The 70773-nt window shown below is 32.1% G+C and overlaps 8 protein-coding genes and 1 long non-coding RNA gene across 13 annotated transcripts; 6 read left to right on the forward strand and 3 right to left on the reverse strand.

Annotated features, from left to right (window-relative positions):
- The first annotated feature begins 4072 nt into the window (after positions 1-4072).
- Positions 4073-9024, forward strand: LOC108470792 (BRCA1-associated RING domain protein 1). Its single transcript, XM_017772300.2, is given in 13 exon segments — positions 4073-5020; positions 5112-5165; positions 5255-5322; positions 5691-6022; positions 6231-6563; positions 6694-6794; positions 6973-7028; positions 7031-7158; positions 7278-7420; positions 7637-7727; positions 8038-8203; positions 8327-8445; positions 8534-9024. Coding segments are annotated over 13 exon segments (2034 nt in total). The 5' UTR covers positions 4073-4925; the 3' UTR covers positions 8882-9024.
- A 1-nt stretch (position 9025) lies between these two features.
- LOC108470870 (protein NRT1/ PTR FAMILY 5.2-like) lies at positions 9026-13348 on the reverse strand. The gene is made up of 4 exons (XM_017772409.2): positions 13068-13348; positions 12779-12996; positions 10104-10675; positions 9026-10025 (listed from the first exon to the last, which is right to left on the reverse strand). The coding sequence occupies exons 1-4, from the start codon at positions 13207-13209 to the stop codon at positions 9128-9130; spliced, it is 1830 nt and encodes a 609-aa protein (XP_017627898.1). The 5' UTR covers positions 13210-13348; the 3' UTR covers positions 9026-9127.
- A 5933-nt stretch (positions 13349-19281) lies between these two features.
- On the forward strand, positions 19282-22664 carry LOC108468678 (glutathione gamma-glutamylcysteinyltransferase 3-like). 3 transcript variants are annotated; one of them, XM_053031313.1, is made up of 8 exons: positions 19282-19590; positions 19683-19839; positions 19924-20162; positions 20284-20447; positions 20701-20752; positions 21216-21443; positions 21620-22123; positions 22416-22664. In XM_053031313.1, the coding sequence occupies exons 1-8, from the start codon at positions 19468-19470 to the stop codon at positions 22470-22472; spliced, it is 1524 nt and encodes a 507-aa protein (XP_052887273.1). In that variant the 5' UTR covers positions 19282-19467; the 3' UTR covers positions 22473-22664. The 3 variants fall into 3 exon arrangements, with proteins under 3 accessions (XP_052887273.1, XP_017625039.1, XP_017625045.1); XM_017769550.2 differs by having other exon boundaries at positions 19287-19590; positions 22432-22664; XM_017769556.2 differs by having other exon boundaries at positions 19304-19595; positions 22432-22664.
- Positions 22665-24872: 2208 nt separating this feature from the next.
- On the forward strand, positions 24873-27196 carry LOC128295334 (homeobox-leucine zipper protein ROC7-like). Its single transcript, XM_053030620.1, has 9 exons — positions 24873-24890; positions 25136-25198; positions 25320-25547; positions 25637-25729; positions 25809-26205; positions 26292-26560; positions 26648-26740; positions 26836-27102; positions 27182-27196. Exons 1-9 carry the CDS (start codon positions 24873-24875, stop codon positions 27194-27196), a joined length of 1443 nt encoding a protein of 480 aa, XP_052886580.1.
- Positions 27197-27253: 57 nt separating this feature from the next.
- Positions 27254-27781, forward strand: LOC128295351 (uncharacterized). Its single transcript, XR_008285738.1, has 3 exons — positions 27254-27280; positions 27362-27442; positions 27532-27781. It is a non-coding gene; the product is annotated as an uncharacterized LOC128295351 (long non-coding RNA).
- A 34-nt stretch (positions 27782-27815) lies between these two features.
- Positions 27816-32575, reverse strand: LOC108489015 (cellulose synthase A catalytic subunit 4 [UDP-forming]-like). Of its 2 annotated transcripts, none has more exons than XM_017793605.2 (12): positions 32215-32575; positions 31946-32144; positions 31744-31844; positions 31586-31652; positions 31345-31507; positions 30654-31266; positions 30405-30542; positions 30190-30315; positions 29870-30082; positions 29270-29785; positions 28842-29192; positions 27816-28746 (listed from the first exon to the last, which is right to left on the reverse strand). In XM_017793605.2, exons 1-12 carry the CDS (start codon positions 32245-32247, stop codon positions 28165-28167), a joined length of 3102 nt encoding a protein of 1033 aa, XP_017649094.1. In that variant the 5' UTR covers positions 32248-32575; the 3' UTR covers positions 27816-28164. The 2 variants fall into 2 exon arrangements, with proteins under 2 accessions (XP_017649094.1, XP_052886679.1); XM_053030719.1 differs by having other exon boundaries at positions 27891-28746; positions 31946-32123; positions 32215-32569.
- Positions 32576-36306: 3731 nt separating this feature from the next.
- Positions 36307-39187, reverse strand: LOC108480132 (homeobox-leucine zipper protein MERISTEM L1-like). The gene is made up of 10 exons (XM_053030621.1): positions 39073-39187; positions 38763-38814; positions 38156-38638; positions 37949-38065; positions 37663-37863; positions 37411-37582; positions 37086-37324; positions 36882-37010; positions 36457-36787; positions 36307-36374 (listed from the first exon to the last, which is right to left on the reverse strand). The coding sequence occupies exons 2-10, from the start codon at positions 38775-38777 to the stop codon at positions 36307-36309; spliced, it is 1755 nt and encodes a 584-aa protein (XP_052886581.1). The 5' UTR covers positions 38778-38814; positions 39073-39187.
- Positions 39188-43871: 4684 nt separating this feature from the next.
- LOC108470030 (chloride conductance regulatory protein ICln) lies at positions 43872-46203 on the forward strand. The gene is made up of 7 exons (XM_017771212.2): positions 43872-44185; positions 44288-44411; positions 45084-45204; positions 45302-45361; positions 45465-45527; positions 45631-45725; positions 45967-46203. Exons 1-7 carry the CDS (start codon positions 44019-44021, stop codon positions 46051-46053), a joined length of 717 nt encoding a protein of 238 aa, XP_017626701.1. The 5' UTR covers positions 43872-44018; the 3' UTR covers positions 46054-46203.
- Positions 46204-50649: 4446 nt separating this feature from the next.
- Positions 50650-52345, forward strand: LOC108460624 (uncharacterized). 2 transcript variants are annotated; one of them, XM_017760225.2, is made up of 4 exons: positions 50650-50740; positions 50823-51740; positions 51821-51993; positions 52079-52345. In XM_017760225.2, exons 2-4 carry the CDS (start codon positions 50892-50894, stop codon positions 52203-52205), a joined length of 1149 nt encoding a protein of 382 aa, XP_017615714.1. In that variant the 5' UTR covers positions 50650-50740; positions 50823-50891; the 3' UTR covers positions 52206-52345. The 2 variants fall into 2 exon arrangements, with proteins under 2 accessions (XP_017615714.1, XP_052887238.1); XM_053031278.1 differs by lacking the exon at positions 50650-50740 and having other exon boundaries at positions 50751-51740.
- Positions 52346-70773: the final 18428 nt, after the last annotated feature.

Genomic DNA, 70773 nt, shown 5'->3' on the forward strand with positions numbered 1-70773 from the left:
TCATTCTTCAGACTGTCCAAGTCTTATTCAGCTTTCTTTTTCCCCTTTCTCAGTTTCTCGGTGTCTAATTTCTGGACGTCAATGTCCAATTTTAGATATACCTTCTCCTCTTCGAGTTGCTCTATCTTTTTCCCCAACTCTGAACTTCTCTTCTCAAAATCCTGTTTTATAATTTCCAATTCGGAGGGAACTACTCGCAAATACTCCTCTATCGGTTGAGCACCCTCTAAACTCGACCCAGAGATATTGTCGTTAACTCGTCTACTCAACCATCCATTATACTCAAGGGTCGTCATCGGATCTGCAGCCAACCCTTCCATTCGACGAGTCTGGTTCCAAGCATTAGAAATCTCTTTAACCCTTTTCTTGTAGTCTCTCTTATACGAAAATTCGCATTGAGCAAGCCCATGGGTTACTGGTATGAACTGTCTTGTTGCATATTGCCTAAGCACGAGTAATGGAGCATATCCAATGGCTCTCCAGATCCCAAGCAAAGGAACCCAATCAAAACTCCAACATCGAAAGAGAATTTTGTTAGGCATCCACCAAGGTGCTTTCCATTCAATGTCCTCTCCCTGGAGATTTCGCATGAGCGCGATCCAGTTTTCTTCCGATATGTCACCTCTTCTGGGTGTAGCTGCTATCTCCTTTAATGGGGAATAATCTCCAAAGAAAACTCGATAATGACCTTTGTCTATCTTTCAAAAATAACTGTGAAACCATACTAACAATAACTGTGCACACCCTTCTACACGCGTTCAATGACCTGAATGTCTCAGCTAAAATTGCAGGAACTGTTGTGACTCTCTTATCTAGTCGGTCGAATAAATCCGTGACCACCTCATCAACATATCCCAATGCCCTAGGGAAGAGCATCAACCCGTAGATACTCAAGGCAAAGACGTCAACTTTCTTCTTTATATCAGGATGTGTTAGGATCAAATCTCGGAAATTCTTCCATGGGATACACTTATACTCCCCTTTCTGCTTGATCCTTGCCATAACCCACTGTTCGCTCATTCCAGTAATATTCATTAGCTTTTTCGAAAACGTCAGAACATAAGCAGCTCTCGAATAGGCCTTATCGACTTGTACCTTCGGACAATTTAATAAAGCTGTATACTTCTCTACCGTGGGTACTAAATCCACTCTCCCAAACGTGAAGCAGCTATATGCAGGGTTCCAATACTGAGCAAGGGCCCAGAATAAGTGTTCGTCTATTTCGATACCAAGTAGGTACGGTAAATCTCCATAGTTGCAGTAGAATAATTGTTTAGCCTCATCATCCCACTGATCCCATATCTCATTCAATTCTTGATGATTATTTTGAGTCACGCTAATGCGAGTATAATCTCATGACTCAGATTTGTATCCCTTAGCTAGGCTGTCTCCCTTCTCTAATTGTGTTATCTCTGACCATTTACGGACATCTGCATTATTTTCTATCTTATCAAGGAATTTGTCCCCCATGACGAGCTTTTTAATTCAGAAAATTAAACACGAATTGACACCTTTCAAATGTCGAATGACATGCAAATATGGCAAAACAACACAGTAAGTTAGTATCATATATCAGAAACATAACTCAAAGTAAAGAAAATAGAAATAAGCACCTATTGGGGGTAATCACTAGGGTTTAGCGTAGTTCTTCCAAATGTGGGCCCTTAGGGTTCCTCTATATGTGGTTTGGTTCTAGAGTTGAGGTATCTGAACCAGCAGATTCCTCGATCCTTACCCATTATAGGCTCATATAGACCGAGTTCGGTTCAGGGGGATACATTTCCCTATGGTTGCATGGAGGTGAAAACCTCACGAAGACATAGGTACGGATGTATCCCGAAAGCGATCCACTATCCTGCACGGAGGTGAAAACCTCACGAAGGAAATAGCTTCTCACTCCCACTTAAGAGGTGTGACCACAGCGGTCATGCAATGCCATGACAGAAGATATAAAAGAACTTTAAAAAAAATGCCGGAAAAATATAACACCAAACAGATGAAATGCAATAAGAGGATCGTAGACTCAAAACCAGATTCAACTTTCGACAAAAGACAAAAAGTAATCAAATCGCGGCTTAACTCTCTTATAGGTCCCCAGCGGAGTCGCCAAACTGTCGAAACCATTTTAAATTTGAAAAACGTGAGTCGACTTAAAAACAAAAATGGAGTCGCCACCAATCTTTTCCAAGGTAAGATTGGGCCACCTTAAAATCAATCATTTTAATAAAACATCTGGTTAAAACAATAATTCTTTTTGGTCTGCTAAGTTTGAGAAAATGGGCTCGGAGTCGATTACGTGCATTTAGGAAGGATTAACACCTCGTAACGCCTGTAAATTGGTACCTATTTGATTAGTTGATGTCTTAATGTCGAAATTTGAAAAGATTTTAGAGTACGATCCTTTTATTTGAAAGAAAATCGGGATTATTCGAATAAAATGTAAAGACCTACTTATTTCGAAGGAAAGAATGCCATACCCAGTAAGTTAGGGTCCAACATTTCAGACATTTGGAATTAAGTTGGTCTTCGATTTTACAATTCATGTAAGGAGGTTCAAGAGAAGGGTATTCGGTCATCCGAGCCTTGTGAAAAATTGATGCCCAGTAAGTTAGAACGCAATCTCTCAGAACTCCCAAATACCGAAGATTTCCTTGATTTTGGAAATCATTATCCTCAATATAACGCAACGCCACACCCAGTGAGTTAGGGTGTAACATCCTGAATTTTTAAGAATAGGTTTTTTATTCGAACCTCATACAATTAAATTTGAGAAGGGTACTCGATTATTTAGATTCAACGAGGAAAATTAGAACCCAGTAAGTTAGGGCACAATCCTCCCGTGGATTCTAAATATCGAACATTGCCTTTATTTTGAAAACAATCAAGGATAAATCTTTGAATAAAATGAATTTGGGCGGCTGAAACTTAAAAAAATGATAACATGCAATATGAAAATAGCAATATAATAACCCTAATAACATATATTAATACATAAAATATAGCAAGCATAAAGAAAATTAAGAACAATAGTAATAATGTAAGTGATGAATGTAATAACAAGACAAAACTAGTTAATATAGTGCCATTATAATAATAAAAATAATTATAATAAAAATAACAATATGTTACTAATAATAAATAAATAAATAATGGTAATAAATATATATAAAATAATAGTAAAAGTAATAATAATAATAATAATAATAATAATAATAATAATAATAATAATAATAATAATAATAATAATAATAATAATACTCTCCCCCTCCCATCTAAATTCGGCCATCAGTCCGACCTTGCTCCGGTCACCAGACCCCCAGAGCCACTATCGGTGCCACCTACACGGCAACCGAACCTCAAAAAAACCCATTTTCAGTAATTTTAAAATGGGTAAGCTTCTTCCCTTTATTTTTACTTTCGTATAAAAAAATAAAATAAAATAGAAATGAAAAAATAGACAAACAAAGAACTTAAAACGAGAATAGACAAAAAAAAACCTCTTTTGCTTTGATCTTTGATTAATCTCCAAAAACCAACCCCCCATTTACAATAGTTTTGAATGGCTTTTATAGTCAAATTTTACAACTGATTGCCTCCTTCCATGGTGGCAAGTAGGGTAATGGAATTAGTGGGGTAGCTTAGTAAGGTGATAGAATTAGTGGGGTGGCTTAGTGGGGTGATGGAGTTAGTGGGATAGTTTAGGAGTTAGTGGTCAATTTAGTGGGTGCTAATTGGATGATTGGTGTTCTGGGCTCTGCTTATTGGTCCCGGGCATAAATTTGGTCCTACAACGGGTACCGAACATCAATCTAGACTCTAACTCTCATATAGTTTCTATTTTCTTTCCTCAGATTCAAACCATCATATTCAATAAAGCTCCCTACAAAATTACCTAACTGCACTGCCAAATTTTCAGAAAATAGGCCAACAGGAACATCATGAATCTGTACCCAAAAAGGCGTTAGAAATAATGGTACTTTTAAAGGGTCCTCCCCCTACTATAATTTGTGTAACATAAGTAGGTGATAATTAAATATTCAAGGCGCCCCTTTCAAAACCATATCCATATCTATAACATGATAAAATTGGAACAAGAAACGCTTTTCTCCCAAATCTAGAATTTGAACACCCCGAACGGGATGCTACATATTTGCCATAGTACTTTTCATAGCTAGAAAGTGAATGATACTAGCTATTAAGAAACAACCCACTAACTTGAATATTTCCTCATCTCCATCTGAAATCATCTCATCTTGAATTTTAAGACTACCTCCTCATCTTCATTAATTGTTAACCTCGCCAACCCAGTTTCCATTGATTGCAGACAAGGGAATCAAGCGAGAGTACCACGTGATGATGTAAAATCACTAGAAAGTGAAGCAGTTGCCGTCTAGCAAACAAGAAAACAAAAGACAGAAGAAAAACCTAAAAACTTGCCAAAGCGTCAAACTTCTCTCGTGCTAGGGTAACAGACTTTTTTTTTTTTTTTTTGTTTTGAACACGATTTGAATTCAATGTAGTCCACAAACATAGATTTCTAAAATTGAAAAATAAAAGTAAATAAATAAATTCGCGGGAAAATGTGAGGAATCCTTTCAAAATCAATGACGAAAGCGCGGGAGATCATTAACACAGAAAAGAAAAAAAAAACGCGGGGGAACTTCAAAAGCATAAACCCATTCAGTTCCGCCAACTACAAATCTCAAAGGCCGCCTTTGTCTTACCTGACAAATCTCAGCCGTCCACGTGTAAACATATCCACCCACGTCAATCAGATGCGAAAGGTCTCTCTGTCGTTTAGAGCTTCCTCTATAAACCTATTAACCAATCCCAACCCTGAAAACCCCTCGCTTTCCTTTTTTATTTTATTTTAATTCACTCTCAGAAGAGAGCATTTTGGGGTTTAGTTTTAGAGTTCTCAAAGAATGAGCTTTTCGACTAAGCAGAATAATAGCAGAGCCATGAATCCTTGGGTTCTTCATCTCCAAAAACTGGGTCTCGAGCTTAAGTGTCCTCTCTGGTTCGTGTTATGTTATTTTTGCCCTTTTTTTTTTGAGTTTCGGAATTTGGATTTATTATCATTTTAAATTCTGTTTTTTTTTTTTTTGCAGTTTGAACTTGTTTAAGCGGCCATTGTTGCTCCCATGTGATCATTTGTTCTGCGAGTTACTGTCTTTTCCTTCTCCATCTCAATTTCGAGTTTTGATTATTCATTGCTTGGGTTTAATTTTTTCTCTTTCCGAAAATATTGCAGTTCGTGCGTAGCAAGAACTGAGTTTGGTTCAGAGTGCCCTATTTGCAAAGTTCAATGCGCAAATCGAGGTACATTTCGTTTATTTACTTTGATTTTTCATTTCCGAAAAAGGCGGCGGAGCCAAAGATAGGTTTATCTTATTTCTGGACTTATTGAGTTGACGGATTTAGTTTGAGTCCATTTGTGGTTTAAAATTTTTGGATTAATATCGGTTTTCATGTTTTGGATTATTTTTGGTTTAGTTAATTTGAGTTTAATTTTTAGTCTATTAATTTTAAAACCAAATTAAATTAAATTTTGAGTAGATAATACTTAATTTTATTGGTAGGTATTAGGATGAACGTCTCTCTGCTTTTCCATGATTATTTGGAAATTGTTTTTTGTTTTGTATTATGAGTTTCATTTTATGGATGAAAAATGGCTGTGTTGGCTGCAGATCTAAGGCCTTTGACCTTCATGGAAAATATAGTAGGAATCTATAGAAGTTTGGATTCTGCATTTTCTGCCAACCTTTCTCATTCCATTGAAGATGGGGTTGGCAAAAATGAAAAATTTGATAAGTGCAGCATGCAAAGGCGTGCTACAGATGTAGGATACGAGACTCCTAACAAAGATGGAGTTGATTTGTTACGATCAGTTTCCAATAAACAAATAGGGTCATCTCAAGAGTCTAGGAATAGGCAGATCATCATGAGCCAAGCTGATCAAGCATCCCTCAGCCCGCCTTCCTATGGTGATACAAAGGTCTCTGACAATGATAGCGAGCATGTAAGAATTCACCTTTCCTACATTATGTTATGGCTGGATGCATAAATTCTTTAACTTTGTTTATACCATTTATGTTTGTAGCTGTATAACACTACCCTCGGTCTTTAGACTGCTTATGTTTATACTATTTCTTGTGGAGCATTTTGAATTTTGTTGCATCTGTTTGTTTATAATTTTACTTGCTCACAGTCTCTCAATGATTTCTCAGAGTCCTGAAAACTTTCCAGCCAAGGGAGCGGGGAAGAGAAATTTTGATGATATGGTAAGTCTGAAGCAGAATGATTCTGTTTTAGGGATTGATGGTCATTTAAGTGATTCCAAGAGACAAAAGAGGTTGAACTATGGGACAGTAGATGGGGGTGCAAAAACCATGGATCATTGTCAATCAGATCTGCAAGCTCAAAACATTGTGACTTCTGACTGTCAATTAAGATCTCAAAATGGAGCATCTCTTGCTGGTACTGGTTTGCTTGTGACATCAGAGAACATGAATGGAAATAGGGCTATTTGTGAATTTTGCCAGTCCTCTAAAATCTCTGAGGTAAGGTCCTGTTGAACATTACTTGATTCTCCCTTTTATTAAAATTTATCTTTAAGATAATATTTTGAAATTTTTCGACTTTCCTCATATAAGGAAGTTACCAGAGCTTGTATTCTTATAAATTTCCCAGGCCACTGGAATGATGTTACATTATATCAATGGAAAACCAGTAACAGGAGATGCATCATTTGGCTCAAATGTTATACATGTTCACAGCTCGTGTATTGAATGGTATTTTATTGGAAACTTTGAATTGTATAATGTTTAAGTGAAAGGGAAATTATGGGTTTTTGTTGGGGAAGATGGTATTTTCAGTGTAACTTGTTTATATATTATGGTAATGTTTTATTTTGACACGGTTAGCCTTTTCTTTTTGTTGTAGCTACACTTATATTGTCTTCAAATGCAGGGCACCTCAAGTGTATTTTGTTGGTGACAATGTTAAGAACCTTAAACCAGAACTGGCAAGGGTGCAAAGCTGAAGTGCAGCAGATGTGGACTAAAGGGTGCAGCACTTGGCTGTTATGTGAAGTCTTGCCGCAGAAGCTATCATTTCCCTTGTGCAAAAGAGATTCCAAAATGTCGATGGGACTATGTAATTCTGCTGTACCATATTTTATATGAGATATGCTTTGATTCTTTGATGTTTTGCTTTTCCTTTTGTATGCTTTGCAATTTCTATTTTTTGCTTACAAGTTTTTTCCTCTCTTATAGGAGGACTTTCTTGTGCTTTGTCCTGCCCATTCTTCAGTCAAGTTTCCAAGTGAGAAGTCTAGAAAGGCCCATTCTGCAGCCAAGTTCCCAAATGAGAAGCCTGGAAACTGTCTATCTGCTGATGATAAAGTGCCAACTGAAAGGTAATTAATCAATTAAGATATCTTAGATGTCTTACGCAGGTGTATAACTCCTTTGCATGCTTTTTGAGGGACTTAACTATTTTATTTTTCATTTACTTTCTCTTAAGAAGAAAGAAATGGCAAAAAAAGCCAAATTATTTGAAGTTTCCAGTTATGGAATCTTAAACTGGTTATTGAATTGTCTGGAGAGTAAACTGATTGTGGTTCTGCATGCAGTGGCCAGCTGAAATCCAACACTTTTTCGGGCCAGCCAGAGAATAAAAAAGATTGGGTTTTCTGTGGATCTGCTTTGTCTCCTGAGGAGAAGGTTAGATTAGATGAAACCCATTTTTCTGTTGAGTAGTTGTCTTTTTTAATAATTATATCTTTGACTTGCGTATGTGTTTTATTGTGCTGAAAGGTAAACTCGTATACTGATGATATTTTTGCAAGTACTGAAATTTCTCGTTAATTGATTCTTTTTGGTGTTAAAAGTTTCATGATTGATGAAATGGATACGCAAAATCTAATTTGGAAATTCTTTCATTGATAGAATACCCTTAATGGGCTTTTCTTTTCCCAGCAATTTACTCTCATGTGGTATTTATTTAGTTATTTGTTGTTTTATTTTATTGCAGTTTCTTCTGGTCAAGTTTGCAAAAATGATTGGTGTAACTGTATCCAAGTTTTGGAGGCCGGATGTCACTCATGTGATTGCCTCTACAGATGAGAATGGTGCATGCACTAGGACACTTAAAGTTCTCATGGCCATTTCAAACGGGAAGTGGGTTCTTAAATTAAATTGTGAGTTCGTTGTTCTTTTTCCACTCTATCCATGGGCCTCATTTTTCTTTTCCTTTGTTCCATTTGTGCTTGGTTAAAGTTCAATCACTATCCAAAAATTGATATGCAAGCTTGACTTTACAGGGATAAAGGAATGTGTGAAAGCAATGTATCCTTTGAATGAAGAACCTTATGAAGTTAGTCTTGACAACCATGGGTGTTGTGATGGTCCTAAAACTGGCAGACTCAGGGTATTGGATAATGTGAGTCTTACTCTTATGAGCTCAAGTGTGCTAGTTTTTCAAGTTGGTGATGTTACTTTTGCAAATAATTAACTTCTTTCTCTTGCAGGCACCAAAGCTCTTTGATGGCTTTAGCTTTTATTTTGTGGGTGACTTTGTGTCTGGTTACAAGGAAGATCTTCAAAATCTAGTTGTCACTGCAGGGGGTATTGTTTTGAGAAGAATGGAGGAACTAGTGGCACACAAAAATGGTGAACAGACAGCTCAAACAAAGATGGTTGTTGTGTATAACCTGGATGCACCTCAAGGATCTGAGTTAGGAGAAGAAGTAACAATTATTTGGCAGAGGGTTAGTGAAGCACAGGATATAGCCACAAAATTAGGTGGACAAGTCATTGGTCATACATGGCTTTTAGAATCAATTGCAGCATGTAAGTTGCAGCCTTTTGTCAACTAACTAAATAATGATGATTGAATTTTTTTAGCTGAAGAATGACCAATAACTTAATAGACTAGTCCTGTTTTAGAAGGTAGAACTTGCTCTTTCTCTGTATATCTGTATTGTAATAGTCATATGAGCTCTTTTGAGTTTGGCAGCAACTAATTGAACTTGGATGGGGCATTTTCATCATTACATGAGCAAAGTTATTTTTGACTTGTACAATACCATTATAACAGCCATGAACTGGAATTACATGTGATATTAGTAACTTGTACCAGCCCTTAAGGCTTCGACTTTATTTGAAGCTTTGTTCTGTGAAGCATCCGTGGCTTCCTGCAATCCTGTGTTGGATTCTTTCACATCAGCATTATAAACAAAAAGTTTGGCCACAGCCAAGAAGAAGAGGAAGTTTAAGAAGCCTAGTGCAGCCAAGAAGGCAAAATAATAGTCCAGGTGAGAGGTGTTGAGGTTGTCCAATATCCATCCTCTATGACCATGCCTCTTAGTCATATCAGAAACTGTCGTCAAAATAAAACTACCAAGGAAATGCCCGATCCCAATGCTGCTAGTGAAATAAGAGGTTCCGAGGCTTTTCATCCCCTCTGGTGCTTGGTCATAGAAGAATTCTAGCTTTGCAACTTCCACAAATGCATCAGCCACCCCTACCAAGGCAAACTGGGGTAGAAGTATGAAAATACTGAGAGGAATAGAATCATATGCACCCAGTTTCTGATGCTCTCGAGCTACACTGAGTCTTTTCCTTTCAGCAAAGCAAGCAATTATCATAACGATGATCTGCAAGATAATGCCGATTCCCATTCTTTGAAGCAAGGTGATGCCTCTGGGATTTTTGGTGTAACGCCTCACTATTGGAACAAAGTACCGGTCATATAGAACAATGCTGATCAACATGAAGATCGTAACAAACGCTGTGAGACAAGCTGGGGGGATTTGGAATTGAGGACCCATGCTACGATCGAGGGTGGTTCCTTGTTTGATAAACAATGTTCCCATCTGAGCTACTAGAGTGCTTGGAATGAATGTTGCTACCAAAATGGGGACCATTTTTACCATCTGCTTAGTTTCTTCGACTTGAGTCACCGGACACAGCTTCCATACTGAGTTTGGCCCAGTCTTTACAGCTGCTTTGTCAAGGAATCTACAGAGAAAATACAGTTATAATCAGTCAAACCTTAATGAAGTTCTTAATAAGCTGCTAAAAACAGAGAGAACCAACCTTAAAGAAGGGGTGTAATCAATTCTGAATTGCTTAGACTTCGAGTACTCTTCCAAGCTAAGCTCATGAAGCTCTTTTGGGTCGGTCGGGACCGGCGTGTTCCACTTCCTAACAGCAGCCACAAGCACTTGGAAAATCCTGGTAAACGGACTGCCCAAAGGCAATTTGTGTCTGTAGAATGGAGTTCCCACTAGGAACACCAAGACAGAGACCAAGAGACCAATTGTTGGAATGCCATAACCCAAACTCCACCCCACATTGTCTTGTATGTAGATCAAGAAAGTGTTGGAAAAGAGGGTGCCAAAGAAAATGCTAAACATCCACCAGTTAAAGAAAGACAGCTTTTGAACCCTTTCCTTAGGCTCGAAGTCATCGAACTGGTCGGCACCCATGGTGGAAATATTAGGCTTGGTTCCACCGGTTCCTACTGCGATTATGTATAGTGCACAGTAGAATATGCCTTTTTGGAAACCCGAGGCTCTCTTGTTGCAGTTTATTGCTTTGTAGCCATGACCACATGATGGAGGCCTCAAGGCAGGCACTGAAACTACTAGGGTTAAGAGGCACATTCCCTGTTTATTTTCCCATACATGTTTAAACAAAATTATTATCATTATCCCATCTATAATGAAAATGAAAATTCATCAGTGCAAGCATGGCATTGGATCGAACACGAGAATGGTGTGTATACGCACATGTAAATGCTTTCTTTATATCTCACTGTTTGGGTTTGAAACTTATAGATTACTTGGGAAAGAGGTAACTGAAATGACATCAAAAGATTCATCTATGGGGATCGGATGGGACATGGGGGAAGACATGTCAAGTCAACTGCATTAAACTGATAATCAAACATTGTCTGGTTTCACAATTAAAATTTAAAATCAACCATGTCTTACTCTCATTAAATAGTTCTTCCCCACAACCCATGATCTCAGGAATTCATGTCGCCAATCATGCATGGATCGAGCTTAGCCATTGGCCAACAACACTCCACTACGATATTAAATATCGGATGTAAATATATTTATGTAAGTACAAAAATATGTATAAAAGAACACTTAGCAATTTCTCTTTTTATGTTGATTAAATTATCTTTGCACATTTTTTAACAATAATTTAGCAATTTCATAATAGGAACAAAACTATCTTATCTTGAATTAACATGAATGAGAAAATTTCATCACTTTATAACAAGTCTAGATTCTTTTTTTTTTTAATTTTAAATATCATAATAATGAAAGTAAAATGGATGGACAACCAATACCAATCACTAAGGTCATAGTTTTTTCTTCTTCACTTACAAATAAATGATACAGATTTAAGGAAATTAGGAATTTTGTGTTGGGTGACTGATATAAAATTATAAATTTTGAGGGCAAAAATCAAAAATTTATGTTAAAAAGTTTAAATTGAATTATTAATTGTGAGTGCTAAAATTATAATTTTCCTTTTAGTCAAAGAGCTACAAAAGGATTTAATTAATGTTTAAGAGTGATTAAAGTATTGTTTGATAAATCAAAAATTACGTATAAAAACGACTTGTTATATTAATAAAATTAATGATAATAAATTTTAATTTTATAAAGTTAAATTTATTAATATAATAATTTAAATATTTTATTTCTTTTAATATAATAAAAGATTAATTACAATTTTTGTGAGTAGGATTGAACCCTCAACTTTATAAGTTTGTGAGTAGGGATTGAACCCTCTAACTTTATAAGTAAAGAATGAGACAAACAACCATTTATCAATTGCACCCTAAATTACAATTTTTCATGTGGCAAAGGACCTACCCACCTAGGCTTCACCTAGTAGCCTAAACTTCCAATTAAACTATGAATTCCTCTTAAAAAAAAATTAAAACCATGAATTTGAAATTTTTTTTAAAAAAATTGGAATCAAAACCGTGGTCGAATCAATTATATTATTGATACTTTATTTTATCGGTTCAAATCAAATAAATTATTAAAAATTTATAAAAAAAGTATTAAAAATATTCGGTTTAACTAGTTTTGTCAGTTCAATTAATTTGTACTAATTTATGAATCAACCAATTCGACCGACCGATTCGATTATGAAAATATTGGTCACAAAGACATTAAACATAGAAAAAACTTACTTTTCAATGCTATCAGTTGATATGAAAAAACCAGATATACTTAATTTATGTTATAAACAAATGAGCAAGATCAATGAACTTGATTTGATTTAATTATACAATTTGGATTCAATTATATATTCATTTAAAGAGATAAATATATTAATTTATTTTTATATTAGATAAAAATAATTATATCCATATGGAATATATAAACATAAAATGATTCTATATCAATACTTATGTTAATTATTTGTAAGATTTGGATCAAATTAATATTTATTTTAATTTTATTTAGTAAATATATGAAATTTATTTTGAGGGATGAAGATGAGCTAAATTTTATATTTTAGTATACAAATAGATACATATAAATATTCATAGTTAGTGAGTGTTTAAAAGAAATATATAGGAGCTGGTTGAATCTTTGTTCGATTGACGCAGGTTTAAGAGCGCTGAAACTTATTATTCTCTTATTTATGGGTTGGGGAGGGTTTTGTATAAATGAAAATACTATGCATTTTAATATTAATTCTAGGTATTGTGTAAGAAAAGGAGAGAAAGAAGCTACCGAGAGATAAATGGCAGAGGCAATAAGGAAAGTCCAGTAACGACCCAGATGAGCATCCGCAATATAAGCCCCTAAAACTGGTGTAATCCACACTGTTCCAACCCAGTTATTAACATTGTTCGAAGATTTCACTGTTCCTTCATGCAGCTCCCTCGTCAAATACACCACTAGGTTTGATGCTATTCCATAATATGCCATCCTCTCAAACACTTCATATCCTGCAAATACATACATAGCTTTCTGGGTTTCTCTCAAACACTGTATATGCATTGGTTTTTATAATACTTACCAACAATGAAAGAACAAGCTTTCCATCTTCCAGTTATAGATCTCAACACAGGCCTGCCTTTAAGATCCACACTTCCATCTTCAGTATAGTCATCATCTCTTCCATTTGCTGGTCCTTTTTCTTCTGCTAATACCTTTGCCATTACCAAAAGATATTATTAAGTACTGTCCTTTGTGACAACCCTTCACTTTATATAAAGGTTCTTTTGAGGGGACAGTTAATTAGCTGAGGGGAGATGGTTCAACAACCTCAAACTTACTATGTGTAATTGCAAACCTAACAACGTTATCAGTAGTAATGGATTTTAAAACTATTATTTTTCACCAATCTCCATCTTGGTTGAGAGCACTGTGGTAGTGACACTGACATGGCCGAATGGATCTTAGATTAGACACCAAAAATAACCTAAGAGAAATCTTATATTATGATATTTATATTTATTCTTTCTTAATCACTTCTTTTCACCGAGTCTTCATTTTTGGTAAAGTTTATGACATCTCCTTTTTCTTTATTTAATTTTTTTAATGATGTTTTAATCGGCCAGATCAGTTCGGAGAATAAAATTAAATTAACTGGCTCGAAAATTAGTATAAACCAATTGAATTTATAGTTAAACTAATTTTTAAATTTTTAATGATTTTTAATTAAATCAATCAAACTCTACTATAGTTTAAATGTGACTTTTCAATAGTGAAACCAATTTTTTCAATGTGAGTTTTGTCAAAATAATTTTATGTACATTTGATGATGTGGCATATACATCGTACCATTTTATTAGAGTTGGATAAATATTATACAATTTTTTCCTTTTTCATGTTAAAAAAATTGTTTTATTATATAAAAATGTGAAGTTATATAAATGTCATTGGCTCATATGTTTAAAAGGAACAAAATATTTTACAAGTTATGAGAAAAGGTTTATTTAGAATCGAAAAAGTTGATAGAATTGTAATACTATCACACACGATATGCATATAAAAATCATGTATTTAGAATATATGTGTGCGTTTAAAAATAATATTCAATAAATAAATAAACATATAATTTAAAATTAATAATAATAACAAAATATATGCAAAATATATAAAATTAGAGTAAACCTAATTAGTTTAAAAAAATGAAAATGGCACCGTAATAATATAATTCATTTAAAATGTGTAAAGTTATATTCCAGATTTCCTCATTTAAGTTATTCTCACTTTTGTCTCGTGACATCAAACTTAATTAAGAAGTTAATAATAATTATAAAATAAGATACATATTTTGGAAAATAATAAAACTAGAAATAACCCAATTATAGAAAATTAACATTAAACCCTTCAAGAATGCAACTTTATATAAAATTTGATCCTTCATTTTCATTTATTTATTATATTCAACATGGTTCATTGAGAAACAATGAAGAGGCACTTGGATAAAAAAACTACTGTGTAAATATCAATTTTGCATGGATTTTTCCATTTGATTTCATCCCCTTGTCCTTGAACAACCTTGTAAAATTCCAATCTAAGCTTATAATTTAATAAAAAAAATTCTCCGTAAAGATTTTTTTAACACAATATCTAGAAATTACTCATAATTTTTTCTCAATCCATAAATAGGAGGATAATATATTTCAACGCATTCAAACTTATATTCTCTTACATTAATAATAATATCCATATTAATGGAGTTAAGACTCAATTGACAATATAAAAATTATTGGGAGAGACAAAGGGTGGCAACTAGGATATGAACAAACAAAAATAGAAGGGCAATGAATGAGTCAGTGACAAAGACAAATGCTTTAGGGTTAAGACAAAAGTGTTATGAATGGAATCAAAAGAAAGGAATGAAAATTTCTAAAATGAAAGGAAAAATTCCACCCTCGAATTTTAGTTTGATGATACCAGTTAGGGGACATTCATGTAAAACCACACATGTTCTTGTCTTTGTTTGGACATATATCAATTATGGTATATGCTTTTTTCGCCTGCCCTAAATTGATACGCTTAATATACAATTTCTCAATTTGGTACTTAGAGTTTAATTTTAATGTTTAAATTAGTATTCACATTAAATGATATCATATAGTTTAATTAGAGGTATTCATAAGCCAGACTGGACTTGAGTTGGGCCAATGCAAGGTATTTAAACTATTTTTTCAAGCTCGAGATTGGCCTGGGCAAAAAAAATGGGCTTACTTTTTGCTCAATCCTAGCCCACCCAAATTTAATTTGTTTAGATTATTTTTATTTAAAATTAATTTTTTAAAAATATAATACACTAAATGCATTAAAAATAGTTAAAATAAAATTTTCTAACACATTAAAAATATTTATATTAAAAATACTACCATAAATATAATAAATGTTTTATTATATTTAAAATACAAATAAATATAATAAATATTTTGTTGTATTAAATATAAATATAAAATTATATATTTTGGGTTGGGTAAGTTTTTTAAGTATTGGACAATAAGTTTAATTGTTATTGGATTAAGAATTTAATATAAATATATATAATTATTATTCAACATATATAATTAATATAATATTATTTTATAACATAATACTTTGGCTGAGCTAGGCTCAAGCCAAAAAATCTTTCCCAAGGCCTAAGTCTATTTTTCGGGCCTCGTATTTTGTTCAAATCCTCCCTTTTTTGAGTAGGCCTTTTGGGCCTGGATGAGTGACCCGACCCATGAACATGTTTAGGTCCAATAAATATTTGACATGTGTGTTCTAGTAAAGAACATAAATACTTGATAAAGACAAAAAAAATTAAAATACTAAATTAAATATTGAAATCAAGTTATACCAAATAGTATATTAACCTATAATGGTCAATGGTGGGGCTTTGGCTCATTTAAGGAAATGTTGTATTTTAACTTTTAGGGGGTTGTGGCTTAACTAGTTACATGTACTTAAGCTTATGACCCTTTATATATATATTTGGTCATCCACGAGTTTAGCATTGAACTATGAAAAGGGGTTTTCATTTTCATCACATATTTTTATTAAAATAATCATAATTCTAGAATAAGAAAGAAGTGATGTAAATATTAAATTTTGAATTTAATATCATTATCCAAAGTGTTAACGTTACAATTTGTTACAACTAGTATATGAGCTTTCATTTAACGGATAATATAGTATTTATTCAAATAAAATATCCGATTAAATTGAAACATAAAAATATAATATAAGTATCAAATTTAAATTTTTTTTGGTATTCAGGGCCAATCATGACAACAATGCTCATTCAAATAATATAATTTTTGGGATTAAATCATTATTTGAGGCTTGAACTTGGCAACTTTTTCTACATTAGGGCCTGAACCTTTAATGATTTAAGCTAGGTCCTGAATTTTGTAATTGATCTCATATTACGGCTTGAACTTTAGGGTTTTTAAGGACCAACTTGAATAAAAAAGTTGAAGTCCCAATGTGAAAATATTTGCCAAGTTCAAGGTTTAACTTGGACAAAAAAAAGTTTAGGCATTGATGTTGAAACAATTGTCAAATTGAAAGCTTAATTTGAATAAAAAAAGTCGAGGCCTCAATGTGAGAAAAATTGTCAAATTTAAATTCCAAAATGTGTTTAACCTAAATTTTAAATCGACAAACAATAAATTTATGCATTTAAATTTACCATAATATAATTTTAAAATGTATTTAAAATTTATGCTTTATATATTGCAATACTAACAATAAATTACCATAATTTTTATATTTGTACTATAATTTTAAACTGAATATTTGTTAATACTAAAATAATGTTTACATGGCATTGTGGTAATATCAGAAATACCATAAATGAAAGATATTTTGGAATTTGAATCAATTATTCCATTACTTCTGAAGTTTTATTAATTTATAAGAAATGTGTTTATGTGTGATTTTAATATCTAAAACATGATTTATATCCTCAAATTAATTTTTACAAAAAATATATTAATTTGCTGAAAATTATTTAAAATTAAGATTCCATATATCATCATAATAGCGAATTTAAATATTATTTAAGCTAACTTTATCTTTAATTTATAATATTATATATCTTAAATAGACATTTTATTTATTTTTCACAATAATTTTAATAAATATAAAACTTAAATCATAATTCTAAATAATACTTTTTCACGATTTTTTTAAGTAATGCTAAATTATGGTGAGTTTGGGAAAAAATGTATATAAACTTTTTTTAATTAAAATGTTTAGTGTAAATTTGGATGGACAATGCGTTTAGCTTATTTTTTATCTTACACTACAGTATTGTTATAATATTTAATCTTACCGTCACCACTGTTTTTAGACTAACCGCAAGTTAACGCATCGTCCATCAAAACTCACCCTTAAAAAGTTTTGATACATCACATTTTTTTTTCTCGAGCATAGAGAAGAATTTCTTGATTTAATTTAAGTATACCACTTTTCTAAATGTTTAGCTACGAATTTTTAAATATAAAATAAAAAAAACTTGAGTTAATTCAAATTTTGCACTTGAAAATTGTAAAAATAAAATCAGATGGATATAAAACAAAATTTTATATTAGTGTAAAAATAATTTCTTTTAAAAAATACTGAAGAATATAATATTAATAATACAAAGTGGATAATCCCACATTGATGGAGTAATGACTTCTAATAGGGTTTAGATGTAGTATTTCCTTTTATTTCGAGTCAATCGGATTTTGTTGGAAGATAAAGCCTTTAGCATTTTGAAAGTCAACAATTTGAATCATTTGTCTATTTCCATGTCTTCATTAATATCATACCTCTACTAGAAAAAGAAAGGATAAATTATTAAAATAGTAACTTTTATTTATTTCAGATTATATTTTAGTTATTTATATTTAAAATGGTATATTTTAGTCACTTACGTTATCGTATTATAATATTTTAGTCACTGAGCCATTAATTGTCGTTAACGGTGTAATGGTAAGCTGATGTGGCACGTTAAATCATCATTTCAAATAAAAATTTTAGATTAAATTAAACAATTGGTCCCTATATTTTTTTATTTTTAGTAATTTAATTTTTTTCTCTTATATTCTTTTAACTTTATCTTTTTTTCTTTTTTTTTTTTCCATTTTCCATTCTCTTATGTTTCTCCCTCCATTTTCCTCCCTTCTCCATTTCTTTTAACTTAGGTTTTTTTTTTATTTTAATGTTTTCAATTTGTTAAAGCTTTTTGATGTTTATGGAAAAAGAAAAGGTGAAAAATGGAACCAAAATAAAGTTTGCTTCACATATTCTTATCCCACAATTACAAACCCTCATCATCCATCACTGCTTTAACGAACCAATTTGGAACTCTCAATGACTTAGTCCACAAGTTCGCCTCACTCGAAGACCTTGCCAACTGTGACTTATGTCAATCTACCCTCAACAAAGTTTCCTGAGTTCATTCCTTCAGCCTCCTAACCAATCCCCACGACCACCTTATCTATCTTACCTACAACATTTTCGCCCTGTTGAAACCGTGTTTCACGGATCCTTCAAATGAGCACTACACTCTTAATGACTAAAATGACCACAATACGAAACTTACTCTCAATTTTACACAAATCAGTTTGGTTCCATGCTCCCTTTCTCTCTTCGGTTCATCCATGCTCAGCTTCCAATCAAGCTTGCTTGGTAATATCCTTAATTTTATTCATCAAAAAATAAAATACAAGAAAATGAAATGAATAATCTACACGATTCTGTAAAAATCTAGAAACGAAAAAAATTGTTTTAAATATAAATAATTCAATTTATGTTTAGCTTTGATTAAGGATATAATTTTTTATATTGATTAGTTAGATCCGATTTTAGTTTCAAAATTAAGTTATTCAAATCGAGATTTGATTAAGAATGATTGCTATTCAGTTTTGAGTGAAATTCAATTTAGGAATAATGTAAAAGAAACAATGACTTGGTTTATTTGGTGGGTAAAGATTATTTTTACTAGTTTTAGCAAATGGACAACATAAAAAAACCAAGTTAAAAGAAATAAAGAAACAAAAGAGAATGAAAACAGAAGAAGTTAAAAGAACATTAAAAAAATTAAATTACTCAAAAAGAAAAAAATATAGAGACCAATTATATAATTTAACCTAAAATTTTTATTTAAAATGATGATTTAGTGTGCCCCATCAGCTTACAATTATACTGTTAACGTTAATTAGCGGCTCAGTTATTAAAATGTTACAACACGATAATATAAGTGGCTAGAATGAAACATGAGGTAAACAAAAGTGACTATTTTGGAATTTACCCAAAAACAAAAGTGAAATTTCTGAAAAAGAAAGTGGAATCGGAGAGTTGACTCAAGTCTGAGTTTTGCGTTCACCATACGCGGATTAGAGAAATGTGGTGGACTGGGAATTGGGATCGTTTCTTTATAGCTACCTCCGCCATGTCATAACGCTATGGTGACAGTTAGAACTTACAACGACCAAAAAGAAAAGAAAAAAAACAGAAAATGGCGGTGGCGGGACTTTACAGAAGAGTTCTTCCCTCTCCTCCTGCCATCGAGTTTTCTTCTCCCGAAGGCAAGGTAGCTGGAAACCAATGAACATAAACCCTAATTTATCTCTTTCTCATTCTCTAATCTTTTCAAATCTTTTTAATTTTCTTTTTACAGCAATTGTTCACGGAAGCTTTAGCGGGAGGAACGGCGGAAGGGTTTTTCAAACTAATATCATACTACCAAACGCAATCGGAGCCCGCGTATTGCGGACTCGCCACTCTCGCCATGGTCTTAAACGCCCTCGCTATCGATCCTGGTAGAACCTGGAAAGGTACTTTTCTTCCCCCTTTTTTCATAATTTACTTAAATTTCGAACTATCCAACTGAATTAATTAATATTATTTTTTTAATTTAGGACCTTGGAGATGGTTCGATGATTCAATGTTAGATTGTTGCGAGCCACTGGAGAAAATCAAAAGTCAAGGCATCACTTTTGGGAAAGTTGCTTGTTTGGCTGTTTGCAATGGTGCTCAAGTTGAACCTTTCAGGACCGATCAATCTAGCATTGAAGATTTCCGGGAACGCGTGGTCTCTTGTACTTCATCAGAGGATTGCCATTTGATTGTCTCCTACAATAGAGCGGTTTTCAAGCAGGTAATCATTTCATTGACTCGAATTTCAACATGTATATACATCTACTGATTGATCCATTATTTTTTTCTTGAAAATTTTTCTATTTTTGTGCTTGCCAATTTGAAAATGTGATTGGTTGCAGACAGGAACGGGCCATTTTTCGCCGATAGGGGGTTACCATGCTGGAAAGGACATGGTTCTGATTTTGGATGTTGCTAGATTCAAATACCCTCCTCATTGGGTTCCTCTTTCGCTTCTTTGGGATGCCATGAATACTATTGATAAAGCAACTGGACATTATAGGGGGTAATCTGATTTCTCCTCTTCATATAGTTAGGCTCTTATTAATGGTTGTTACTTGTTACTTTAATTGTTTTTTTGTTTTCTCTGCAAGTATGCTCAGCTTCAATTCACATCTCGTTTGTAGCTTCTAACTTGATTTTAAAATCTACCTTTTATTGGTTGATTGTATTATAGTAAATTATACAACCTGCCACCTTGTTATTAGTGGCAACTACCTGGTTGTGTCCTAATGGCAATTCATGCTTGCTTTTCTCAGGTTCATGGTTATGTCTAAGCTTCAGAAAGCAACATCTGTTCTTTACACTATGGTACTTGAATTTATCTTTGGCAGATCAGTCCCATGTAATACTTTCTTTATGTCTTGATATAAATCGTTTTACTAGTTTCCTTTTTCCTTCTCAAGTGTCAATTTACTATATAATGACTGTTGAATGAGTATAGTAACAAATCGCAAAATCTGATTCATTATTGAAACTTAAAAGTGGCATTGGAATTTTGATTATGCTCTTTATTTTTCATGCAATTTGAACCTGGGAGATGCAGGGGAATTTAAAATCTTCAAACTGAATATGGGAATATTGAAATTAAGATTTAAGATTTACTTATTGTATTATGATAAAGTATTTCATTATTGATGTTGATAGTGGAGCTCCTTTCCATCTCTAGGTGTTTCTCAAATCTGGATTTATTTTTTCTATGTTCTTTATGTTTGCCAGAGCTTTATTGTTCAAAGAGGTGATAACTGGTACTACTATTGTGTATCAAATGCAGAGCTGTAAACATGAGAATTGGAATGTAGTCGCTAAGTACTTAACGGAAGATCTTCCCCTTTTGCTCACTTCCAAGAATCTAAAAGATGTTAATGATGTATTATGTGTGGTATTTAGATCAGCACCTCCTAGTTTGAGGGATTTCATCAAGTGGATTGCAGAGGTTCGGAGACAGGATGATGGTAGTACCATTTTAAGTGAAGAGGAGAAAGGAAGGGTTGCACTCAAGGTATGATGGGCATATTTGTTTATCTTTCAGTCAACTACCATTTATCTTTTTCTTCAATTCCTCCTTTCAAAGATTGAATTTCAATTTGCAGCTTCATTTGTTCAAATATTTCTTTTTCTGATTTCTTTCCATGACTTGGAAGAGAAAGTAATAGAAAGAATAATTTGAAATTTCAGGAAGAAGTATTGAAACAAATACGAGAGACTGAACTATTCAAAAATGTGACGGGATATTTGGGATTTGAGCGTTCATTGTGCGAAAGTGAGGCACCTTTGGGTTACACAGATAGCTTGGCTGACATTGCGGCAAATGTTTGTTGTCAAGTAGCTGGACTTCTAACTGGGAAAATTAGGTCGTTAAACGGGTGCTGTAAAGATATAAAACTTCTAAAATCTGTGTGTAAGGAGCCTGTCACAGTGGTTTCTGGTACTGTAACTACTGATGGCACTGAACAAATGGTTGATATGCTGATTCCGTCATCTGAAACAAGGCCCAGTTGTTCATTTGATTTTGACCAAAATAGTTGTTCTGGTATACCTCCATCAATAGGGGATGGTCTGACAGTACTTCTTGTTGCACTGCCTCAAGATACCTGGTTGGGCCTTAAAGAGGAGAAGCTACAGGCAGAGATGAAAGGCCTTACATCTGCAGACTGTCTCCCAACTTTGCTCCAAGAGGAGGTAATGTCTGGTTTCTTATATTTTTTTTTCTTTGTTTTTTGTATCAAATTCTTCGTTCCTTTTAGGAATTGACTTTATGAGTTTTTCTTAAACACCAGTTTCCAGACTCTTCTGGATATCATCCCCATTTTAGACAATTACTGTAGCCACTTAAAGCTTTTCACATATCCTAACAAATAGTCCATAGGCTTTTGGCTAAGAATTCAATAATCTTTCGTGGTCTTGCCTGTTTGATACTTGTTATTCAGTTATAATATATATTTTCTCATTAGAAGTACAAAGTTTATCTCAGGATGTCTGCTTGACAGGTTCTGCATTTGCAGCGGCAGCTCTATTTCCTCAAGGCTGATCTGAATATCTCACCCTCATCTTCTTGATTTTTTCTTCTTAGAGAATCTTGTTGAAGAACAACACTGGACAAACTTCTGTATTGGATTCATTATGAAAGTCATTTGTGTCATTTACTACTAATATTTATACATCAACCACATTTTCTTGTGAACTTTCAACATGCAAAATAGAATTTCTATTATTATTATTATTATTATTGAATATTATTTTTATGCATGTGTGGAAGTGATTCCTTGTTATTGTTATTCTATATCCAAAATGTAGGTCCTATCAATTCTCCTGCATTCTGCATCCTAGTTAAATTCATCTGATAAATGCTGCAGACAACTGATTTTTTCATCTTTGAACCACTCTGTTTAGGAGGAAGAAAAACATAATGTAACGGATTGAAACATGTTCGATCTTGTTTCACGCTAAGCGCTTATATAAAAGTATACAGGGCCACTACCCTTATTAAACATGGCTTTTCACTAGTTATAGGTGGTTTCAACATTTATGCTTACGAAAATTATATTCTGTATTTTTTCATGTTTGTTTCATGTAAAATATGATAATCAATGTAAAAGATTTTTCAATCAATGTAAAGTTACCTCTTTATTCTCGTAAAATGTTTTATTAAATATTTTTTTGTAAGACATTTTTCAAACTGCTAAGATTTTATCCACTGTAACATCTCCATACTTGACCCGAACATCGGATCAAAACACTAAGATGTTACATTCTCTACTATATTCTTCACTTATCAAATATTTTTTAATAAATTTTCATAACTTTTCAATTTAAATATTTTATCATAAAATTCAATATTCACTAATTAATCATATTAAATTAATTTTCTTTCTTGTTACACTTTAATCACATAATTTATCTCAATATCTTGTTACACTTCTATTATTTCATCAACATATTTTCTCAAGTTTAACAATTTAGTCCTTGTCATCATAAAATTTTCATATATTTTCACAATTTCATATTGACAATACTTTATGTATATTTCATCATCTCATAACACATTCATTAAGCTTTTATCATAAATTTCTTATTTACATATTAAATTGTTTCACACTTTAATCTTTGTATATTTTTCAATTTAGTCATGTGATTATCCAAACAATAGAAAATATTTTACATGAATTCTTCCAAACACCAAAAATTATTTGTTTTTCAAAAAATAAATTATTTTCAGAAATTATTTTAAAAATGATTTTCATTCAAACAAACACAAACTTATATATTAAAACCAATACTAATACATACAGAGTCGATATGGTATTTATAACTTTTATTTAAGATCATGATACAACCACAGTCACGTGAGCTGCTACCAACCAAAGGTGTAATCAAGGGACAGGCGTTGTTATCGGCATGCCAATAACAATGGTCAAAATACCTCGAAACTAATAGACTCGAAGGATAAATCGTGTTGGTGGCAACTTCCCATCGGTGTTTGTCATAATCATACTCCATGATAACTGTAAATTGAAGATTACCATCAAGGAAGTTTTTTTTTTTTTTTAACTGATAAACATGCAGGAGCCAGCTGAATGAACTGATGAATATGCAACTAAGCACTGGCCATGAACAACGAACAATGCGAGCACCCCATTGGGGACCATGAACTAATGAATAAGCACTGACTAAACTAAAGTGCATAAAGGAATGTGAGTCAAAGCCTCAAAGGGTGTCCATTTATATAACTGCCTTAACCCTTGGGGACCTTTTTTAAGTATTGGCGGGAATGTAATGGTAAACAGAAATGATTGTTTGTCCCTCTATAAAAATCCCTCTTTTTCTCCCTTCTCTATCTCTTTCTGGTTATCTCCATTGAAGAAAGATTTAAGACATTGTTCTTGTTTCCAAGCTATATATTTTCTCATTTTCTCAACAATTTACTTTTTGACTCTCTTTTTCTTACTTCTTTGTAATCTCTATTAATCCATCTTTTCTTTCTGTTTCTCTTGTTTTCTTTATCACATTCTTCATTAAAGAAAGTCAAAGAGTGGATTTGGTTTTGAAGCATCACTCACATGATAAAACCTGGAAGGGACCTTTTTTTTTTTTTTTAAGTTCTCACTTGTCATCAATCATTGAAAACCCATTTTCTTTTCTTTTCAATTTCTTGAAAAAAATTCTGTATGTTACATAGTTTTCCAAGAAATAGGAATTTCTTTCAGGTTAAGACTTTGCTTTTTTTTCTTGTAGTCCCAATCAGTATATTTTCATCCTTGGACGGCTAATCTTTTTCAGGTTGTTTTCCTCTCTTTCTTTCTTTAATTTTCTTTCCATTGGGTTTGGCATCTAAATGAGAAACTTGGTAACTATAAGTTTGAAAGTTTTACTTTTAATGTTGATGCATTATGTCCGACAGGTTTGGGGACCAAGGTGTTGAAGATCTAAAATGGATGGTGATAAACCGGTATTAGAGTTTCCCACTTCCAATTACCTTTACTTGTCTAATCAAGTTACAAGTGATTCATAATTTATCTTGAAAAATGACCTTTTGTAGAAGAAATAAAAGACTTTCGTATTGCATGATCAAACATATGTCTAATGGATTGACATTAACGACGGATCGAAGTGGACTTGTATGATACCTAAACAAATCACTTTAGGAACTTCAAATTACTATGTTGAATCCTGATAATCAGCTCCTTACTACAGGACAATGCCTTGCCTGATGAGAAACTTGATTCTACCCAGCCTGATGAAACACCTGGTTCTCCTGTAAGAGATTTGCAGTAACTCATGATGTTGAATATGAATTGTCACCAGTACTTTTGTTGATAGAATTTTACCTAATTGAACTTGTATGGAATGTAATGAAGCTTGTGCCCTTGTGTTGCAGCCTTCTCATCCCTTGTCAGGGTACTTCTGCAATGATGCTCTTCAGTTAATCTTGAATATTGCTGCTGAAAATGACCCATGGTTCAAAGAACATGGCCTACATTCCGAGAGGATACTGCCGAAATTTTTCTTAATGCCAAATGCTACTACAATGAGCGTCGATCTCTCCATTGACAGTGCGATTCTTCCGCTTCCTCCAAGAGACTTAGTTTCCATGATGACAGATGTGGTAGGTTCATATTCAGCCCTTTGACTACTATAGAAGCTAATGTATGTATGTATGTATGTATACTGAAAATATTCCAAACATTACTGCAGAAGACATGGGCTTCAAGGTTTTCCCACATTGTTTACAGTGGAAAGGGTGAGAAACCGAGTGGAACTTCTCTTGAAATACTGGATATACAAAAGGTAAGCTTCTGAAATTTTCCTCACTTGAGATGATATAAAAAAAAGCCTAAAAAGTTCAAAGGGAATAATTGAATGGCAGGTGACTGCAGAGTTTTTGAAGCCAATATCTGTTGTACCTTTTAGTACAATAGAAAAAATAACCTTCCTTCGATTCGTAAAAGAGATTAGACACGATATGTGGGCAGTAGTCGATTTAGACTTTGACGAGTGCAGCGAAAGGCTATCGAGGATGACCATTGGAACGTCTGTTGCCAGTAAACCCAAGGTTGAAAATGCATGCAGGAGAAAACCATCAGGGGTGATCATTGCAAAGTATGATGATAGTAAATCCAAGGTCATATGGATCGAAACTATGGAATTTCCGATCGACTCCGATTGGCCTTTCAAAGCATATTGCTGGATCAATGTTTTGAAAAATGATTACAGGAGGATGTCCTCAGATTTCTTAAGTTTTAAACTTGGAACAGAAAATGAAGGTTGTGTTTTCTGCTATTCTGGCTATGACTTAACTTCTTTAAGGTAAAATGGAACTATTTTTTTACTTGCTTGTTGTGTAAAACAGGATCAAGAGGTGAATTACTGGGAGTTTTAAAGGAAATGGCCAAAAACATTAGAATCAAGTATGTGGATAGCATAGTCGCATCTGCGGACAGGGACGGATGGAGTGGTCATCGTCAAGAAAATAAAGAAATCTGGTTGAAACATAAGTTGAACTCTCAAGGACCATATGCAGGATCATGCATTTTTGTTGCAGTTGTCAAATTTAATGTCGAAAGTAAAACGTCTCGGCCAGTTTTCAGTTACCTCAGGGAAAAGAACTTGTACATAGATGTATGTACCTTCTGCATACATACATGATATTTTTTGCCTAAGTGATATTGAGGCCATATGTAGGACTTTTTTTTTTTTCTAATGCAGTGGTGCCACACCCGAATCACACAATGGACCGATGAAGTAATTAGAGTTGCTTCCCCAGATGGTGACACTTACTGCATTACTCTAAATAAGGATGTGGGTATTTTATTTTATTTTATTTTAGTTTTTTATTACAAAGAGTTGCAGAGAGAAGATATATGAAGCTAATGTAGCTTCTGCTTCTGATGTAGCCATTCGAAGGGTATGTGTTGCAAGAAGCTTCAACTGATGGATTTCGCTCCTTTGTTATATCATCTCCGATCAAAGAATCCGATTTTGATCAGAATCTAAGCAAAAACGAATGGTCTGAGCTGGTCTTGTATCCTTCTGGATTTACAATAGTTCCAGATATGAACTTGTGCATTAGCATTTCCTTGCAATTAATGGACAGCACTCAACAAGATGCTATTAAGGCTATGCAACAGTTTCATCTTGACCTCATCGCCGAAATAGAGCAGGTATATATATATATGTATATATAGTACACTATGCTAGCTGTTTGATCAAACAACTGAATGGAAAATTAACTTATTGTAGAAATATATCTTCTAACCGCAGGAAATTTTCCTTCCCAAGCAATCTGGTTTACAGATTCCATTAAGTGATTATTTTAAGCAAGCAAAACCTGATTGTGCTGTAAGCATTGATCCAAATTTCAAATTATTTTCCTCTTTCCATTATTTTCTTTATGATTTACTATTTTTTTCAAGTTTTCAGTACTTTCTGAAAACGGGAAGATGCAAGTTTGGTTCCAAGTGTGCTTTCAATCATCCAAGCCATGTTTTGGCTACAACTTCAGTATGTTTTCTTAATTTTTGCATATTCTGTGGTTTGTTTTTTTTTTTTTCCCAGCTTTTTTAAGTAACAGTTTGATGCCATTTTCGCAGGGTGTTGCTTCAGAAAATGATGAGGCGTCATCCATCCATGAAGAGAGGACTGAGGAATGTTCTTGCTCTGCAACCTGCAAAGGTAAGCACCCGAGAAGAGAGGACCATAGCCAAAATTAAGCTAATCCAAGGAGCCATTGATAAACTGAAGATGTAATAAATATAGAACCCTTATTGCAGTTGTTTTTTGTCTTTTAAGATGTTAGAAATTGAATAAAATTGTAGGTTTCTTTTAATACTTTTAGTCTTGCATCATATATATAGTTTAAGCATGATTTGAATCCTTGTGGATGAATTTTCCCTTCTTATTTTAAGCCTAGCTGTGAAAGGCTGATTGAAAACAAATGACCTATGGAATATAATCATGAAGCTTTATCTGTTTATTGTGGATTAAAGCTGAGATAACAAGCCTAGTATATATAGCTTATAGCATAACAAACTTTCTTTGCTATAACAATGAAGTTTTGAATAGGTATCAAGTTGTACAATGTATGTAATGAGTGGTCAATTTGTTCCTAATTGACATCTTACTTGCCGCTGGTGATCAATGACGTCCTTGCTTGCTCTACCAACACCTTGGAGATCTGGGGACTCAAAACAATGAATGGTGATAATAATGAGGAGTTGGCATGATCAGCACTCCACTCCACATTGTTTGAGGACTGGACCTGTTTGCTTGGGCAAGAAAGGATCGATCCGAACCCAGACCAATGAGAAAATTGATGCAAGAAGTATAGACCACAACACAACAATGGTTGGAGTCCTGTTTTGCCTTCCCATCAAACCTTTGAGGAAAGGATAGAGGTGAACAATGACCCAGAAGGCGAAGAATAGCTTGCCAAATAAGGGACCCCATGAACCGTAACCATTATTAATTGCATCAGAAACCCCAGCAACAACTCCCACCATGTTCAATATTATTAGAGTTGTTGGTGGGATTAGGAGGGTGGTCCATTTGAAGAGGTAAAGCTCTCCAAACTCGGCATCTTCAGCGGCTTTTGCTGTTACAGTGAAGTTGGTGTCAACTCCAGCAAGGACTTTGAGCAGGCCTTGGAAGACAGCAAAAAGATGTGCCGAGACACCACCGATCACCCAGAACTGTTCATTGCGCCACCAGTCTTGGATGCTAACTCCGCTCCATCGAAGTTCGAGAACACTGGTTGCTATGATGGAAAGGAAAAGTGCCAGGAACCATACACTTGTAAGGTTGCTTAGCTGCCAAGGAAACAAAAAAATGTTTAATTTTCCAGGGCCTAATAAATCAATCTCTTTCAGAATGTTTTAATAAAGCAATCTGCAATGTTACTTACAGTTGGGATGATGAATTTTCCTGTCAGGAGACAAACAGCTGGAATTGTACAATAGGCGAGTAAAGGAATGGACGTGAAAGGGTAAACAATGGTGTTTATATAGGCAAGCCTTTCCAGCCATTTCAGTTTTCCAGCATAGCCATACCAAAGTGGGCAGTGACGACTGAGGAAGATTTCCACCGAACCAAGAGCCCACCTTAAAACTTGGTGCAAACGATCTGATAGATTGATTGGCGCCGATCCTTTAAATGCTGGTCTTTTTGGTACACAGTAAACAGATTTCCATCCTCTACAGTGCATCTTAAAACCAGTTAAAATATCTTCCGTGACAGACCCGTAAATCCATCCAATCTGTAAAGAAAACAATTCAGTAATCTCCTCAAAGTTGTTACAATGACTCAATATAGTATTAATGTAATAGTGGTCACCTCTTTGCCCCATTCTGTTTTCTCTTCATAGCCACAGCTGATTACATGAATGGCCTCCTTAACGAGTGAATTGGTATTGGTGCCTTCAGGAAGGCCTCCATTTTCCATCAGAGTTGAAGTGATGAGAACTGGTGATTGCCCGAATCGTTTCTCAAAATTCTTCTGTGACATGAGTGATGATTTCTCTAGTTCATCATATCCTTCAAGACCTTCTTCGATTTCTTCAAGATTGAAAATTGGTGCGGACCCTTTTCTCACATAGTTCTTTCCCATCATTTTCTTCTTCTTGGAGCGTAGGAGACCTCCGAGGAAACTCTTTTTCTCTCCTGTCTTCTTCGACTTTTTTCTTGACCCTCCACAGCAACAGCAACACCATGAAGGCCAGCAGTCGCATGTCATCTTCGGTCGCTTCTCGGAGACAGGTGGATCATAGCCATACAATGCCTGCCTGTTGAAGACACACCCTGTGCCTACATATACAGGGCCTTGAAGTCCGTCTAAGCCTAACATGTTAATCTATGACCAAAAGCAACATTGTAGTTATTAGGTACTAATTTTACAAAGAAGCAAACAAAGTAAATATTTTGTACAATAACTTACATCGAAGAAGACAACGTTCCGATTAGCATATCTGTCATGACGATCAATGCCGTCGAACCTCTGAGGGAATTGAACATAGCAAAGCTTCTTTCCAAACTGGGGATCCATTAAAAAGCACATTGCTTCCCTTATAGCCTTGCTGTTGTTAATATAGTGATCACAATCCAGATTCAATATGAAGGGTGCATTAGTAAGCACGGCAGAGACTCGAACCTGGCAATGACATTCATGATCAAACAATAGGCAAGATCAGTAGCAAACCATTAAATTGCATCCTCTTCCTATGGAAACAAATAAGAAATCAGACAAACAGTTCTCACCAGAGCATTCATGGCACCGGCTTTCTTGTGGTGCTGATAACCAGGACGTTTCTCACGAGATACGTAAACAAGCCGAGGTAGCTCCTTGCCATCCACATCAAGTGCACCAGCACTACCTAGATAGACCTGTAAAGCAAGAAGCTTTTAAGTTCCACCATGATATGGGCTTTAACTTCACGGATAGAATGATATTTGATGATCTTATATCAAGGCACCTGAATCATCCCGGGATGATCACGAGTGTTATTTCCAGGCCACGGGGTGCCATCTTGCATCACCCATCCTTCTTCTGGTTTCTTCTGAGCTTTTGCCACTAGTGCATTGATCCTTACTTTAAACTCTTCATATTCCCTCTACAAGTACACCATAAGCAAAGTATATATTAAAACCTTGTTTAACTTACATGTTTTAACAAGATGAGGACACTGGTAGCACCGAAAATGGGAACAAATTTGGCAACTCACTTTCATGGCTCTACGTTCTTTGACAAAGCTAGGATGAACCTTGTCTTTCAAGTAATCTATCTTCTCGGAGAAATAAAACTCGGGTGCCCTTGGCTCGACGTTATGCTTCTTGCAAAATGGTACCCACCTCCTGGCAAACTCGGCAGTTTCCGATAGTGTGTCGAAAAGAAGCATGGAAGCACCATCATCGGATACATAACAGCTCACTTTTTCAACAGGATAATCAACAGACAAGATTGATAGAACTGTGTTTGCTGTTATGATGGGCGGTTCCTTAAGAGGATCGACAGTACTCACGAAGACATCGACTGAACCTAGTTGATTAGGCTCTCCCTCACGCTCAAACCTCAAGGAGAGGCGATCCAGGTAAGTTTCACGAGTAATGGGGAGCCATTTGGGGAACTGGTCGAGTATCCAGGAGAAAGCAAACCATACTTCACATATAACAGAGATAAGCCATAAGGGAAAAGCATCGTAGGCCGGTGTTAGAATACGGAACCGGAGGAAAAAGATGAGGACAAAGAGCCGTAGGACAATGACTATCCGGTAAGGGTTTATCAGGCTCGAGGAAATCGGAACTTTTCGCCAGAGGGGTTGTCGAGCTTCTGCCATGCTACAAATTCAAAGAAATGTAAAACAAGTGTTGAAACTTAAAAATGGAGGAGAGACGGATCATGTCAGAGGAACATACAGGTAATCTTCTTCTTCTTCTTGTTCAGCTTGATCATGTCCTGCATCACCATAATTGCCCACCAAACCTCTTTTTTCTTGCCTAACTTTCCATTTCTCAACTCTTTCTTTCCATTCTGCACTGCCATAAATCTCTTTGTCCCCTTCAAAATCCTTACCAGCAGCTGTACCCCATTGATAAACCCTCCCATAAGTATAAAGCTAAATCAGAGTTTTAAAAGGAATGCAAAAGTTGCACTTACTGCTTCCTCCAACTGAGAAAGCTTGACCATTAGGATGCCATTGCTGATTATTATAGTCCCCGTTTTCCTGCAAAATTGACAATCAACTTTAGTAATCTGATAAATATTTAATGATTATTATTTATTTATATATATACTATTATATATAATGAACTTACATGCTGATCCAAGTCATCCTTGCGGTTCTTGGTCTGAAATTCATCATCAAAATCATCTTGGTCATAGTTGTCTTCATCATCACCTGCAACTCTTGCACTACCTGTCAGATAAGCAAAAGACCAAAGTTAATGAAACATGTTAGTTCTGTCTGTAACACTTCATTTCTCTAGCTAGAAACTCAGAGATTAAAAAAAAATGAACCTTTTTGACGCTTGTAGCGAGTATTGCACTGAGGGCAGCACTGGGTTCCTTCACTCCTTTCATACTCATAACATGGCGGGCAAACCGGGAAGGCACATACGTGACAAGCTACAAACAACTCCCCGTCTTCATTTCGACCAATCTTATCCCCGCAAACTTTGCATACTTTTCCCGAAGACTGCCGTGTCGGAGGCCAATTCTGCTATCCCATAACATCATCAGGCTCATAGTAAGAAGTAACTAAATTAAAGAAAAGAAGAAGAAAGTACCTCGTCAACTGCAAGTGAACCAAAGCCAGCCATGGCAAGCCAAAAACAAACAAAGATGAGATGAATAGGATAATAACTGAGAGACAAAGATGTGATGAGGGCTTGAGGGGATGTGGTATTATAAGGTAATTAATAAAGTGAAATGTGAGGGAGAGACTACCAAACTGTGAGTTGAGAAGTCGTAGGTTTGAGTCTAAGAGACGTTAAAGGGAGGAATGAAAATAAGGAAACCATTGCTTGGTAGCTGGAACTCTGCCAAACGCCTGCCATTTTGCTTGTGCATAGCTAATGGCTTAAGCTATAAGCTAGCTTCGACTCAAAGGCAGGGGCGACTCTACTTCCTAACAAATGGAACTTAGTTGATAAAGCTGTATATGTTATGATATTTATGCATTTGGTGCATGTGTTACGTACCCCACACCATGCCCATTAACCAACCATTGGTTTCACTTTAAATATCAAAATATACATGCTTCTGGAACTACATCACACATTATATAGGAAAAATTAGTGAAAAATGTTGCCTTTTATTTAAAAAAATTAGCAATTTAGGCCTTTTTTATTATTATTTAAGAAAATATGTCGAAAAAACTTACCGGTCCTTTAAAAAGCGTTTTTCTGAAACTAAACATGCTTTCTTTTTAACAACTTAGCACTTAGGTTGGTTGGTTAAATGTTTGTGTGAAGTTTAAATCTTTTTCCATGTTTATTTAACTATTTTTAATAATTTCTTTACTTATATGAATAAATAATAAATATGTAATTATATAATAATTTTTTAATATATATCATTATGTTAAATAAATTTTATTTTTTAAAAATATCAACTAATTTTGATATATATTTTGTATGTCAAATATTATTTTACGTATGCTAAATTTTATTAGTTTTGAAATTTAAGATGGATAATATAATGTCAAAGTGAAAAATATAATGATATTAAATTAATTTAAATATTTACAAATTATGTGTACTTAGTTGATTTGTAAGTACACCTGTTCAATTATTGATCCGAAGTTTTGTTTGAAAAGCGGGAGGGTTTGGGGTAAAAATATAAGCTTGAAAAATGAGTTTGAACAAAAAAATAAGATCTGTTTTAAAAAATGAGACAGATCTTAGATAAAGTTTTTTTTGGCTTGTATCTGGCCCGACCCGACCCGAATTTGAAAAAAAATTGTTTTCTTGTTGGTTTTCCACTGTTTTGTAGTTGTTTTAATTTTCTTGTTGTTTTTTATTGGTTTCTTTGTCATTTCACAATTATGTTGCTACTATTTTGTTATTATTATGTGAATATTGTATAACTTTTATTTTAAAAGCATTTGCTTCTTAAGTTGCACCTATTTTAGTGTTGTTTAAGTATAAATATTTTTTAAAATTTATTTTTAATTTGTTGGGAAACATTTATTTTAATATTTTTAATGTATTATATATATTTTAAAATTTATATAAAAATAATATAAAAAATTAATACTGCGGATTGAACTGGACCCGAGTTTTAACATTTTTACCTAGATCGAATTTAGACAAAATTTTAATCCCATTTTTCTAATCGAGTTGACTTATCAAATGAGACTAAAATTTTATCATAGGTTTAATATTTATTAAATATCAAAATTATCTCTTTTGAAATGGAAATATTAATCGGATCAAATAAATATTATATAGTTAGTTGAACCTTTAAAAAGATATCACACTACACAATTTATAAAGATTAACATATGTTTTAAAAAAAAGTAACATGAAATAATTTATATAATTTATATAATTTTTAAAATTTTAAATCATTCATATAAAATATAAAAAAAGTAACATGAAATAATTTATATAATTTATATAATTTTAAAATTTTAAATCATTCATATAAAATATTTTTATCTTTAATTAAAAGTTAAAATACTTCCATTTCAAGGATTAAAAAGTATTGTATATTCCAATAATCAGTTATCATAGTTTTAAATAAAAATTAACATATAATAATAATTTAATTTAAAATTATTATATATAAGACAATACATAGAAATATAATAATAAATTAAATTAAAATTATTATATATAAGATTCACTCGTACATTTTTATTGATGAATTAAAATAATTAATTATAAATAATAAAATGCAGAGATTTCTTAGTCATGTAAATATACAATAATGATGCACTTTACATTTACTTTGAAATTCCAACTTTAGAAGGAAACTTTAATTACTTGCCTAGTTATTTATCTTTCCATACAACAACCTCAGATGTTGGTTAGTGGAAATTCTCATTAATGGTCCCTCTTAAATATTAATCATTTAATTTAAGTTTTTTAATTATTTAAATAAATGGAAATTTTTATTTTTGACCCTTCTTAAAAATTAATTATATGTTTTATGAACTAAAATACCAAAGTGCTTACGCAATTGTCCACAACAAACATAACTTGGAACTTGAGAAGCTCTATCTATCCTACTAATGAAAGCATCAATGGAACAATTGTAGTAAGTAAGACCCTTGGAGTCGATTTTTTCTCCATGGTTCCTGCAAACAAGAGTCATAGTTTCAGCCAGATATTGAGTGACAACCCCAGTCTCACAAGAGAACTTGCATCATAAATCAGAATAGGAGAATAGGATTATTGAGTGCACGATAAACATGCATCATAAATTTCACTGGACAGCTAAAGATTCTGAAACCCATTGAACCAAATGAAAAGAAACAATGATCACTTCATTGATAAGGACATGAAGTAACACAGATAACTGCAGAAATATAGGACTGTCAGAGTCATCAGCTAAGAGAGAGGACTGCCAGAGTCATCAGCTAAGAGAGCGGCATCTCCAGTTAAAGGGAAATAACTAACCAGTGCCTTTGAGCACACATACATAAGCAAATTCTTTAATAATAAAAAGAGAGGTGTATGTACCTGCAGGATGGAAAATTGGAAGGAAAATGGATTTAAAGATTGCTAGGTAGTACAGAAAATAGGAGGTAGCTTTTCTTTCTTATCATGCAAATTACCATCCGTCCAAAAGTGGACGGAAAAAAAAGTGAAAAATTAATAGCAATTTCATGAGAGTCAAAAGGTCCACACCACCTAGTTGGTTGACAGCCTAAACAAAGGCTTCATGAAGCGCCACCGCATTCGTGGCTTTTCTGGGGCATTATTTGCTGATGAAGAGTATACAATACTGCGACTAGCTACAGATGGAGATTGGAAGGTGCTGAGTGTACTTGGGGTTTCTGTTCAGAAATAGTTGTGCATGGTTTTGCCACATGACATGCCATGTCAAGCAACATGAAGGGAATATGAAACAATACCAATAAGTTTTAAGTTAATCTGGTTCCATATCCATAACGTTTTCAACAAGAAGCTCATTCCAATTGGTGGCCAATGCACAAGTCCTTTTATGTCATGACTACCACTAGAACTAGTGCTTGCTACGTGACTGCTCCAGATAGGGTTGCTTATAGGAAAATCAAGGAAACCCGAACATATTCACCAAGAACCACTATTTTCATTGTTGAAGTGACTTGATATTGTGGATTGAGGCAGCGTTTGATTAGATGATTGTGGTAAAGGGCAAAGCTGCAGCATTAGTTGGTGACTGAGAAATGAAAGGAGCATTTCTTGAATGCTTTTCATGAGGCGATGCAGATGAGTAATGAAGATCAGTCGAAAATCGATGCAGATGAGTAATGAAGATCAGTCGAAAATACTGAGGATGATGAGAATATGTCACCAACTAACTGCCCACACTTGCGTGGACAAGAGGCCTTGTCATCAGTTCCAAAGGAGGTGGTCATGCCTCCATAATTGTCCCTAAATTAAAAATAAGGGAGTCAATTAATATTAGCTTAATGAAAGCCTGCTTGAAAAGCTAAGGTCATAACTTTTTGGCATTAAAAAGAAACGTATCTTTATCAACATTCACAGGAAAGTTTTGCTTGTAATTTCTCTTTCTATTTATCATCCACATTCAGGCTCTCAACACCAACATGAAAAGTATCTATAGCTATATCTATATCTATATCAGAAGTGTAGAAAAACAATTAAAATTGGTTTCTGCAAGAAAAGTATCTCTTGTTTTTTTTTCCATCTATGCTTCCTCCAGGTTCAGATGCAGCTAGCCTTGCCTTGTGTCAAATGTATGATCTCAATTCCATTCGTTTTTTCCCCCACAACTGCAAAACCAAAAAAAACTGTGAGAAGAGATCTCCAATTAAGTAATTTCTGTAACAATATTCTCATATTTTCAACACTTACCCTTTTCATTCAACTCTCTGATGATACTGTTCAAATCACTTAGAAAATCTTTTCTAACAAACTCAACATCAACAGGATTTCCTAAAGGATCATAATATAGCTGCACGAGAAAGGTTACAAGAGAAGCATCGCAATGGAGGCCCCCAGGACCATCAGGCATTATAGCAAACCCAGAAGGAGTTATGTTAGCCATTCTAGATTTACTGTCCTCATAAATGCTTTTATTCCCACAAACAATGTGAGCATTCACCGTATCTTCCGTCAATGTTTTGGATAGGATAAAGGAGCAATATTCATCCATTGAAGCTTCTTGTAAGCCGTATACAATTCCCTGCCGCATACAAACAGAAAACAGAAACAAAAGTATTTATGTAAGCAAAGACTTAAACAAAAAGGAAAATTTGGGTTTTAATTTGTGAGCAAACTTGGACCTCTTTTGTAACCCTTTTGTGCAGAGAGATGATATTGCTTTTATCATCAGTGCCAAATGTGAACAATAGCTCAGGCTCCTCACCGACCTCATTTGTCTCACTATCTCCAAACACACGAAACTGCTATACATATAATATATTTCATCAGTAAAAAATAATTGAATAACTGAGTTATATATGTATATAGATATTTCATACCTCCAACTGGAGATCCTTTTTCATTAAAAATTGAAAAACTGAGAGGGGTTTAGCTTGAACCCGGAAACTGTTTACGCCGACAAAAGATATATATTCATTAAGTTTTTTGTTATGCAGAATCCTTATTGGATCTTCACCACTAGTTATTACAGTAAGTGCAGTTTCATCAGGATGCTGAGAAACACATTCCATGAAGAAACGCTTCATGGCTTGGGTTAAAGCCAAAAGAAAAGAACCAGCTGCAACACAACATTAAACAAATGATGGAATTAAACAGTTTAATGTCCAAGAAAAAAACTGAAAAGAGAACAAGTCTTTTTATTACCCCCGGGATGCACATCGATTTTGAGATCGGAAAATGAGCTCTTGTCACGCTTTAGATTCCATAACAGTGTGGTTACCCAACGGTGTGCACCATATGCCAAGTTTGAACCGATTATTGTGGAGTACAAGTTTTCTCTGGTTTCATCCACTTCCACATTCTCAATCCATATAATCTGTTTAAGGTAAAAAGCATTTCCATTACAATGATTGAAGCAACAGTAAGGTTAAAAAGCAAGTTACAAAAGAGTAAAACCTCACAATCTTCAGGTCCATGTTCCCTGATTATGACCCCTGATGGTCTTCTTTCACTATTACGCTTTGCAAAAGGATCGGAATAACGGCTCGAGACATCAACAATTATGTAAATTCCATCCATTATCTCTTTCCCATATCGCAAAAACTCGAAATATCTTGTTGGTACCAATGTTGTTGGCAGTTGAAGCTCTGCATACATCTATGGAACAAACATATATTTGGTTGATGGACTAACAAGTGACACTAACTAAATGGCAAGTAAACGCCATGTAAGATCAGTTTACCTGTACTGCAGCCTTGATGGATACATCCGCATAGCTTAAATACTGAAGACTACCCACTACATTAGACCCCTCAACATATTTGACAAGGGGAAACAGTAACTTAGACCACAGATTGCTCTGTGAAACATATATAGAACAATAACATAAGAAGGGGCTAGCTACTAGAACAAACGAAAAAGGAGTCTAATAAACCTCCAAAATACTCACCGAAAGCGTCATCATTTCGGCCATCTCGGATGCCAAGACATCCGGAATGACTGCGGTTGCGACAGAGACTTCCATCTTCCGTCCAGGCAAAGGAGGGGTTCGGAACTCGTTTACGAGATCATCCAGATTACCTAATCTGGGCTTCGCTCGTACCCAAGTTCCCGATTCCTTTGCCAAACTCATGACCTCCAGGTAAGCTGCCTTACAATAATTGTTTGCCAATTGCAATCTTTGGTAATTACTGAGTTGTCGTTTATATGTTTTGAACGCAACCGAAAGGTCTCGACGGAGAATTGTTTGATCTGCAGAAAGCATTTGTTGTCCCCCAAACGTTTTCAACTCAGCTGAAGAAGTTCCCTTGTATTTGCATTCAGTAATGCCTTTACCTTTGTCTTTGCCTTTCTTCTCTGCAAAACCTTCATCTACAAAGTCTCTATCATCATCATCATCTGCATATAAGCGAATACACGAAGGTCCAGGAAACTGCACCACGACTCCAAAGAAGACAAGTATGTTAAAAGTCCCATAAATTATCACAATTAAATGCTAAAGTTCTCCTTTTTATCGGTTTACTAAAAATGAAAACTGGGGGAAATTTATACTATACCGGTTTAACGTTCATTGTTAGATCTTCGACACCTTGGTTTCCAAGCCACGACCTAATGTATCAAAATTGAAAATTTATGTAATACATACAAAACATTACCAAGAAATGAAAACGAAAACGAAAATTAAAAAAAAATGAAGATGGATTAACAAAGAGCAGGTTTAAAGAAAATCTTTCAAAGATTATCAGCAATTTAAAAAAGCAAAAAAAAAAAAAAGACTTAAATTTGTTTGTTCTCTGATATTGATGATTCAAAATCTAATACCTTGGGAAATACTAAAATAATTTTAGAAAAAAGCAGAGAAAATACCTTGCAAAAGAAGAACAAACTCTAATCTTTCTTCAGTGAAAAGAAAGAGAGAGGGAGAGGGTTTATATAGAGAGAGAGACAAAGAATCGTTTCTGTTTTCAGTTATTTCCCGCTTAAACTTTAAAAGTTCCGAAGGGTTTAAGGCAGTTATATAAATGGACACGTGTATTTCTCCAATTTGCCAATCATACATTATTAATTAATTAATAAATAATTTTTATGACCACACAAAACAGTATTTTGTTTGGATATTCTGTCCCCTCTTTTCATGTAATTATTCAATTTGATGCTATTTTCATTTTCAGTTCAAAGATTGGCAGATCCCTTCGAAAAATTATTAATTTAATTTGAATTCGTGTATCGACCTGATAATTAATGTGTTCAGCGTTTCAGGTATGGTCTAGTTTCGAGTTATACTAATTGTGTTGCTGTTAAGGTTTTGCCATTCTATATTAATTCATCCAAAAAATTAATAATTTAATTTACTATTAATTAAAAAATTATTCGAATTTCAATTTCTTGATAATTATTCACAGCCATTAATATATCAAATATTAATTATTTAAAATTTTAAATTATTAATGAGATATTTGTTATAAATAATATAGATTATTGTGATTATTTCTAATGGGAGATAAGTCCTCCTATTTTTATCTAAGATAAATAATTTATTTATCTTAGTATTTATCTATATATATTCATTTATTTTTATCTTTAATTTTGTAAAATTTTATCATTATCTTTTACTCTTATCATATACTATAAATATAAATAAAATTCAATTGAATGAAAATGAATAACAACAAAATTACATCTTATTCTTTCGAATAATCTTATTTTTTATTATAGATTTTGATCATTTCTGTTTTTTCTTTTACATAATATCTAAAACTATCCATAGTCGCTTGAATTCATATCCTTTTGCATTGACAACAATACCCATGTCAATAGAATTAAAACTCGACCGACAAAAAATCAATTTTTTGTTGCTTTCTTTACTTCTCATATTATCCTTTCAAAAACAATTAATTCTTCTATTAATTAATTTAAATAATAATAATAATGCAACTTATAATTTACTTAATCATATCCTAAATAAGTTTTATGTGAAACCATTTTTTTATTTTTAAATTTCATTAATCAACACAAAAAACGTTGGTCAAATACACTAACTATTAAATTTACTTAATCATATCCTAAATAAGTTTTATGTGAAACCATTTTTTTTATTTTTAAATTTCATTAATCAACACAAAAAATGTTGGTCAAATACACTAACTATTAAATTCTATAAAGAATAAAATCTGAAGATGTTCCCGTTCTCTGCATTCCATCATCCCAACAAAATTATTTAATCTTATCACACTTCATTAGGATATAATCATAATATTCTATTTATTTCAAATTTATTAAGGTTGAATTTTGTTATTAGAAATTTTATTTTATGTAAACTATAGATTTAATATTTGTATTTAATTTTGATAAAAAAGTTTAATTGGATGTAAATTCAATGTGTTTAATTGATTTTTTAAAGGATTTTTTGGACTTATAAGCCTAAAAAATCCTTTAAGAGATTCACTTCTTGACACTTAAATAGTTTTTGTAAAGCCATTTAATAATTAAATTTGAATGTGATTATTTGTAATTACACTTAGTATTTCAATTTATAGCAAAATCACGATTTTAGGTGAAAACATATTATGTAAAAAATAAAAAAATTGAGCGTGATTGCTCGTAAATACATTTAGTATTTCAATTTATAACACAATCATGATTTTAGGTGAAAAGCATACTACGTAGCAAAATAAAAATAAAAGAAAGATATTTTGATTAAAATGGTAAAATTGAGCGTTTTGGAAACCATATTAGTATTAGGTTTCAAGGCAGATTAATTATTGATTTTTATAAATTTTATACGTGATATGACAATATTTAGTAGTTGACAAATTTTCCCAACTTTATCCCTAAACTTTGGTAATTTATATCTTCAAAATAATGTTTCTTAATTTATAAAATTAAAGAAATTTTGGTAATTTCTCAATTGATTGGGATTTGGTTAATGGATGATACTAAATCAATCAATTATTTAATATTTAGTCTAAGTATAGATATAAATAGAAAAGATACAATAGATAGAAGATAAGAAATAGTGATAACATTTTAAAAATAATTAATAAAAATTAAATTGTGGCACACTCACGACGTAGATAAACAATTTTATGTAACAAATTTATAAAAGAATATTAGAATTAAGTGACTCAATTTTTATTTAAATAAAATAAAAGTAAAATCCATATAGAACTATATTTCTTTTATTTTATTTTAATATAAGGTTTTTAAACCTTATTAAACTTTATCTATTTTATATTGATTAGAATAAGGTGTTTCAATCTTACTACACTCCTATTAAAATATGGCTTTACAAGCCTATAAATAGGCATAGTCTATTCCTCTTGTAATTATTCGAATTCGACATAGTGAATTTTCTTCTCCTTTGCCCGTGGTTTTTTCCAGAAAGAGTTTCCACGTAATATCTGTGTGTTCTTCATTTTATTTTATTTTCACAAAGAAGTTTATAGGAAAACTAAAACCCGGTTTTGGTTGAGATAATAAAGTTGAAAGAATAAATATTTTGAGATATTGAGTCCAAATACTATTGTGTTGTATTTTTCTAAAGGTTAAATTCTACTATTAGTCTCTTTACTTTATGAAAGTTATAGATTTAGTCATTATACTTTGATTTGATCAATTTTAGTCTACTTTTTGAATTGGTCAAGTTTAATCTATGTACTTTTCAAAATTTTAATATTAGTCCCGACTCAAACAAACAGTTAAATCCGTATAGTTAAATTCAATTACTATTTGTGTACTATGCGCACAGTTGTAGATTTAGTTCATATTCTCCAATTGGATCATTCTAAGTCTCCTTACTTTTCAAATTTTTAAATTTTAGTGTTGACACAAAACAATAGTCATTAATCCATTAGCGACATTTTTAGTGAGTAATATGTGAAAATAACAAACTAACATGGAATTACACATATGATAATATGTTTGTCACGCTAGATTTGGGAAATAACATAACTTAATGAATTTAACAATTATCATGTAGAGAGGATTGAAAATTTAAAAACTAAAAAGTAAGAATGCTTAGGCTAGCTTTATTGGTTTTTTTAGAATTAAGACAAAATTGATAGAAGGTATAAATATTGAGGGCTAAAACCAATAAAAAATCTAATTTTAAAAACTTTAGTGACTAAATTGAAAAAAAAAATTATAGTTGGCCGAACAAAACAAAAACTCTTATATCATTGAGTGACCATTCAAATTCAAAACTTGTATCATTTGATCATGCCATGTGAATCATTAGAAACATGTGAAGTGTGTAGTTAGGGATTGAAGCATGCTACCAAAGATCTTTTTTCTAAAGAGATTTGATTTAGAACTATTATATATTAAAGGTTCAATACTGAAATAATTTCAAAGGTTTTCAATGATTTTGTCTATGTCAATAAGCAATTTGAAATGTCTAGACTTTTTTAGAATATGTTCGAGTCATATAACAATGATTCGAAGCATTTTTTTATACTATTTCGGAAACCTAAAAACTCAATAATATGAAAATGTAAAGTACGAGATTCCCAATTTTTTTTTAAATAAGGGAACATTTAACCGCATAGCGATTAAAAGAAATATATTTAAATAGTTTTATGATTAAAATGAAATTTTTTATAAGGCTTAAGGGTGTAAAAAACTTTCAAACTTTTTAAAAAAAGCAATTAAGCCACACTCTTTTTTTTTTTTTTGCACTCAGTTGAGTACTTGAACTTTCAAAATACATAAAAAATGTCTTCAAACTTTTTAAAAAAAAAGAAGAAGAAGAAATTAAGCCTCTGTTTTTTTATTCAATTGGGTACTTGAACTGTCAAAATGTCATTTGATCATTAACTTTAGCAGTTGACCGTTAAAGTTAACCGCCCCTAACTTTCTCCAGTTAAAGCTATCACATGTCATAGTCTAAAAATTATTAAATTTTAATAAAAATATAAAAATATTTAAAATTTATTAAAATTATAAATTTTTATAAAAATCATAAAAATTATAAAATATATAGAAATATAGAAAAAATACAAAATTTTATAAAGTCGTAAGAAAATTATAAAAATATAAAAATTATAAAATTAAGTAAAAAAGTTATAAAAACTATTATACCAAAAGAAAAATTTTATAATTTTTCTATAACTTTTATTGATTTTATTTTTTATCATTTTTCGCCATATGTCATGTTTGTTACTACGACATGGTGGCTTTAACTGAAAAAAATGAGTCTTTAACTTTAACAATCAACAGTTAAAAGTTAATAGTTATAGGTCTTTTGATGCATTTTATAAATTTTATGATTTTTATAAATTTTACAATTTTTATTTTTTACGATTTTTATAATTTTTTAACTTATATATTTTTTAATTAAAATTTAATAAATTTTTATAACTTTTATTTTTTATAATTATTTTTCCATATGTCACGCCGTGGTTGTAACATGGGGAAGCTTTATCTTCAAAAAATTAGGGGCAACTAATTTTAACAGTCAATTATTAAAGTTAACCTTTAAAGTGTATTTTGACAGTTTAAATACCTAATTAAATTTAAAAAAGTTTAAACTTTTTATATATTTTGACAATTCAAGTACTCAATTTAGTATAAAAAATAAATATTTAATTATTATTTTTTGAAAAATTTAAGAAATTTTTAGAGGCCTTTAGGCCACTAAAATAAGTAAATGTTTAGGGAATAATTATTGGAAGAAGAAAAAGTTATAAAAATCGTTTTAATATAACGACCGATAAAGCTACACTGATAATCTTAAGTCTTAAAACGATTCAATTCCACCCCACCAAAGCGAAAACCCTAGAAAAACCCACAGCAAGCTCAGGTCATTAGAGATAATGGCGGTAGGGCTCAGGCACTTCACGGCAAGAGCTGGAACCGGCGTCGGAGAGCCGATTCTCGATACAGATAACGGTGAGGAGCTTGTTCACGTCCAACCTTCCGTTTCCGTTGCAGTCGGTAACCGTGCCTCGGAATCCCTGGGCACTCTCTACATAACCACCAGGTACCTTCTTACTCTAATTATTGCATGTAATCATCATCATTTCAATGGCATTTAAACTGACCATTCATCATTTTTTTTTTTTTTTGGTTTGGGCGGTTCCAGGCAAGTGATTTGGCTGAGTGAATTGGACAGAGAAAAGGGCTACGCCGTTGATTTCCTGTCTCTGTCGCTGCACGCCGTTTCAAGGGACCCCGAGGCTTACCCTTCTCCCTGTATTTACACTCAGGTTTTCTTATGCTTTTCCTTTTTCGAATTTCTTTTTTTTTTTTTTTGGTCTTTGATTTTCTGATGATGTTTGTTATTAATCATGCTCATGGATAAAACAACATGATCTTGTTTCTATGTGACTGGTTGATAGCTTGGTACTAGTTTAAATTTGGTTGATTAGTGCAAAGAAAGGAAAATAGAACTTATTATGGATTGTTGATACGTACAATTAGGCTGATGAACCAAGCTATGCAGTGGCTCCAAATCTTAAATCTTTGTAGTTATCTTAGTTTTAAACTGACATGATGTTTAGAGGTATTGAGTTCAATGTGGAATTTAGCTGCCAGCCTAATTTTGTAACAAATATCTAATTATCTCATTTAGCTATTTAAAATTTTTGGGTGGAAACAAAGTTAAACAATACAGAAAACTCTAAACTTTATTTAGGAATACCAACTTTTATCATAAATAAAGTTTCAATTTTATACTTTAGAATGCATTGTCATTACTTCTGTGTATTTTCAATGGGGATATTCAGTGTAGCTTGTAGTAAAGAAGCCCTCTCTTTCTCTTTCTTTTTCCTCCATTATAAAAGCTTTTATGCCCTGAACTTTTTTTTTTTTTTGTCTGATATTAGCATGCTTCTTTTGTCCCTTTATATGTTGTCTGATTAAGGTCTTTTTATCTGAAGATTGAAACTGAAGCTGATGAAGTTGAAGATGAGTCTGAGGACTCGGATTCTGAATGTAGCGAGGTTTTAGATTTGTCCAAGATCAGAGAGATGAGGTTTATTCCTTCAGATGCTAACCAATGTGTGTATGATTCAGTATTTCCTGCTACTAGTTCTTAGATTGTTGTTTCTGTCTGTAGTGATAATTAATACTGACTTATGTATATGTTCTGTAAAAGTGGATACTCTTTTTCAAGTATTCTGTGAGTGTGCTGAACTAAATCCGGAGCCTATTGAAGGTGAGTTCCAGTTATAAATCAGGAAATGTACTTTCTGTTGTATGGACATTTTTTTCTCTGTGACTGAATGGCGATTTACTGTTTTTGTTTATACCTTATTTAGAAGGAGAAGAAGAGGGACATAATTGGATTTTTAGTGCTGATCAGTTGGAAGATGAAGCTGGAGGTATGGAATAGACAACACGAATACCTTCTTGATTGCCTCTCTCAATGGTTTCCTTATATGCTTGCATGCTCTTTACATTTCTAATCACATATTGTATCTCCAGCTGGTGATGATGTGGAATGGCATTTCTCCCAGAATCCAACAAACACAATCGGTCATTCAAATGGTCACCATGACCTAGCTAGCAGTGTTCTTGAGGTATGCTAGTTACTGTTCATTCTTCATGGTGCTGGAACATTTGTGAAATTCATTCCTATTTGGCTGTAAATTAAGTTTGCCAACACTATCAAATCCTAATGCTTCAAACTTGATCAAATAAAACTTTTGGAACTGCAAATTTTGTTTTATGTATGTATCTGTTTTTTTTGTTATATACATTTTCTACTTCCGTTTTTGCTTTGCTTCTTGGGATTGTCTCATTTCTGCAACAAACTTGCAGCTTCAAATCAATGATCAACGATTTGAGGATGCCGAAGAGATGGAACAAGATGCGGATACTGGTCATCATCATCAATCACAGCAGTAAGTTCCCATATCATTTTTGCCTGTTAATCCGTAAGGCAAAGAGTGAACTGAATGCATGTGTTAATTTTTAACTGATTTTGCACCCATAGCCTAAGTTTTGTTGTATGTTATGAATGTTATCTTTTCTAAGAAACTAGTCATTTGATTTGAATGTGCTGCTTTAGGCATTAATATGCTATCCTATTTTCCCATGAAAATGAACTTACCGTATGGGAAACAAGTGAATTTCTGTTGAGCCTTAAACTGGTCAATGTTAATGTGATTGTGGAATCTTAAACTGGTCAACGTTCTGAGCAGGAAAAAAAAGTGAATTTCCTTGATGTTATCATCCATGACATTTTTTATCAACTGGTCAATTAAATTTCAGCATGTTTCCAGAAAAAGAATTTTTGAATTGACCTCTAATTGGGATGTAATTGTTAATGATTTGATATATTTGTTGTAATTGCTCGGTTTTTTACGGAAAGAAAATTCTGTTGGGCCATAGTCATCAATCATCATCGATGACTTAACTCTTTCTCAGCTTACAGGACTAAATATTTGGGATCCTGAATGGACCGGTGTACTAGTCCACACTATTGGATTGGGTTTTCAGTGAATTGCATGGAACCGTCATTGAACCGGGAATTCGAACCGGCTAAACTTATCAAAAAATTGGTAGAACCAAATTCATTGAAATTTTGGGTAATTGATAAAATTATTTTTAACCCAATTGTCAGACAAAAAGTTAATTGAAATTTATCATAAAATCCAAATTAAAATTATTGGTACATGAAAATATTAATTTTAATTATTATATTTATTTATGGATAATTATTCCGTACATTGAAAAGTTTAAAATTTTTATTAATATTTATTAGATAATTTTTTAGAGACATAGGTGTACTTATTCAAAATCAAATATTTGAATATTAATATAATCTTTTACATTACATTTAATTAATTTTATTAAAATGGGATTAAAAATTAATTAATGATATCAACTAAAATGGAATTTATATATTTTCAAAAGTTTACTATATATATATAAAAGTATGAATTCAGAAATTAAATCGGTGAAAATAATTTTTATTATTAATTATATTATTAAAACAATAATTTATTAGTACTATCATGTGATAATAATAAAAGTAATATTAATTGAATATTATTTAATGTGATTGTTTATTAATTTGATCATATCTCTAAAAGTTATACTTAAAAATAATATGATATATTATATCTATAAAATCATTTAATATAATTGGATAAATTAAAAGTAATAAAATTTAATTTTAATTAAATAAATATAATTTTATTTTAAATATGATAATAATTATAATGTAGAAATAATTTTGTAGTTAATAAAAATTAAGTGTATGAGATTAACATTATATATACATAAAAGATAATATTAATATATTCGTAATCTAATTTATAATATACAATTTTATTTGTTTATTTTAATTTATATGTCAAAATTTAAAAGAAATAAATATATTTTATAATTAAATGGCATAACGACTTATTTGGATTTTTAATTTTATAAAATGTCATTTTAATCTATTTAAATTTTTACCTCTTTTAGCCCGGAACTTGTATTATTTGTCAAGTCACCCCAAAATAGATGAAAAATTAACATTTTTAAATTTTAAAATATTAATTATATAAAAGATAAAAATGTAAAATTAATTTAATTTTAAATGTAAGTGAATACCTAAAAGAAAAAAGTATTTATTAAATCGTGCTTCAATCTTTTCCTTTTTATATTTGGGAATGGTTTCTATTGCCTACATTTTTATAAAAAAATAAAGATATCATGATTTATTTGGCCTTTCAACTTAAAAGAAACGTTATTTTAGTTTTCATTTAATTTTTCGTTTTTTAATTTATAAATTTGTATAATTTATCAAATCACCTAAAACAGACGAAAAAATTAACATTTTGTTAATCTTTTTTGTGGCATACATAAAAAATAAAATTACTTAAATTATTTAAAAATAAAAATGTAAAATTTTATTATTTTTAATTTGTAAAATAACTTAATTGCCGACATGTGGATCTGTTACGTTAGTAAAATTAATAAATATTAATTTTTAATTTATTTTAAGATGATTTGATAAATAATATAAGTTTAAAGAGATGAAAAATTAAATATAGAGTTAAATGATTTTTTTAAGTGTGAAGGTTTAAGAAGTAATTAAAAAAAAATGATGATAAGTAAATAATGATGGCGGACAGATGCATTGATAAAGTAAATGGTGAGAGCAAATTGAGATTCAAGGTGACCACAATTCAATGATGAAAGATTCCAAAAATGGAAAGGTCCAAATTCACAACATGGTCCAAAATTGCTTACATTATTGTAAGGTTGCAGAGATGATTAGGTGTCCCACAGCAGGAATGTTCCAATCAGGAACTGTTTTCTTCCACGTGTACGGTAATGAATCCGTGTAAAGACCTTCAAAACTCCACGTGTCTAACGTTGTTAAAACGTGTTCATTACATGGACATCTGGGTTTTGGTCTCTATTGGGATTCTAATACCGACCAGCTGTGAATTTTCAATGCCGATGGAATTAGCTGTGCTATATGCCTACGTCGATTCCTTTTTGTTTTTTTAGTTTTATTTTGGGATAATATAATTTTTGACCCTCAAATTTTTTTAAATTCATTTTAACTTTTAAATTTAAAAATCGTTATTCATTTAGTTTAGCCCTTAAATTTAAAAATCGTTATTCATTTAGTTTAGCCTGAAAAAGATAGAGATAATATAATTTTTGACTCATAAACTTGAAAAATAGGTCCACATTGGTCCGTAAACATGATAACTAAGTTCACTTCTGTACTTGTACTTTTTTTATTCACTTTGACACTTGAACTTGACAATTAGGTTCATTTTGATCCTGAACTTGAAAAACCTTAAAGTTTAATTACACGACACTTTGAGTTTGAAAAAAAATGTTAGCCGATAATGTGGTATAATTTTAGAGTTTCATGTTCAATATTTTAATAAATTGAACCGATAGTTAAACAAGTTAAACCACCAGTTTTTGATTCAATTAATTCGACTGTCAGACTAGCAATAATTAAATAGATAATTAAAAATTCATAAAAATCTAAAATAAGTTAAAAAATATAAAATCAGTTTTATTTTTTTTAAAGATTTTATGATTTTTTAATTATTGTTGGTTCGACGGTCGAATTGATTAAATTGGTTGAATCGTGAACTGGTAGTCTAACCTATTAAATCATCGGTTTGGTTATTAAAATACTGAATATGACGCTTTGAGATTGTACCACATTAAATATAAAATTGATATTACTTTTTTTTTTTACATTTTATGAATTTTTAATTAATTAATAATTATTGTTGATCTGACGGACGAATTGGTTGAATCAAGAACTAGTGGTCTAACTTGTTCGACCATCAGTTTAGTTATTAAAACATTGAATATGACACTCTGAGATTGTACCACATTATCATTTAATTTTTTTTTTAATTTTCAAGTGATAATGTGACACAATTTCATATGTGTCACATCACCAAACTTTTAAAGTTTTTTAATTCAGGGATCAAGATGGATCTAATTGTCAAGTTAAAGTGCCAAAATGAATAAAAAATAGTATAGATACTAAAGTGAAGCTAGTTGTCAAGTTTAGGGGCCAATGTGGACTTACTTGCCAAGTTCAGGTGTTAAAAGTTATATTATCCCCATTTTTTTCCATGGTCATTAATCGGGGTTAAGGTCAAAGTGGATAAAAAGAAAAATTCAAAGTTCAATATGGACCTACTTACCAAAATTAGGGACTAAAAGTTATATTATCCCTTTATTTTAACAGCTTCAATGACTTCAAAAACAAAAAGAGAACAGCTTGATGTTTTCAGTTTTTCTCCTTTACAAAGATCAAATTGAAAGCTAACCTCCACCACACAAATGATTTTGAACTTTCTTGGGAAATTTAATTTTAGCCTTCCTATAAAAAAATCTAATTATACTTTCGATTCCTATATTCTTTGCATATTTCAAATTTAATTTCCTTACTTTTAATTTCAATAATTTAATAATTGAAGTTTATTTGATGAATACCATAAAGGGAATTCTATTCAATTACATTATGTGGCTTTTTTATGACTTTTTTTTATTCATCGTGCATTTTATAATTTATGTTTGGGATTCATGATTACCTCTCTCTCAATAATAATATCGATCAATTTAAAGTTACGAAAAAGCCATGTAAATAAAACAGACAATACAGAATTTTACTCTGTTCTTTGGAATAGTGCGTAAGAACATTAAATTTTCAAATTCATAATTGAGAATTTGATAACGTAGACACAACATTTTTATTTGTTTATTTGATTTTTCATGTGTGTAGTATTAACTATTTTAATTTTAAAATTTCCAAATAATCCAATTTAATAAATTCTTTTGAGGATGTTATCAATTTAGATTTTAATTATTAAATCAAAAGAGTAGAAGAATTAAATTCCTAAAATTAAAAGTGGAATGATCAAATTTCAAATGTTTGTAGCATAGAGGGAGTGAAAGCAGAATTAGACCCCTATCAAATTCTAATTAACCAAACAGGAAGCTGCATGTTCATTTCCTATTTTTGCTTCCTCTTAACCAATAATTTGTTAATAATTTTGCATTTATTTTCCTGAAATTATTTAGAGGCTGCTGTCTTTCTTCAAACTCAAAAAGGGTATGTCTCATTCATGCATTTTGGCTTGTTATTTAGACAAGTTATTTTAGTTTTTCACCCACCCTATTTAATTTGTTCACAGAATTTAACATCCCAAAGCAGCAAACAACCACCACAGAAGCACCATCACCAAAGAAAAAAGAAACAGAGAATGCTTTTGAGAAGTTCTTCAACACCAGTTCTTGGATCTCTGGTATCTTCCATAGCTGCTGATAGTCCTAGCAACAACAATCATTACTATGAAACCAGCAGCCCCTTTAGGCATTACCCATCGAGCTCTTTTCATGGTCACACCCACCATAACAGGCTCTCGTTTCATCCTTCTCCAGGCTCCGTCCACCTATCTACTGTAGTTTCTTGTGGCTCTTCCCCGGTATCTCCTTCTGTTGTTGATCAGTTTTCTGATTTTGAGCTTACAGGGTTTCGTCGGGCTCAATCTGAAGGGAACTTGGAAGGGCTCGCCCATGCTGCTTGCGATGGCAATGATGAATTCTACGAGCGGAACCAACCTAAGAAGTTTTCTGCAAGGCACAACAAGAAGTGCTTGATGTTGCAAACCATCCCTTCCTTTTCGTTTTATAAATCGGGCGCAAGGTGTGAGGAAGAAGATGATGAAGAAGAAGGGAGTGATTTCGAGGAAGAGAAAGAAGTGTTGAACGAAAATGAAGAAAGGGTAATGGCTGTCAGTGGTAGCCATGGATTCAACCCTATCAGCATGGAGAATATATTGTTGAAAGAGCAGGTTAAAGAATATGTTGGTGTGGGTCAAGAAATGTTTCTTCCGAGAGGGCTTGGGATTGGGACAACCACGGATGGCGGTATCAGTGGCGGCAGTGGTGGCGGTTGGGGTGGTGGCGGTGGAGGTGGTGAGTTTAATTCGGGAGGCAAAAACGGAGATGGTGGCGATAACCATGAAGTTGAGGAGTATTACAAGAGGATGGTGGAGGAAAATCCTGGGAACCCTTTGTTTCTGGGGAACTATGCTCAGTTTTTGTATCAGGTGAGTGTTTTCATTACTAGTTTACAGTCAATTAACCTTTTCATCTTCTTTCTTTTATAATCACTGAGCATTTTCAACAGTCAAAGAGAGACCTTCAAGGAGCAGAAGAATATTACAGTCGAGCCATTTTAGTAGACCCCAAAGACGGTGAAACACTTTCACAATATGCAAAGTTAGTGTGGGAGCTACATCGTGATGAAGAAAGAGCTTCAAGCTACTTCGAACGAGCAGTTCAAGTCTCTCCTCAAGATAGGTAATCATAATGCGCTTTTCCTGCATTCTTGTTTCTTAATTTGTATGCTTGAAAGCTTTCATTTATGGGGCCTTTTTTTCTACAGCCATGTGCATGCAGCTTATGCTAGTTTCCTATGGGAAACTGAGGAAGATGGAGATGAATGTGCAGCGCCTAGCGAAATTGAGACAATTCCCACACAATTTCATCAAGGAACCTTGGCAAGTGCTTAAGCAACTCGCTTCAATGAACAATAAGGGAACATTTCCAGTAAAATTGTACATCTACAAGAAATATTTTAGTGTCTTTTGTTAGTTATATTTATGTTCAACCTCTATCTATGAATATAATTATAAAAGTACAATTCTTCAAATATTGTCTACTTTTTAAATCATGGATATTTAGATCGTCTTTTCTCATACCACGCAGCTGTAATGCAAGTGCATTATCTTAGTGATAGAGTGATTGGAGAATACTCATAGTAACATGCTCCAAATAAATCAACAACTTTCTAATCTAACAAGTTTGAGAAAGAATAACTAGTTGAGAGGAGCTGTGCATCTAAGCCCGAGATGAATGCACGGAAGATCCCATGAAACCTTGGTGGCACAGTGAAACTAGAGTGAGTATAGGTCAACTTGAAGCCTTGTTCGTTTGTGACTTTTTTTCTTTCGAGTTTGGATCAAAGTTCTAGCTCTGTGATGGAACTACTGCAGAGATAACAATAGGAGCTCAGTAAGAAAGCTCTCTGCGTATGATAGCAAGAATATCACATTTGAGATTTTCCTTGGGTCTTGATTGATTTTTTTTTTCTTGAATTGTGCTGATTCTAGGATATTTTCTTCTGATATTTGTTGTTTCGACCTTGATTTCTTTTTGTTTTCTTGATTGAACTATTGATTGTGATTCTATGAGGACTATTGTTTGTGGGATTGTTTGATTGAGGATGGGTTTGGAAAATGAAGATGAGAACATTGAAGGAAGAATGCTTAATTAAAGGAAGCTTTTTACCCCTTCTACAAGTTAGACATTGGATTATTTTCCTACTTATATTAACAATGGTGTGGTTACATTGGGAGCCACCAAAAGAAGTGTCTAACGTTAGTGCTCAGGTATGGGAAAATTCTCCTGTGGTTCAATTTCCTGACAAGTACCCTAATTTTGGAGCTTTGCAAAAATTGGTATCCATGTTATAGATGGGAAATTGGATTTGTCAAATATTACGCCGGCGGGGGGAAAATGTCTATATTGCTCAATTTTCATCTTTGGAGGCTAGGGATTAGGTTCTAGAGAATAGTCCTTGGCATATCCAAAGTAAGCCAGTTGTGGTTAGGAAATGGGAGCTGGGACTAAAAAGTTTGGAATTCAGTATGGGTAAAGCTTCCTTTTGGGTGCATTTATGTCATATTCCATTGGAGCTTTATACTAGAATTAATCAATTGTAGAGGTGGGTAAAATCCGATTCGATTCGAAAAATTTAATAAAAAATTCAAATTTTGAATTAAATAGTTCGAGTTATTTGAATTAATCAAGTTATTCGGCTCAACTTGAATAAAAAATTCAGTTTTTTTGGTTTAACTCGAATATGAATTATACAATTCGAGTTATCTGAAAATCCGAATAAGAAAAGGCAAAACTATGTTATTTTGATAAATGTTTACCTTTTCTAAAATTAAAAATCAAAACTATTAAGTTAAAAGGTAAAATTACATTATTTTGATAAATATTTACTCATTAAGTTAAAAGGTAAAACAATTATATTGTTTATGTAGTTAAATAATCTTATACTTTGTCTACTAGTTAAATAATCGGTCCATGTAAATGCAACATTGAGTATAAATAATATAATTTGTTAACTCGACTCGACTTAACTCAAAAAATTTTCACTCGATTCGATTTGAAAAAAATTCAAATTGAGTTTAGTTGCTAAAATATGATTTGTCAACTTGACTAACTCGAATTTTTTGACTCGATTTGACTCGACTTAATCGAATACTCACCCCTAATAAACTGTTCTACTTGATTGAGTTATGATTTAATCGAATTAATCGAAGATTTCTTTCTTGTAAAATGTTTTTCTTAAATGTGAGTTTTTGTTTGTGCTTTGCATTTGGATTTTTAGCGGTATAAATGAAATGCAACTTAAGAATTTGCAGCATGGATCTCAAGATCATGAGAGAGAGACCTCTTGAAGTAGGAAAAAGGAAAGAAATCATTTATATAATATGTGCATGTTCTTAAGTTGTGGTCAAGTTGATATCTAAACTTTTTCTTCCTTCCAGAGATTCAGGTTTCCGTATAACATATATTAAAGGTTAGAAATTAATATATGTATCTTTATAACTTTAGAAATTTACAATGAAGACTGCCATCGACCATCATAGGTATTAAATTTTAGGCTATAAACAATGAATCATATACCAATAAATATAGGATGCTCGTATTTTTTCTCTAAAAATATTGAAACTTTTTTTTTATATTTAGGGTAGGGGTGGAATTACTAAAGGTTGAATTTAAACTTTGTACCACAAAATACATACTCTTGCCACTAGGTTAAGAGGTTGTTGGCAATATTGAAACTTAGAAATTAAGCCTTTTGCCCTAGATAAGTGTTTGTAGGTGTATTAGAAATGATTTACATATATTGTTTCGGATATTTGAATTTGGGTCTATTTTTCACTTACAAATAAGATATGACACATAGTACAAACGATAAATAAGACATTACAAATTGATGCCCAAATGTCATGTCTGTAAAATAATCCCAAAAGAGGAGAGGAGAAAGATAAATTGACAATTGTTGGTGTGTGGGGATAAAATAAACTTACGAGAAATTAATGAAGGCTTCAAGGCGTGTATTGATGTCACTTTCTTTAATGTTCTATTCGTCCCCACTTATATTATGGTGTGCGAAAGAGTTATTGGAAAATGAACCTCGAGGATACAATGAAGCCCAATGACTTTCGACACTTTGCACTGACGGAAATAGTCCACTGAACATTGAGTAGAGCATAACAAGAATATCAATTTCTATAAAGAATTTCTGTAGTAATTCTTTATAAAACAATCTAGGAAGATAAAAGATGGTGGAATGATAGAAAGAAACTTTTGATGTGTTTTCTGGTGTGTCCTGCAAATGAAATTTCACTCCTATTTATAGGAGGTCTCATGTCTCTTCATAAGGATATAATTAGTTAAATGGATAATCATATCTTTAACCATAAGCATAATTATTCAATAGATATCTACTTGAATAATTATGACCCTTTATTATTAATTAAGTGACATAACTTTTAGTAACTTATTACTTTTCATTTGCAATTATTGGAACACTATATATTTTGAAAATGTTCCAACAATCTCCACCCATTTTCAAAATATTCTAGATTTTGATAATCTTGGAAATCATTTGCATAAATGAAGGTGTCTTATGATTGAACCTTCACTTAATGAAAATATATTAAAGTTAATTGAAATTACATGATAGACTATGTTTTGAACTAGCTATTCCATTTGATTAACCAAACACATCTCACACAATCACATCTCACACAATGATTTCAACACCAGTCAATGTACAGTGTCCAGGGACACTATTATGACCATGTGTCTATAACTTCATGAGTGCTATCAGAGCTAAACCTCTAAGCTCCTAGAAGCAGCCACACTTCCACTCACATAGGTAGATCCCATAAAGAGTCTTCCCGTAATTATAACATTCTAACATATTTATGTTATGAGTTTATTAAGAGTACAATATTCATCCTTCCCCTTATCATATTATAGGTACCTAACACTTTTTACTTTGGGATGATATAATATATGTTTTTTTATAGTGCTAGCAGTCATACACTGATGATGCACTTTGTCTCATTGAATTGAGACTTAACGTTATACCAAGTGTTGAGTTGAGTTTCCATCATGGGTGACTCAAATATTATAGGCTTGTACCTCATCCCTTAATTTCCAAAATTTCAACATAGCTATGTTAATTATCCATACCATATGGTGAAAATTTATATTTATTTGTGTCTTGAAATTTCACAAGATCAACATCCTCACCATGTTTAATTACCCATTCTTTCACAAAAGGATGCTATCAAGGATATCCTTTCTACTATTGTCAAATTACAGTGCTCACTTTATCTTTTCTTATCATGACAATTTCATATTTGACTAATTTATTTATTTCTTAATATCCAAGAAATTAATTTCACAATCATCAAATATATGAAACCATACATCATGTATTTTTCACCAAGTAAGTTGTTGTAAAGAGGCCTCTAATATCTTGGTGAAACTAGACAACTTATTTGTTATTTGTTATAGCTTATTTTCAAAGTTAGTACTTGATTTTAAATTTTTTTTATTTATAGTCAAATAACATTATTTTTCTCAACACACCTCATATATATATCAAGGTGTAACATATATAGTCATATTAAATGACCATCAATTGTCTAATCGACTATAAAATCACACATTTATTCACCCATCACCATGGACATTATCAATTATTTTCTGACTATGATCAAAATCATGTCCATCACCTAAATAGGTCAAATAGCATTCATATTGTTATTTCATACTCACGTGATTTTTGATTCATGACTTCCAAAGTAAATTTCAAAATTTACTACATCTCAAAAATTTATAGAATCATGAGATTATAGATCATATTCAAGCCATGTATAAAAAATCATATGTACCATAATAAATATGTACAAAATGATCTTGGTTTCAAATATATGATTATCATGTTATATATTCTCACTAGAAGATTTCATACTAGAATAGGGCCTTATTATATAAGCCAATGCTTTCCACTATTCTACATTGACTAGAGAAATTAACCATACATATGCATATGACTTATTTTATTTATAGTCAAAATCACATCTAGTCCAAACTTTATAACATAGAATAAAAATGTGCAATCATATATAAAACCCATTTAGCGTATGGTTGTTTAACAAAAACAACAACCAAAATTATTTATATTATATGATCATCTATAAACTTTCATTTTAGCAATGAAAATGATGTCTCATTAATATTATCCAAATGTTTTTACTAATATCATGATTTATATAAATAAATAATTTCATATATCAAATTAAAAATATATCATAAAAAAGAATACATTTGTACTAAAAATTCACTCGCAAATTTGAATAGAATAAATTAAATTTCAATTCTTCAAATTTTTTTCTATTTATAAAATATTAATAGGTGCCTAAGTGACTCTTTAAAAAGATATCACTTTTTAAGTTGCACTTTTAGGTTTCAAGAAACCATTTATCCAACCTTTTACAAGTATTCGTTGGACCTAGTGACAGAACTTTTCGATTTAGGAAGGCTTACCCGAATGGTCATAATGTTTCTGTTTGATAGAAGCTTGTTCAACTAAATTTTGAACAATTTCATCACCATTTAAAATGAAAGTAACTTTTCGATCCATTAATTAACCTTTTCCCAAACTTGCATTTTCATTCCATTTTCTTTCTTTCTTTCTTGCATGATATATGATATATGTTTTATACTTTTATACCAATCAGAGTCATGCATCTTAAAAAGTCATGCATTCAATGAACTAACATTTGATTTTTTTTTTTGCCAAGTAATTGATGCACAAGACACCTACATCTTTTGCATAATGTAATTCAATAAACACATAATAATTGAAATATAAATCATGCAATATGAGTAAAACAATAAATTTGACATACATTTTCTTGTGGTAAAGATTCTTTTAAATCAAAATTTGACAAGATCTTTGCCTTGATGCAACCACATTTGCCGATATCCATCCTCATAGTACCATCCTTATAATGGCATGTGAATGTACGGTGAACAGACAAACCTTCTTTAATTTCTTATAAATTATGAAAATAGAACCTTAAAATTACGTAGGGATAAAATAAACCTTTGAAAAATTAGTGAAGGCTTCAAGGTGTGTATAATGCCACTTTCTTTAAGGTTCCATTCACCCCCACTTATATTATAGTGTGCAAAAGAGTTACTGACAAATAAACCTCGAGAATACAATGAAGTTCAATGATTGTAAATGTTTTGCACTAACGGAAACAATCAACTGAGCATTGAGCAGAGCATAACAAGAATATTAATTTCTATAGAGAATTTCTGCAATAATTTTTTATAGAACTGTAACATACACGTTATGCCTCAAAGCTAGGTACAGTGAAGTATCGACTTAGGATTTAGTTGGAAATTCTTGGAATAGAATAAATAGAAACTTTAAGTATTAAATTAGAAAGTATTTAGACCTGATAAGAAATTAGAAAATACTCCTTAGATAGGAAAAATTTTAAATAGAAGTATTGACTTAATTGAAAGAGTATAAAAATTGTTGTGGCCAAAGTAGGAAAAATAAAAAGATACATAATGGTGGTACAAAGGAAGGGAGGATTAAGAAGAAATTTTACCAAAAGTTAAGTATGAGTCATCTTAGGGATTATGAAATATGAATAAGGATAAGATGATAATTAGCCAAGTAGATGTTTTTCGACATAATAATTAGGGCTAAAGTGTAAAGATAAATGACTAAAGGACTTATTAGTAATTTGACATTTTTAATTAAAAATGATGAGATCTTTTATGGAATGGTGTAGAAAGTGGGAGAAAAGATGAAAAGTTATCATCTTTTCACTAAGCCCATCGTCACCTTTATTTCTACCTTCACCCATATTTTCTTTTTATTCTTTTTGTGTCATTCCTCTATTATTGAACAAACCAAGCTCAAAACCTTCCCTTTTCTTTGGTATTTCTTAAGTAAAAACTATAGAGAAGGCTAATAAGCACCTTAGTTTTATGAGAGAACCTACACAGATATGTTAAAGGAGAGAAAAAGCAAGAGTTAGGGTTTTGGTTTTCAAAGAGTTAAGGTAAGAGATGATAAAATTATCATGCCATACATGTTTATTTGTATTAAATAACATAGGAAAGTCACTTGATTATGGTTTTTTTTTTTTATAAATGTTATATGTTTGCTATGAAATTGAAGAAAAAAGAAAAGAAATGGAAGGATCTAATCGAAGGAAAAGGAAAAGAGAAGACCAAGGAGTAAGAAAAGGAGGAAATATATCATTTCAATTTTTTTTGTAAGTCTTGCGAGAAATGCTAATCTATTTTCTTTAGATATTCTTATTGTAGTATATTAATTACCTAGGATAGTTAAGTAAATATTATTATGTTAAATAAAAGGACTAAATTTTGAAATTATGAAATATGTTAAGGAAAGTATAGGTGAAGAACATAAAATGATATACTTGGTTGAATGATAAATATTTATGTTAAGAAAAATAAAGTGTATGGAAAGAACATTATACTTGTGATTTATGAAATGGGGACTAATTGAGAATGATGGAAAAATGTAAAATCTTTTCCGAAATACTTATGTAAAGTATATAAATGTATGAAATTAGCTTTTTATGTCCAAGAAGAAAAAATTAGAACTATTAGGATATTAGTGGCATGCCATTAAGAATCCTCAGCACACTCTCTGTTTCTTAGCACGTTAGTGCTCTCTGTATTAACACATTGGTGTTCTTCGTTTATTTGTCCATTTAGTTGCACCCTTTTACTTAATCCGTATATCTTGTATTGTTCTAAATAGTTTACTGTGGGAAAATGTGTGAAATGCACGTAATACGAGTATTTAAAGTATCAAGGCAAGTATTAAATTATTCAAGGTAAGTAAATTTGTTGAAATAAATGTCTATTTGTATTGGTATTCATTTGTGGTAGTATGACATAAATTAGTAACATATTAAATATATGCTATGCTCATGTTATTCTTGTAGTGCTTACTAAGCCTTCACCGGCTTAATGTGTGTATTTCAACGCGTAGGTATAACTAGACTTGTCGAGCTTAAGTTGGGTCATGAGTTCTCATCACATAACCATGGGTAACAAGTGTAGGTATTATAGTTTGGGTCAAAATGGAATGTACATAAGTGACCAAATGTGTTCCAAATGTTAGAGACTTCAAACTTTTAAAACTTTACCTATTTTAGTATTTTGATTGAATTATTTTGGTTCTATATGAAATGAATTATTGAAAATTATATGTATGCATGCAATTGTGGCTTGATAACATGATAATTATGATTGAATTGGAGTTGTTTTAAGTAGTTTTAATGCACTTTGAATTGGTCTTAAGTGTTGAGAGGAAACCAATTTATTGCCGAGGTTTTTTTAGCAAAGTTCTAAACTGTTTTTTACCAAAATTTACCCCCAATGTATCGATACTTAGACTTTGAAATTGAAAATTTTCAAAATAGAATGTGATTTCGGTATCGATATCACATTTTCTATTGACTTTAAAGGCAAGGTATCTATACCTAGGCCCAAGGTATCAATACCTTCATCAAAAACTTGAAATCTTGGAGTTCTAGAATGCTAGTTTGGTATCGATATTGTTTAGGAGTATAGATAACTTTCAGAAGGTATCTATATCTTGTGTTTAAGTATCGATACTTGTCTCTTGTTTTGAGTAAAAATCATATTTAAACCATTTCTAATTGTAAGATTAACTAATAATGACCCCATACGTTTATAGTAATAATTATTGTAATACCCCAAAATATATAGGATTAGATAAAATAAATAATGAAGAAATGATCTTGGTTTGATGGTTAAGTAGTTAGCACTCCCTAATGGTCTTAGGTTCTACCCACTCCTCTCTCATTTCTTTGCTTTTAATTTTTTAGCAACCCAAAATGAAAGTTACTCTAAAATAAATATTAAATGGAGCAAATACTTACTAAGTATGGGCAACAACCCAATGGTTAAACACTCTCCTTCCCCATTGTACCCAAGTTTAAGCCACTCCTTCACCTATTTCCCTTTTTATTTTTGACAGGATGGGTTAATTATCCAAACAACCCCTCAAATTTAGAAAAACCTAGGTATTTAATCTCATCCTAATCATAAAAGAACTCTAGTTTTCTTTTCAAATTGAACTAAAATTTAGCTTTCTTTTTCCTTTTTTTTCCCCTTTTCTTCTTCATCTTTTTCTTGGCAAATACTTTCTTTACATTGCTGAAATTATTATTGCATCCTGAATCCTAAATCAATCCTCGTTCAACTCGTTCTTCCTATCAATTTAGCATAACACTATCTATTTTGTCTCTAATCTTGCCAAGAATTGGTAAGTGCCTTGTTCGTCAATCAAACATTAAAATTCATAATATCATTATCTTGAAAATGATTTTTTATCCACTTCAATTAATCTTTTAACAATTTCTTGATGAAATTGTTGATAATCTTGATAGATCTTGAAAAAAACACCTTAACTCGTGCAAAATTGTCATTCAAAGAACCCATTACGGGTGCGTTGAACCAGATTTGAACAAGAGGTGTAACACCCCTAACCTGTATCCGTCTTTGGAATAGGATTACAGAGCATTACCAGAGTTTACGCTTCAAAACTATCAAAAAATTTTAAACATTCAATTCACTACACCAATCATAGCAAACTCAATCAATAACATACATGTTGTCCCTTATACGAGTCCTCGAGGCCCTAAAAACATATTAGAAATAAGTCGGGACTAAATAGGAAACATATAGAATTTTTCAGGAAAAAGTGAAAATTTTCAAAACTGCAAGGGTCACATGGCTGTGTGACTCACACGGCTGAAAGACACGTCCGTGTCTCAGGCCGTGTGGACATTCAAAGTAGGGACACATGGCTGTGTCTCAGCCCATGTTCGTGCCCGTGTAACTCTCTGACTTGGTTCGCACGGCCAAGCCATACACCCGTGTGCCAGGCCGTGTAAGTCTTGAAATGTAACCTTTAAAAACCTACAGGGGACACACGACCGTGTCGCCTGACCGTGTGTCACACACGCTCGTGTCTCTGACTGTGTGGATGAAAAATAGGCCATTTCCAAGCCATTTTTCACATCTATTCATGCACACACCTATAACTAATTTACCACATGTGATCAAGCATCCCAAAGTTCACCAAACCATACAACAACAAGCTATCCAAATAGGTACATATTCATACGAACAATATGCCCAAAAGGCACCTCAATCATAACAGTTAAACATGTATAACTAAATACTTAGTTTAGCCAAAACTTACCGTTTTGTACACATATCAAATCACACTCATATGTATTTAATTTTCCATTTAACATTTAGCATTATAAGCCATAAATACCAACTACATATTTAATACCAAAATGACCATATTCAACTTCCATCATCTAAGCATCATAAAGACTATAAAGTCATCCATCAAAAGGCCACATACATATATCCACATATCAGCCATTTCAATCATTCAAAATATCAAATTTACAAGCCAAAATATAACGGCTAAAACATCAACCAAAAACACCTATACATGTGCATATATATCCAATTATCAATTAACTTGTTTCCATGCCAAAACATAACATAATTGCTACATAATCACCACACTATCTTAGATTCATGCCATATCTACTTTAAAACCTTTCAAACATATATCACTTTGACCATTCAAACATGCTTTAACACATTATCAAATTAACACATATGAACAAGGCACCAAATGTACCAAGGCTACATAACCTAAAATGACATATACATGCCAAACTTATGACTAACATTCAACTATCATCAACCATAAGTCCACCTATACATGCCATTATAATCTTAACCAAGACATCGAAAACTACCAATATAATAGCTGGATAATATGATGGATCTCTGACTAGCTTCCAACCCGATCGAGCTTTCGATAATCTGAAAAAAGGACAAACAACTACGTAAGTAATGAATGCTTAGTAAGCTTGTATAAAATTTAGTCATATCAATCCATTTCAAATATGAAATTTATACATGTCAAGAATAATCTTATATCAATATTGCAAGATTCTTGAAACCATGTTCAACAACTCACAAAGTAAATAAATCTATAGAATCACATATACATATCATCCCTAGCATCATGGGATTTTATAAAACTTTAAACCCTTTCCAAATTTTCTTACTTTCATTTGCATTTCATTACTTTACATTGCATTTACTTTCTTTAACTTAAATAACAACATCAAATCAACTCGTCATTCCCTTTTTCATCATTTTACACTTCAAGTATGAACTTACTATTTCATTACCTTTCCACACTCATTTTATATGTATATCACGCAAGACATAAGCATATCATTCAACCATAGGCACAAGCTAGTGCATTTAAACATAACTCTTTTGGAATTAACCACATGATAAACCATTTCAATAAAAATTACATAATTTAAACCTTACCACTCTTTCATGATCACAAGCATATTTTCATTTAGGCATTTACTGTTTCTAGGTATTTCATTAAGACTAAGCATGATATAATCCAATCATAAGCTTGACACAAGCCTAAACATCATCTACAACTCATGTTAGAGCATCAACTCATAAATCAATTGAAATAACATAAGGTAAGTCATATATATGAACAATATAACTTGAAATCTTCAATTTCATGAGCGTAAACATTCTTTCATTGAACATTACCTTTTCACTCATTTTCATAAATTCATGACATAAGTCATCCCTTTTTATGCTCGTTGAACCACTTAGAATAATATCGGATACGCGAGAAAACTCACACGAGCTATAAAATAGGCCTGTTCACACGAACTATTAGTCGGAATGTAGGTTACACGATGCTGTTCACACAAGCTTTTGAGTATCCGCAACTAATGCCAAACCTCAGCCATCGGTAGGGCATTCAAAACCAGCACCCAAAACATGGTAACCTGGGTCTACTCACACAAGCTGTCGGTCGGAATGTAGCTACACGATGTTGGTCACACAAGCTGTCAAGTATCCGCAACACATGCCGGAACTCAGCCATCGATAGGACATTCAAGACCAGCACCCAAAACATGGTAACCCTAATGACATGTCATTTGTATCTTATATATTCCTAAGGTTCAAACAGGGCTCGATAATCATCATACGTCGTTGAATTTTCATCGTCTCTTTACTCGATAAATTGTATAATAACATATATATATATATATATATATATATATATATATATATATATATTGATTCAATCACAACAGAGTCACATACTAACATTCAATTAATCAGCACTATACATAATTCAGTTCATATGAACTTTCCTGGCTAAATTACATAAATACCAAAGTTTAGGGGCATTTTGATAATTTTTCATTTTCCTTAATTTCCACCCGATCTTGATAAAAATTAATAATTTCATTCAATCTATTAATTTAGAAAACAAGAAAATAAGACAATAAAATAATTCATTTATGCAATTTAGTCACTTTTTAAATTTTTACAAAATTGCCCCTAAAGTTTTACTTTTATTCAATTTAGTCCCTAAGCCTAAAACATGCATATTAACCATTTTTACCAAAAATTAAGTCTAGAAGAATACACAAGGTATCTAAAACAGCCCATTCATGCAAACATTTCACATTAAATCCTTGCATTTTTACAATTTAAAAATTTAGTCCCTAATAAAAAAATTCATTAAAAATCACTTAATAAAATACTTTTAAATAACAAATAATGTCTCAGATTCATCATTTAACATCTAAAATCACAAGTTTCATCAATGGAAATATTCAAAATCTTTAACAGTTTCAAAATCGAGGTACGGGCTAGCTGAACCTAGTTGCAACGATTTCAAAAACATGAAAATTATTAAAATTGGAGCCAAAATCACATATCATGCAAGCAATTTGTCCACGGCTGAAAGCTTCATCTCAAACATCCATGGATTTTCGATTGATGAAGAAGAAAACTAAAAAAATGATAACTAATTAACCTTTTGTTTTATTTTAATTTAATATAATTAAGAAATTATTATATTAACCCTAGTTAATAATTAAATAAAACATCAAATTCATGTCCATTATTATCCAGTAACACCTTGAATGGTCTAATTACCATTTAATCACTCAAATAAAATAGTGATTAAATTTTACATCTTTTACAATTTAGTCCTTTTTAATTAATTAACTATCGAAACGTTAAAATTTTTCAACAAAAAATTAATAACACCTTATTGACACTCTGTAAATATTTATAAAAATATTGATGACTCGTTTTATAGAAACAAGGTCCCGATACCTCATTTTCTAAAACCACTTAACCTTAGGGTCAAACTACTTGAACTTAATGAATAACTTATGAATCATAGTTTATCAAATCAAAAACCTTTTTAAAAACCATACTTGACTCATAAATATTAAATAATAATATTTATGAACTTTCTGGTTGGATTTGGTGGCCTCGAAACTACGGTTTCTGACACCACTGAAAAACGGGTTGTTACAAGAGAGACGTTACTTGAGACCTTAGTGACAGGTGTATGTTTTTTTACAAGCAAATCAGGGCAAACCGTGCCTCAGGATAGGGTCAAACGTGTGGGCCACACAACCCCCTCACACGATCATGTTCCTCTTAAAACCCTAGGAAATTCATTTCTCACACGGCCTAAGACCTTCCATATAGCCTACCACAGGATCGTGTCTCATTTATAGCTTAATTTTGCATTTTCCACATGGCCACAGTTTGTCACATGGCCTAGCCACACATTCTGTACCCCCTCCACACAGTCCAGGGCTTCCCACATGTCCAGTCACACAACCGCGTGTCCCTTGATTATCAGATTTTACAATTTTGCCCAAATTTTTTGTAAACTGTGCAAATTAGTCCCTACATGATCATTGAACAAATTTTTTTAGTATTTTATTTCTTTCAATTAAGTCTATGATATTATAAATAATGTGGAATCAATGATTTGATTAATTAGATTATTATTATATGCGCATGATATGTGACGGATACATGCCTTCTATGACTGATTTACTAATTATTGGTTATTGTTACTTGTATTAATGAATTACCGATTACATAAGCAACATGTTACTATATTAATATACCAAATACATGGCAAAAATGTTATGACACCCCAAACCAGATCAGGACGAACCGGCCCGAATTCGAAGCATTACATTAGCCACCTAAGTGACTTTCTGACTAATAACCACCTAAGACACACTCTGGCCTTATAACACTTCAATATTATCTATTTATTCATTATTTATTAATGCGGAAGCAAATTATAAGCCAATTTTAAACATTTCCTAGGTAATTTAACCTAAGGGCATTTTTGTCAATTTACCATATATGGTAAAACTAACCCGATTTTAGATCTAAGTGTATATCAGGCTTCTTTTAGTCAAATTATGCAAGCCTAAAAATTTCATCTTAATTTGAGTTCATTTACTAAGTCTAATTCAAGTTTTATTATTAAAGACTAAATTGTAACAAATACCAATTTAAAAAGACAAAAATTCAAACCCCTAAAACCCACACGACCATATGTCATTAAACAATTGTGTTCGCACTGTGAAAAACTTTTAGGCCAATCGCAAACGCCTGTATAGAAATTACACATGCCCATATGTGATAGCTCCAGTCTCCACACGCCCGTGTCACTTACCCACACGCCCATGTGCAACCCCTTACATGCCCGTGTGGATAGGAAGATGCCCGTGTGAAAACATCTGCACCTATTTTTGTGAAAAACTCATTTTAAAACCCGATTTTGCATATTTTAATGGCCAATTAAACCCAATTTAACTACGATTAATTAACATATATATACATACACCTTCAATTGAATTTATTAACATCAATTAAGCCTCAATTAAGCCTTAATTATATAGAATTAGGTAATCAATTTCATGCATAAGAAACATTGAATAAATCAAACAAGTGGCGTACCTTAGTCGCTAGTAAACCACTCTATGCAAGTTTCATTAAATAATCATTAGTTTAAATTTCATGCCTTACATATTGTGTTATCAATCATTGTGTTATCAAACAATAATACACCATAAATCATTCACTAATTAAACTCAAACAAGCCTCAAAATTATTATAAAACCATCCAAAATAAAGTGTCCAATGTCCAAAGTCCAATTACAACCAAAATTAAACTAATTTCCGGGAGTTCCATAATGGCAGCTGATTACAGTCTCTAAAACGTGTAATAAAGTCTCTACCAAGCCTAAATCTCTTGGAACTCTATTGCTTGGCTCCTTAGCTCCTCAAGCCCGACGATTATCTGCACGAATTGTGAGGGTGTGAGCTTTAAAAAGCTCAGTGAATGTTAATAAAAACGACTAATAAATCAACATCCAAATCATGCCTAAATCACATCCAATCAATCACAAATTATCAGCTATAATAATGAAACATGTGAATTTAATTTCCATATGCTTTATCAATATCAAGAATAAATTACTCATGGCTTACAAACAACAAATGATATAACAATAATCACACATAAATATATTGGCATACACTTCTCATAGATTAATCAGCTGATCATACATCGGAAAAAAAGATCTCCAAACTTCCGCAAATATCAAATACAATCCACCGAGTTGAGCGGGTCGAAGCACTCACTCCCTTATAGTGCCTCAAATAACCCAATAAGTGGAGACTCATGCTCAACACTCCCTTATCTACTCCAAACAAATCAGTCCACTTAGAGCCATATGCTCACAATGTCACAAATAAATGTGAGTACTCACAAATCCTATGGTATGCCAACTATATCCAATGGATCCACCATGCATATTGCCAATGTATTCAGTCAAACACATCATATAAATTATTCATTATTGTGCTCAATTTAATATGATAAAATGCTTATGTGTAACATGTAACATTGCCATTTAACATCCAATTAAATCAAGTGTTTCATTTGCCATTTTCCAATGTTCAATTACCAATTGCAACACCAATATATCATGATCAAAAACTCCAGTAAACATGCTTTAATCATCAATATAATTAACCTAATTAAATTGTACAAAACTACCTAAATGCTTACTTACATTATTCAATAAAAATTGAACTCTTGTACATAAAATATCAATCTTGCAAAAATCAGTCATTCAACCATAATTAATCAATTGAAATAATCAATTAAGCTACTAATTAAACATAAGTGAGGGTTATTTTACTAAATCATCCTTAGAAACACTCACCACACAATTAATTCTACCACAAACAAGTGATTAACCAAGTAAATCCAAGCTTCGATTCCGGTTAGCTCGGTCCTCTTCAAGATTTGAAGCTTCAACAGCGATAAAGTAGACATTACCACCTTTCCAATGCTACGATAAACACGAATTTTAATTAACCATACTAATCGAAATCCTCTCACAAAGATACCTTATCGGATTTGTAACATCAAGTCGAAAACTCGATTCCTCACAAAATCGATCTCTCCAGCCCTCCTAAACACTTTCAATCATCAATACTATACCAAATACACTTATACTAAGCATCAATTTCATCTTTAAATAAATTTCACAAAATTTCAAAAAATTAGTTCATGAAGATGATGAAATTCAGATTTCTTTAAATTACCTTACAAATCATGTTTAATCTTGATAAATAAGATCAAAAACCTTTTAATAGATCAATTTTGAGTTGGAACATCCATTGATTTGTGGATTTCCTCTCAAAATTCAAGATCCACCATTAAAGAAACATGTGTTCTTAGAAGAAGATGACATTGATAAAAGTCTTTTAATTGACTCTCAAATCATGTAAAAATATATCTAATCATCATAAAAAACAAGTTTAGGATTGAAGATTACCTTTGATTCACTCTAAATTCATTGATTGAAAATATTGATTTAAGAAAATTGAGAAATTTCAGAATATTTTTGGCTACTTTTGATAAATTTCAGGTGAATTGAGAGAGTATTTTGAGAAGGAAACTGGTTGGATCTATTCTTTGATGATAGATATTTAAAATCATGTAAAAAAAAATAAAATTCTAAAGCTCTCTAATCTGATGTAAAATGTGTGAAAAGTGGGCTAGATACATTAGTTTTAAAACTGAAACCACCCACCAGAAATTCAAAAATTGGGAAATTTGCCTAGTGGCCACTCCCACATTTCTCTTACTTTACCATTTAATCATTTTCCTCCAAAATTTCGAATTTTAAAGTTTATTTTCCATATAAATACTCTAAATCTTCCTTGTTTTACAATTAAATCCTATTTAATTAATATTTAAATTTTACTCAAATTACTTCAAATAAAAATTATTTTAAAATTATTTTTCAACCTAAATTGATTATTTTCACTAATAATTATTAAAATCTTTGAAATTAATTTTTCGAATATATATATTTTAAAGTTTCTAGATTATTGTTTAATTGATTTTAGATGAAATTAGTGTCCTAAATTAAATTAAAAATTACTAGAAACCCTATAAATTCCTAGCTTCACACTTGAAACCCAAAAAATATACTCGAAACTACTAGACCCAATTTAGGGATATTACACATGTCTACTGCTACTGTTGATCTAAATACATGTTAAACATGTCTATTATTTTTGTACTGTATTGATGCTCACATGTCATACTGCATTCCATGGGGCGAGACGCTTTGAAAAGAGGAAGTACTAATAGTATTAATTGCAAACGTTGGTGGTTTATCTATAAATTATTGCCACCTTTTATCTGCAAACCCGTTGTGTATTCACAACTACTGGCAGCATATTAACATGCAAGCATTAATGGTTTATCCACAAATCTTACTGGCAGCTATTATCTACAAACTCGTTGTGTATTCACAACTACTGGCAGCGTATTAACCTGCAACACTGGTGGTTCATCCACACACAGGAGATATAAGAGTTCTGGGGAACTCTTACTATAGAGTGTAGAGATAGGGTAGGACCTATATTTACTGTTAAACTAAAATTGCTATGTATTTCATCATTACACATAAACATGTTCGAATGCACTGTCAATTTCTTCTATGCCATATGATTGCTAATGTACTGTAAACTGTTATTACATACACTTGAATTACTGTTTGACATTGATTTTCTTGTGATGGAACTCACACTAAGCGTCATAGCTCACTCCCATTTTTAATTTTCATCCCTACAGAAAACCCACCAGGTTAGGATACGGACGGGGCATCCAGAAGGTCTCGACTCAGGTTTTATTTTATCAAGTTATTTAAGCTTATTATATTATTATTCAAAGATGGTATTATTTTATACCGTGACATGAGACTTAAGATTTGAGTTTTTATATTGCATGACATTTAATTTTAGGATAACATGTTATGATTATTAATGAATTATGCATGTATCCCCAATTTTTATTTTAAAACAAATAATTATCACTTTTCTTTTCACATCCTAAAAATTGGGTTAGTAGTAATTGGGTTCATGAGCCAAGAGTGGTTATGCCCTATTTTTGAATAAATGTTGTAGGAATCATGTCAAGTAAACTGGTCTGGTTCCTTGGTTAAGTGTTGTAGGAATAAATCTTTTTACATGATTTGAGAGGCATGTTTCAATTCAATTATTGAATGATTTACAGTGTATTGTTGCTTGGTAATAGGGTGATTGATAACACGATGTGTGAGGCATGAAATTTATACTAACGATTGTTTAAATGAAACTCCATAGAGTGGTTTACTAGCGACTAAGGTACGCCACTTGTTTGATTTATTTGGTGTTTTTTATGCGCAAAATTGATTTCCTAATTCTATATAATTAAGGCTTAATTGATGTCAATAAATTCAATTAAAGGTGTATGTATATGTATGTTAATTAATTGTAGTTAAATTGGGTTTAATTGGCCATTAAAATATGCAAAATTGGGTTTTAGAATGAGTTTTCACAAAAATAGGTGCAGAGGTTTTCATATAGGTGTGTGCCTATCCACACGGGCGTGTGAGGGGCTGGACACAAGCG

This window comes from Gossypium arboreum, chromosome 7 (assembly GCF_025698485.1).
Source record: "Gossypium arboreum isolate Shixiya-1 chromosome 7, ASM2569848v2, whole genome shotgun sequence".
Taxonomy (NCBI): Eukaryota; Viridiplantae; Streptophyta; class Magnoliopsida; order Malvales; family Malvaceae; genus Gossypium; species Gossypium arboreum.

Bases quoted from the DNA above. Each gene is read 5' to 3' on its own strand.
- LOC108470870 (XM_017772409.2), bottom strand. From the start codon at position 13,209: ATGGCAAAGGTATTAGCAGAAGAAAAAGGACCAGCAAATGGAAGAGAT. The intron at 10,676-12,778 runs GTAGCTTCTTTC...GAAAATAAACAG, and splicing joins CCTCTGCCATTTATCTCTCG to GGAATGTGCCTCTTAACCCT. The intron at 10,026-10,103 runs GTTGGTTCTCTC...TTTTCTCTGTAG, and splicing joins GATTACACCCCTTCTTTAAG to ATTCCTTGACAAAGCAGCTG.
- LOC108468678 (XM_017769550.2), top strand. From the start codon at position 19,468: ATGGTGACAGTTAGAACTTACAACGACCAAAAAGAAAAGAAAAAAAAC. The intron at 19,591-19,682 runs GCAAGGTAGCTG...TTCTTTTTACAG, and splicing joins CGAGTTTTCTTCTCCCGAAG to CAATTGTTCACGGAAGCTTT. The intron at 20,163-20,283 runs GTAATCATTTCA...GATTGGTTGCAG, and splicing joins ATAGAGCGGTTTTCAAGCAG to ACAGGAACGGGCCATTTTTC.
- LOC128295334 (XM_053030620.1), top strand. The intron at 25,199-25,319 runs GTAAGAGATTTG...CTTGTGTTGCAG, and splicing joins ATGAAACACCTGGTTCTCCT to CCTTCTCATCCCTTGTCAGG. The intron at 26,741-26,835 runs GTGGGTATTTTA...CTTCTGATGTAG, and splicing joins GCATTACTCTAAATAAGGAT to CCATTCGAAGGGTATGTGTT.
- LOC108489015 (XM_017793605.2), bottom strand. From the start codon at position 32,247: ATGGCTGGCTTTGGTTCACTTGCAGTTGACGAG. The intron at 31,508-31,585 runs GTAAGTGCAACT...AATGGGGTACAG, and splicing joins TTTCTCAGTTGGAGGAAGCA to CTGCTGGTAAGGATTTTGAA. The intron at 31,267-31,344 runs GTATGTTCCTCT...TTGAATTTGTAG, and splicing joins GAAGAAGAAGAAGATTACCT to CATGGCAGAAGCTCGACAAC.
- LOC108480132 (XM_053030621.1), bottom strand. The intron at 36,788-36,881 runs GTTTGCTCACAA...TGTATGCGGCAG, and splicing joins GGGTTACAAAAGAGGTCCAA to GGAATTGTATACGGCTTACA. The intron at 36,375-36,456 runs GTAAGTGTTGAA...TTGGTTTTGCAG, and splicing joins CAGAGAGTTGAATGAAAAGG to TTGTGGGGGAAAAAACGAAT.
- LOC108470030 (XM_017771212.2), top strand. From the start codon at position 44,019: ATGGCGGTAGGGCTCAGGCACTTCACGGCAAGAGCTGGAACCGGCGTC. The intron at 44,186-44,287 runs GTACCTTCTTAC...GGGCGGTTCCAG, and splicing joins ACTCTCTACATAACCACCAG to GCAAGTGATTTGGCTGAGTG. The intron at 45,528-45,630 runs GTATGGAATAGA...TTGTATCTCCAG, and splicing joins GTTGGAAGATGAAGCTGGAG to CTGGTGATGATGTGGAATGG.
- LOC108460624 (XM_053031278.1), top strand. From the start codon at position 50,754: ATGCATTTTGGCTTGTTATTTAGACAAGTTATTTTAGTTTTTCACCCA. The intron at 51,741-51,820 runs GTGAGTGTTTTC...CATTTTCAACAG, and splicing joins ATGCTCAGTTTTTGTATCAG to TCAAAGAGAGACCTTCAAGG. The intron at 51,994-52,078 runs GTAATCATAATG...TTTTTTCTACAG, and splicing joins CAAGTCTCTCCTCAAGATAG to CCATGTGCATGCAGCTTATG.